This window comes from Gossypium raimondii, chromosome 13 (assembly GCF_025698545.1).
Source record: "Gossypium raimondii isolate GPD5lz chromosome 13, ASM2569854v1, whole genome shotgun sequence".
Taxonomy (NCBI): Eukaryota; Viridiplantae; Streptophyta; class Magnoliopsida; order Malvales; family Malvaceae; genus Gossypium; species Gossypium raimondii.
Genome location: NC_068577.1, coordinates 47,458,206 through 47,530,294, shown reverse-complemented (window position 1 = coordinate 47,530,294; position 72,089 = coordinate 47,458,206). Strand labels below are relative to the sequence as shown.

General features: G+C 32.2%; 2 protein-coding genes across 6 annotated transcripts; both read right to left on the bottom strand.

Annotated features, from left to right (window-relative positions):
• Positions 1-34,235: 34,235 nt before the first annotated feature.
• Positions 34,236-37,085, bottom strand: LOC105783596 (protein trichome birefringence-like 41). Of its 2 annotated transcripts, none has more exons than XM_012609148.2 (4): positions 36,574-37,085; positions 35,292-35,463; positions 34,742-35,076; positions 34,236-34,663 (listed from the first exon to the last, which is right to left on the bottom strand). In XM_012609148.2, the coding sequence occupies exons 1-4, from the start codon at positions 36,840-36,842 to the stop codon at positions 34,369-34,371; spliced, it is 1,071 nt and encodes a 356-aa protein (XP_012464602.1). In that variant the 5' UTR covers positions 36,843-37,085; the 3' UTR covers positions 34,236-34,368. The 2 variants fall into 2 exon arrangements, with proteins under 2 accessions (XP_012464602.1, XP_012464603.1); XM_012609149.2 differs by having other exon boundaries at positions 35,292-35,350; positions 36,574-36,839.
• Positions 37,086-66,067: 28,982 nt separating this feature from the next.
• On the bottom strand, positions 66,068-70,770 carry LOC105783040 (hypothetical protein). 4 transcript variants are annotated; one of them, XM_012608211.2, is made up of 2 exons: positions 70,519-70,770; positions 66,068-67,782 (listed from the first exon to the last, which is right to left on the bottom strand). In XM_012608211.2, exon 2 carries the CDS (start codon positions 67,780-67,782, stop codon positions 66,415-66,417), a length of 1,368 nt encoding a protein of 455 aa, XP_012463665.1. In that variant the 5' UTR covers positions 70,519-70,770; the 3' UTR covers positions 66,068-66,414. The 4 variants fall into 4 exon arrangements, with proteins under 4 accessions (XP_012463665.1, XP_012463666.1, XP_012463663.1 ...); XM_012608212.2 differs by lacking the exon at positions 70,519-70,770 and adding an exon at positions 70,296-70,342; XM_012608209.2 differs by lacking the exon at positions 70,519-70,770 and adding an exon at positions 68,697-70,234.
• Positions 70,771-72,089: the final 1,319 nt, after the last annotated feature.

Here is a 72,089-nt window from a genome sequence, read left to right as displayed (position 1 = left end):
GTTACCCAATCATCCAAACCCAGGGGTAAACGCGATAATTGATAATGGAAGAAAGAGAACCAAAACCAATGTTGCAGAAGTAAAAACCCCACTGAAATGGGTTTTAAAGCAAATGATAGACGTGGGGTTAATCATTCAGAGTTCAGAGAAAAGACCAAAAGGGATGAGGAGCTATTGTGAGTTCCACACTGAAGAAGGTCATGAAATCCAGGAATGCGCTAAATTTAAAGCTTTGGTGCAGAGCCTAATGGATAATAAAGAGTGGGAATTCCTTAAAGAAGTCAAAGGCTTGGAAGGAATGTCAGGGAATCTGAACATTAACGTCGTATCCGAATGAGGAGCTGAGAAAGAGAATTTATAATGGAGTGTTTTGAACGGTGGGACTGTGAAAGAGATCCCTGTATTTTTTAGAGCTAATTCAAAGTAATGTCCAAAGCACGCTTATTGCTCTAAGCCTAGGAGAAATAAGAGTCCTTTTTGAGAAATTGGCTTATTTCCAACATCTTTATTTCAATAAAATGCATCTTTGTTTCTCACTTCGAGCAAGTATTCTTTTATTTTTTCCATTTCATTCATAATCATACTATACAGATAAATATTCTTAGATTCTTTTGTTCTTTAGATCTTCTTTCGTCCCTATAACAGGTCTCTAGATATCAATGATATGAGCGACACTGCTATTGACTTAGAACCTCCTTTTGAGCAAGATATGTGTCCAGAGGAACCACAAGACTTTAAAGATGACCAAGACTGTAGCTTATCTCCTGATTTGTTAAGAATTGTAGAATAAGATGAGAAATAGATCCTACCTTACAAAGAATCAATAGAATCCATGGCTTTTCTCTATGTGAGGCATGTATGCCATTAGGCCGATCTCACCAAAAGCTTCTAGCGGTCATCGATTCATCTTTGTGGTTGTCGATTACTTCACTAAGTGGATGGAAGTTGTTTCATATGCCAATGTCACAAAGTCGACAGTCAGCAAATTCTTGAAAAAAAACAATCATATGTCGGTATGGAATACCAAAAAGGCTCATATCTGACAATGCACCAAATTTGAACAACAGCACTGTATTAGAAGTTTGCTGTCTGTTCAAGATTAACACCATATCGCCCCAAAATGAACGATGCAGTAAAAAAAAGAGCCTCTACTGAGGCTACGCCTTTCTCATTAGTTTATGGATGGAGGTGGTTTTGCCTATTGAGGTTGAGATTCCCTCTCCCCAAGTTTTTTAAGAACTCAAGTTATATGAAGCAGAATAGATCCATTCTCGATATGATTAGCCGAATTTGATTGAACAAAAAAGGTTGAAAGCTATCTGTCATGGTCAAATGTACCAAAAGCGAATGATGCGAGCTTACAACAAAAAGGTTTGCCCCTAGAGAATTCCATGAGGGGGACTTGGTATTGAAGAAGATTCTTCTCATACAAAAAGATTTTAGAGGAAAATGGATGCCAAACTGGGAAGGACCTTATCTGGCAAAGAAGCTTTTTTTTGGAGAAGCGTTGATATTAACTGAGATGGACAGCAAGAGCCTGCCTAATCCAATAAATTCTGATTCAAACAAGAAATACTTCACTTTAAAAAAGAAAAGAAAAGAAAAGAAAAGAAAAACAAAAAAAGAAAAAAAAAGGAGAGGCCAAGGTGAAAACCCGCAAAGGGCGCCTGTAACACCCGTTAACCCGTATCCGTCACCAGATTAGGGTTATGAGGCATTACCGAACAAAACACAATTCAGAACAGATATTTATTCCTTACAATTCAAACTCGTATATATATTTGGATCACATAGTCAACCAAAATCAATTTATACTTTTTCTAGTCATATCACACATACAGATCATCCTTCAATAATTAACCATATTAATATCATCTAAATAATCACGTATTCAATTTAACAATGTGTAATAAATCATATTACAAGAACTTAATACATAAAAAAATGTCCGAACCACATGACTTAACATTAATGGATTTATACACTTAAAACCTATTCCAAGATATATCATTATATAGTATATATCGAACATAAATATTAAAAAATATAACATAAGTTGATTATCAATCATATTACTTCAATACATGCATATTAAACCAATCGAACCATTTTATACCATTTAATAATCAAATGTATATACAAGCATAGTAACATTACGTCATGGCGAACATACTTTTAATGTTGATATATAATTGTAATGTGCACTTTCCTATAAACAAAAGTCACATTTAACATTTGCACATAAATAAAATTTCTATGTACATTAAATTTGCATGTGCATATTAGTTTACCTAAACTTCACATTTTATCCTATTAACTAATCATTGATTGGGTCATACCTTTATCAAGATTATATGCATATTATAATGAATCAAATATCATAACCAAACCATACTATTTCATTTGCCATTTGGATTCGTACCAAAACAATCATGAAACATATTCATTACTTACCAATAGCAACCGAACCTATATAGCCAATATACAATCAAATACATCATAAACCCATTGTTTACCATTAATTAACCAATTATATAAACAACTTTGGTGCTAACTCATAAGACCTAATATACATATATTATTCATAACGAATAACCGAAATGAACTATCATTCCATCTATAGTATAATTAACATTTCACCTAAATTTATCCAACTCACATCTTGAGACTCTAATACCTAGCATAAACCAAGTTTATCACATACATGCAATTTGAATATCTCATTTGAATGCAAGCTCAATTCATGATCAAATATAGTCAAAGTCAAGCATAAAAATTAAACACATCAAGCACCCATTCAAAAACACATAAAATCGTACTTATCCATATTAATCATAAACAAGCCATTTCCGCATGGCTTTAAACATATACATACTTGTTCCAAAATCAAACATTTCAACTATGCTATACATGCCATAAGCCCAAATTCAACTTAGTAAAATATTGAAAGAAACAATTGATAGTGTGATAGACTTTGCTGACGATCCCCGAGCTTGTAACTTGACTCCAAAATCTATAAAATAAAGATATACAGGAACATACATACAATAAGCTATTTAAGCTTAGTAAGTCATAAGCAAATATATATATCAACAATTTTATATTAACATTAAGTTAATAAGGCAGAATATATATATCTTCCAATACAAAGTTATCATTTTAATCATACATACATATATCATAAGGCTAAATGCATAAATACACATGAACATATATAAATCTCACTATTAATATCACATATACCACATTTGGCCGAATATACACAATCACATATGCATACACATAATTCACATTTATAATTTCAACATTTATGCAATCAATTCAACATCCAACTTATCTTATTTTCACAACTTAGGATAAGCACATACCTGAACCATTTTATTCGATTTCACATTCGGTATTCACTTAACATTGCCCGTTGAACCGTTCAAAATAAAAAAGGATACGCGGATAATCAGAAAGCTCGTACAATGCCAACGTCCCAGACGTGGTCTTACATGTAACCACATATCCATGCCACTGTCCCAGACAGGATCTTACACGTAAACACAAGTCAATGCCAATGTCCTAGACGTGCTCTTACACGAAAACACATATCGGAGATCCTATGTCATGACATATGTATCCTATATATTCTTAGGGTTCGTACGGGACTTTCGGACGTTAAATCTCGATCGAATCAAACTCGAAACATAGTTCTCTATCTCATAATCACATTCGGCCAAAACACACACATATATATATATTCGAATAATTCAATTCATCATATAACATTTATATATTCTCAATTTAACAACATTTAAATTCTTATAGACTTACCTCGAATATCGCGGACTGTATAATCGACTATTCGACTACTTTCGACTTCCCCCGATCTAATTCTGTTTTCTTCTGTTCTTGATCTAAATAAATTCAAATTTAACTAACTTAAACACACATTCATTTCAATTTAATCCAAACACATAAATGGGAAATTACCATTTTCCCCCTGACATTTCACACTTTTTGCAATTTAGTCCCTATTGCATAAAACACAAAATACACAAAATTTGCATATATCATGCTTAGGCCGAATATTCACAAGCTCCATACAAGTCCACATATTTCATTTTTTTCACATTTTAATCCATCAAAATATTATTTCATAATTCATCAACTATCATCATAAAACTCATAAACTCATCAATGGCACATTTCAAAATCTTCATCAAAATCAAAAATTAAGACATAAGCTTTGAAGATAACTTAGCAACAATCTCAAAAACGTAAAAATTAACAAAAACTGAGCTAGCTACATACCTTAATCAAACTCAAAAATGGCCGAACCCTAAGCTTGTTCTTTTCTTTTTCTTTTCTTTTACATTCGGTTAGTAAAAACAAAAAGATGATAATGGCTTTTTAACTTATGTTTGTTTTATTATATTAAGAATATATTATATTATTATTTATTAAACCATTATACTTAATATAATAAGCTATATAATTTAACATCATGTCGTCCACTACTATCACTTATGGTTAATTTACAACAAAAAGCCTCCAAATTATAAAGACAACAACAATTAGGCACTTTCTTATTTAACCATCAAATTTTCACTTTAAGCGATTAAGTCATTTTCTCAATTTAAGCACACAAACAATAAAATTAATTCACGGGACTTTCACACATGTAAATTCACATATAATTAACACATAAAATAATATTAAAATATTTTTTAGACTCGAATTTGTTGTCCCAAAACCACTATTCCGATTAGGGTCAAAATCAGGTTGTTACAGCGCCTTGAGACCAAAAGGGTTTTGAATTGAAAACCCAAGAATGGGCAATTCAAAATTTTGATCAAAGGTGGGGCATGTGGTAGTCTTGTCCTCTCCGAACTAACAAGAAGGAGGGCTGCTACATCTTGAGGCATCAACAAAGTCTTCTAGGACTTCTAAACACGTATCAAGTTCAAAGGGTCCTCGAGAAGTTTTGTGCAGAGAAGCTCATGCTACGATATCTGGGGGACCTATTTTCATCTTATTCATTTCCTATCTTAGAAAAATTTGCTATCTTGATTAATTTATTCATTTCAAGCTTTGCTCTCAATAAAATTTCATCTTGTCCATTGTGATAATATTTTTCAAGCATTTTTCATTGAAATAACGATTAATGGACTGATAATATTTAAGCAAAAGGAGTTTTGCATATTACCCCGAAAGCTTTTAAATAGTACAAGAACCTAAAATAGGATTATTATTTAGAACTCTCCAAACCTAAAGGTTGGAAATATTTTTGAAAGAATAGTCTAAATTATGACTATTTCTTCAAGTTTTCTGTCAAAGATACCAACTGAGCAAGAAGGCAGCGTAATACGTCAGTGATAGAACCTTGATGAACAACAAGCAATGGCAACTTAAGCAATAAAAAGGGATCATTCTCATGAAATCTGCATTTATGCAAATATCATTCGTACACATCTAGTTAGGAGTATTTGATTCATTCTGATCATTACATCCTTATACTAGGCATAAATAGTTCCATGAAATGGATTCTACAGGTCGTGTTCCCAAGAGAACAGATCAATGGAGCCATAAATCCTATATCCCTGAAGTTGTAGTGGGATGGATTGAAGTCATTATGGTGAATCTTATCTTCCTGAAGTTGCAGCGGAGCAGACCGAAGACAGCGAATCCTATTTCCCTGGCGTTGCAGTAGAATATATTAAAGCTAAAAATTATGACGAATCTTATCTTTCTGAAGTTGCAGTGGAGCAAATTGAAGCCACCAGCTTTATCTCCCTGAAGTTGCAGCAGAGCAGACTGAAGATAGTGAATCTTATTTCCCTAGCATTGTAGTGGAATAGATTAAAGCTACAAATTATGGCTAATCTTATCTTCTTGAAGTTGTAGTGGAGCAGATTAAAGCCACAGACCTTATCTCTCTAAAGTTTTAGAGGAGCAGACTGAAGACAGCGAATCTTATTTCCCTGGCGTTGTAGTGGAACAGATTAAAGCTACAAATTATAGTGGATCTTCTCTTTCTAAAGTTGCAGTGGAGCAAACCGAAGCCACCAACCTTATCTCCATGAAGTTATAGTGGAGCAGACTGAAGACAGCGAATCTTATTTCCCTGGCATTGTAGTAGAACAAATTCAAGCTACAAATTATGGCAGATCTTCTCTTCCTACAGTTACAGTGGAGTAGATTGAAGCCACCAGCCTTATCTCCCTGAAGTTGTAGCGGAGCAGACTAAAGACAGCGAATCTTATTTCCCTAGCGTTGCAATGGAATAGATTAAAGCTACAAATCGTGGCGAATCTTATCTTCCTAAAGTTGCAGTGGAGCAGATTGAAGCCACTAGCCTTATCTCCCTGAAGTTGCAGCGGAGCAGATTGAAGACAACGAATCTTATTTCCCTGGTGTTGCAGTAGGACAGATTAAAGCTACAAATTATGGCGAATCTTATCTTTCTGAAGTTGCAGTGGAGTAGATTAAAGCCACCAACCTTATCTCCCTGAAGTTGTAGCAGAACAGACTGAAGATAGCGAATCTTATTTCCCTAGCATTACAGTGGGACAGTTTAAAGTTACAAATTATGGCGAATCTTATCTTCCTAAAGTTGCAGTGGAGCAGATTGAAGTCACCAACCTTATCTCCCAGAAGTTGTAGCAGAGCAGACTGAAGACAGCGAATCTTATTTCCTTAGCGTTGCTGTGGAACAGATTAAAGCTACAAATTATGGCGAATATTATCTTCCTGAAGTTGCAGTTGAGCATATTAAAGCCACCAGCCTTATCTCCCTAAAGTTACAGCGGAGCAGGCTGAAGACAACGAATCTTATTTCCTTGGAGTTGCAGTAGAACAGAGTAAAGCTACAAATTATGACAGATCTTATCTTCCTAAAGTTGCAGTGGAGCATATTGAAGCCACTAGTCTTATCTCCTTGAAATTACAGCGGAGCAGACTGAAGACAGCGAATCTTATTTCCCTGGCGTTGTAGTGGAACATATTAAAGCTACAAATTATGGCGAATCTTATTTTTATGAAGTTGCAGTGGAACCTACCTTATCTCCCTGAAGTTGCAGCGGAGCAGACTAAAGACAGTGAATCTTATTTCCCTGATGTTGTAGTGGAACAGATTAAAGCTACAAATTATGGCAGATCTTATCTTCCTGAAGGTTTAGTGGAGCAGATTGAAGCCACCAACCTTATCTCCCTGATTTTTCAAGGGAGCAGATTGAAGACAGTGAATCTTATTTCCCTGGCGTTGTAGTGGAACAGATTAAAGCTACAAATTATGGTGAATCTTATTTTCCTGATGTTGTAGTGGAGTTTATTGAACCTACCAGCCTTATCTCTCTGAAGTTACAGCGTAGCAGACTGAAGACAGCGAATCTTATTTCCCTGGCGTTGCAGTGGAACAGATTAAAGCTACAAATTATGGCAAATCTTATCTTCCTAAAGTTGCAATGGAGCAGATTGAAGCCACAAGCCTTATCTTATTTCCCTGGCATTGCAGTGGAATAGATTAAAGCTACAAATTATGGCGAATCTTATCTTCCTGAAGTTACAGTGGAGCAGATTGAAGCCACCAGCCTTATCTCCTTGAAATTGCAGCGAAGCAGACTTAAAATAGCGAATCTTATTTCCCTGGCGTTGCAGTGGAATAGATTAAAACTACAAATTATGGCAGATCTTATCTTCCTGAAGTTACAGTAGAGCAGATTAAAGCTACAAATTATGGTGGATCTTATCTTCCTGAAGTTGCAGTGGAGCAGATTGAAGCCACCAGCCTTATCTCCCTAGAGTTGTAACGGAGCAGACTGAAGACAGCAAATCTTATTCCCCTAGCGTTGTAGTGGAACAGATTAAAGCTACAAATTATGGCGGATCTTATCTTCCTGAAGTTGCAGTGGAGTAGATTGAAGCCACCAATCCTATCTCTCTGAAGTTGAAGTGGAGCAGATTAAAATGAAAAATCCTTTACCTCTGTTGTTGCAGTCGGTCAGATTAAATCTACCATAGCTAGTCTTATCTCCCTAAAGTTGTAGTGGAGCAGATTAAAACCACGAATCTTGTCACCCTGAAGTTGCAGTGGAGTGGATCGACGCAACAAAACGCAGTGGACATGAATGAAGCTACCTGAAGAAGAAAAGCACCAAAAAAAGTCAAGATTCAGTGAAACCGGGTAAAATTGGTCCTTCTTAAAGCCCAATTTGCCCAGGCCCAACAAAATAAATTACAAACCCAAAATAAACATTACAAACCCAAAAATTAAAAAAAATCTAACGGCCCAAGTGGCCCAAAACCTAAACTCTTCAACAGAAACCCTAGTCGCGCTGCCTCTTCGTGTTGTCCCCTCCACGTGCCGCCTGACACCTTTCTGCCATCGTTACCTGCAAGGAAGAACAGACATGCGAAGCAGCAACAGAGAAATAGTAGCAAAGGGAAATAATAAACAATGTAATATTGGCTATAAAGGCCATGGGCTGTAATGTTTACAAGAAAAGATTGAATACAAAAAGATAAAATATTTGAACTTTTATATTTTGAAGGTGATATTCGTTTGATTTATGCTTATTTTTTACGTTTAAGTTTTATTGTATTTATTTTTTTATTTTATCTACAAAAATGAAAAGAAAAAAAGAAAGGAAGGAAACTCACTTAGGTCGGTCGATCAACTCACCGCAGAAGGCCACGCCGGAAAAGGAGGAGAAACAGAATGTTTCTTTATTGCTCTGCTGGGTTTGGCCGGGTTTTCGGGGGTTTTGCCTTGGGTCCTTGCTCCACAGGTAACAGGATTCAAACGGGTTTTTTTGTGCTCCTCAGCCACCATAGACAACGGCGTCGTCGCCGGCGATCGCGGTAGCCATGGTGGCCGACGACCGAAACCTAGCCGGAAGAGAAGAGGGTGAGAGAGACTGAGAGAGAGCCTTCAGATTTTTTTTAAAAAGAGATAGAATGAAAATTTTTAAAAAAAGTTAGCTTTTATAGGCTATGTAATACTACAATGTTTAGGGTTAATCTCAATAGCCCTAAAACGACACTGTATTGGCCTTTTGCCCCTTTAACATGCGTGTTGACCTGACCCGTAAGGCAGATCCGCGTGTTTTCACGTTAATAGGCTATTTTCGCGAATAGTCCTTCCGTTTTTGCGGCGCAATTCGATTAAGCCCTACCTTATTTTCTTTGTCTTTTAGTTTTACCTTGTAATTTTTGCATTTTTTCATTTTGCAACTCCGTGCATAAGGACGAAAGATATTTTCTCATTCAGTCCTCAGTACTTTTCGCCCGTTATATTCTAGCCCTTGTCAGCCCTTTTTTTTTAATATTTGCAATTTATACCTTTTAATCCCATTTAGTTTCAATAAAATCCTTTACTTATTTAACTTCGGCCTTTTAAGGATTTTTATTTTACTCTTTATTTCATTATTATCTGCTTACTTGTTTATTATTATTATTATTATTATTATTATTATTGTTGTTGTTGTTGTTGTTGTTGTTGTTATTATTATTATTATTATTATTATTATTATTATTATTATTATTCCTTGATTTTTATGTTATTATTAAAGTAGTAATCGTAGTATAACTATTGTCATCATCATTATAAATTTTTTATTATCGTGTTCATATTATTGTCATTAACTAGCATGTCGTTTTATTTTTAGTATATCATTATTCTACTTTCATACACTAGCATTTTATTTTATTTTACTATAATCATATCTTGAATCGTATTTAGACATATTTATTCATTGTTATACTCCAAACACAATAAATACACATCGTTTAAATATCGCATTCGATGTTATTCAAAAACCTTTAAAAGAAAAATAAGCAATATTTCGTATTTTAGAATTTGAAAAGTCGTTCCCTAACTTGTGGGGTTTCGATTTTTCTTGATAAATCTTAATATACGAACCCTTTTTTAACATAAGTTTTTTAATAATCTCGAGAATTGAAAAAGATCGAGTTCTAACTTACGGAATATGATTTCTTTTCTAAAACTGAGATAATCAAATATCTTTTAAAATAAATAAAATTTTTGGTGTTTATTCTCGTTTCGAGGATTTAAGACATTGTGTCCTAACTCACGGGATATAATTCTTTTTCTCAATTGACGTGAAATACGCCCTTCTCTAAAAATTTTAATTAAGCGATATTTTAACAAAGGATCGTACTTTAAATCTTTTCAAAGTTTTCAATTTTTCACACTAAGACATTAATTAATCAACTAGGTACCAATTTTGGGCGTTATGAGGGTGCTAATCCTTTCTCGTACATAACCGACTCCCGAACCCTTTTTTTTAAATTTCGTAGACCAAAATTTTTATTTAATAAATTAGATCGTTATGAGGTGACCCGATCACACCTCATAAAAATGATCGGTTGCGACTCCCTTTTCCATTTTCATTTTCAAAAATAAAAGTCAACCTCTTTTACAAAAAAAAATGGTTTCGACAGACTTGATGAGTCAAACATATCCCAAAAGCATAGCATTTAGCTAACACTCTATGACACACAAACATATCCCAGTGAATGGACCTGAGCTCATATTCCCTTATCTATCCAAAACTTTCTCGGGCCTCGATGCCCCAAAAACACAACATAAGGGTGAGTACTCACATAATCCTATGGCATGCCAACTACATCCAACGGTCTCAAAAGGTCACAAGGCCAAAATATCCACAATAAAAACACTTTTATACTTACCGTTTTCTGCACAATTTCAATACACATTTACATCATTATCACAACATCATCACTCTCATTTGGTGTATTTAACATGCCCACAATTAACAAACTCCAAAATAGTCATCTTAATTATATATCTCAAATCACATTAACACATCATAATACACATTCCACATCACATAATAACATATCACAATAAAGTAACGAGAGGAATAAGAAAGCTTACACTTAGAACTTAGTGTAGGGGTTTAGGCTACTCCTAAGCTCCCATTTAACATTATGAATCATGTCTACAAGCAGCGATTCCAAACACTCACCGTTCGCGCTTTCACCTATTCGTCGAAAGCCTAAACTAGCTTTTCCTTTCCTTTTGCCTTGCTCGTCGAAGGCTCCAACGGTTCCGAATCTTCACCAAAATTAACCACACAACAAATATAATTACTTTACAGTTATAAACACACCCAAACAACCAACAATGCAAGCCTAAAGTTTCTTCTTCTTGGAATTGAAAGTTTCGACTTGCAAATTTGAAACTCAAATATCTTAATCTTTACTCATTCTCTTTTCCTAAAATAAATTCCAATCATCTAATTATTTATCTAAGAATGATTCTCAACCTTCAAACCACTTCAAACTACTCGAAAACTTGGTTCCAAAATTTCGACATACAATGGTCATCTTTCATGATAACTTAACAAAACCTTAAAAACTTTTAACAAAACTTTAAGGAGAGTTTAGAAACCTTCTAATCACATCAAAACGAGGTGAAAACACTTTGAAACATTGATTTTATTCAAAATCTTGAATTTCACCACTAACGCCCAAAATTCCGGCATTTACACAAAAGCTTTGATTCAGTTGATTTAAAACTCGATTTAAATAGCTAGAGTTCATAAAAAACTATTAGGAAAACGAAACATTACCTTGATTGAGGGGAAAAGGAGTGTTTGATTGAAAATTCAGAAAACCCACAAGTTGAATGACAAGGAAATTAAGGGTGTTCTTTGTGCTCTTCTTGGCTTTCAAAGGGGGTTTTAATACTAGGAAGATTATAGAAAACAAGGGATTAGAGTTTGGAAGATTGAAAAACACTTTGAAAATTTGATTTTATTCAAAATCTCGAATTTCACCATTAACGCCCAAAATTTCGGCATTTACACAAAACCTTTGATTCAATTGATAAAAAAACTCGATTTAAATAGCTAGAGTTCATAAAAAAACTATTAGGAAAACGAAACATTACCTTGATTGAGGGGAAAAGGAGTGTTTAATTGAAAATTCAGAAAACCCACAAGTTGAATGAAAAGGAAATTAAGGGTGTTCTTTGTGCTCTTCTTGGCTTTCAAAAGGGTTTTAATGCTAGGAAGATTATAGAAAACAAAGGATTGGAGTTCTGAAGATTGAAATTGAGGGATAAAGGTTTGGGGTTTTTCTTTCCTAATGGACAACACAAAAAAAAAAGATGAAGGGTGCTTTCTCTCATTTTTTACACGTCAAAAGTAGGGTAAAAAGGGGGAAATTTGAGTTGATTTTAAAACTTGGTATATTTACTTTAAAACTACTCTTAAATTAACCCTTTTACAAGACAGTCCTTTTTTTAAAATTAGAGGTCTTGTCTACATTGCTTTCATAAATTGATTTAATTTCTCAAAGGTCATAGTTAAATACATTTTCAGTTTACTATACTTCAAAATTTCTGAGCTCATTGTAAGCCAAAATCCATAAATTACCTAAAAACTTCTAGGCCCAATCTCGGGATGTGACATGAAAGCTCTTTCACTAACCAGAGTATAAATCAGGACCAAAATGTAAAGTTTTAAAATCTCTGGATTGATGTTGCAACTTTGTTATCTCTTTGTCATGATGTTACCATTTCAGAGAGTCATGTCGCGACACCATGTATATCCATGTCACAACACCACTCCCTGTCGAATGTCGTTGGGACGTGAAAGACCTGTCATCGTGACATTACCCCTGTTTTCAAAGATTTGGTACCTAGTTCAATTGATATCAAATTATTTTCTAAGTGTCTCATTCAGCAATACAAAAGAATGAAACCATTAAAATGAGCGAATGCCTACCAATTCAAGTATTTAATCATTTAAACCAACCAATCTATTTCCTACAATCTAACCATTCCATATCTACATATTTTGAAGTCATTTTTCACCTATCCACACCAAATGCTTTCACTACAATCTATAACATGTTCATCATTTCAATTGAAACTAAACCATTTCAAGGAATTGCCATAAATCAACTAAAGTATATAGCTTACCATTTCCTAAAACATCAATTCAACTTAACCAAATCATATAACCTAAATGATAGTCTTAACTTTCCAAATCAATCAAAAGAAATTTCACCAACCATAAAGCATCAAACTTAAACAAAATATGCATCATTAGGTTTCATACCAAAAGATATATTCAAAACAAACCATTGCCACCATTAACATACCAAATCCCAAAACAATCATTTACACACTAGGAAACCTTAAGTACATGCCACATAGCCTAGACTCAACAAGAACATATAATTATTGTCTCAAGATAGTGTGTGCCCTTTCACTAAACTTACCTTGATCATATAAGAATAATTTAAAATAATCAATTTGGCATTCACATAGCTATACTTTGGAACATGATGGTATAACTAAACATATAACGACAATCACTCGATGGAACTATAGTAAAACGGGCTCAGATGCACTGGTGAATAAGTGCTCACACAAGCTGACTTTATAACAATGTTGCTCACACAAGCTAATTTTATACCACGGTTGCTCACACATGATGACTTTATAAAAAGGTTGATCACACAAGTTGACATTATATCAAGGTTACCCATCCGAGCTAAACCTACGATATCTAAGAATCTGCAACAAATGTTAGACCTCGTCATAACATGTAAAATCTCTTATCAAACGTGTGTATAACCTTAATTACAATTCATACATATCCTAACCTTTTAATAAGTTCACACAGGCTCCATTTAAGTTCACATATGTCATTTACAAATCTTGTAATTAATCAATATTTACATTTGCACTATGTACTATCACATAATAATCAATATTCATATAACTTTTGGTTTAGTTTGTTTAAGCCACATATGTCAAATTCACTAAATTCTAATTAAATCTAAACATATAGATGAATTCAAACATAATTCATACATAATATAAAAATAGGATGGTAAGTTTCATATGAACTTGTTCAAGATATGAAAAGTGGATACTTGAGGACTAATCCATAATTTTAGTTTTCTTCGATCAATTCCACTCTACTTGATATGATTCTTGATCTAAATAATTATGTTATATCATCAATAAATACCAAATATTTCCATTCTATGCTATGATATGCATGAACCTATATGAACTCGATTTTTTATATCCCTAAAATTTTAAATTTTATCCAATTTACTCCTGAAACTCAGATAGTCATAACTTTTAATCCCTAGTCTCGGATTAAAATTCAATTTCACATTTTCTTATTAGTGACCTTATAATTTATATTTTTAACATAATTTCATGTTAGGTTTTGCATTTATTCAACTTGGTCCCTAATGTAACAAAGTTAACAATTAAGCTAAATTAACGCAAAATCTAGTCCTTTTCATAATCTAAGCTTAAAATCTATCAATTTCAAGCTTAATTCCACAAGAAATGAACAATATAAACTTTTTAAACTTTAACAGTTGCACAAATTAGTATATTGGCTAGCTAAATTAAGTTTACACGACCTTAAATATATAAAATTTTCATGGAAAGAGCTTGAATTTGCTTACCAAATAGTAGTCAAATGTAAAAAGAAAATTTTGAAGCTATTTCTAACCCTTGGCTAGGGTGGACGGTAGGAAATGAAGAAGATGGTGGTGAAATTCCACTAACTTTCTCTTTTATACCTTAATTAGTCATTAATTAACCTATTTTAATTAGTTTAATCATAATTTAATTAACATAATTAATCATTAACTACACATATCATCATCCACTATTATATTATGTTGAAAAATGAAAATATGAAAATTTATAAAACAAGAGAAAAATTAATTGATATGTGAACTTTTAAAGTGTTAAATTTATTTATTTTTATGTAGAGAATAGATTTCAAAATAAAGTTATTTTTAAAACCCCAACATTAAATTGAATAGCCATCCATATATCAAGGGTTTTAAATGACAATAATCCCTACTATATTTGTTCTAAATATTTATTACATGAAAAAATCGAAATTTTGTTTGTATAGAATCTAGAAAGAAAAGTATATACTATTTAGTAATTATAGTAACGTGAAAATAAATTTTTTTAATATGACAATGGGTTTTATATAAAAAAATATTTTATATGAAAATAATCCCTACAATATTGTAATCTCCCTAACCCGGCCTAGACATTACGGTCGGATTCTGAAGGCTACACTAGCCACGAAATGGCCTAGTAAAACTACCAGAGTTTATAAAAGTCTTTTTAAAATATTTATGTACCTTTGAAGAAAATTTAGCGTTTTATCTCCCTTTTCACTAAAAGATACAATTTTCCAAAAACCGATTAATTTTTAATTACCTTATAAAAGTTGTTTTCCAAATTATTTACTACTCATAACTCATTTATAACTTTGCAGTGGATCAGAGATAATCGACAAGGTTTTAATTAAAAACTAGATTTCATGCATCATAAATTCAATTTCCAAGTTTCTTAAGTCTAAACAACTTAAGCTCCATGACTGCTAAAATTAACCCAAAACTTAAGTCACATGCCAAAGTTAAAATAAAACAATACAGTTCACAAATAACCGAAATTATAATATTATGTCTAGAATACTTTTAAAGAAAATAATCTAGGCCAAGATTGTAACCTCCCTAATCCGACCTAGACGTTATGGCCAGATTGAGAAGGCTACATTAGTGACTGAAATGGCTAAACAGACCATTTGACATTTGAAAATCCTTAACACGACTAATTTTGAAGAAAACCGTTATTGGTGATCCAAGTTAGATAAAACATTCATTTATTGGGTAATCTTAATAAAAACCCTAATTTGCCTAACTTAAGCAAAGTCATCACTATTGAAATTAAGTAACGTTAAAGCTTTCATTTAACTAGGTCATCTTTACTTAGAGTCTATTTTCTTATTGTTTCCATATTTTAGAAGACTAATTTATTTGACATTATGCTTTTTTTTAAATGAATCGTTGAAATGCAACAAAAACCATTGTTCATGTCATTTACTCCAATTGCCTTATAGAATTTCTTTTCAAAAACGGTTAATTTGTAACGTAGCGAAAAATTGATGATCAATACAGTTTTAGTTAAGCCAAATATCATGCAATTACCGGTTATTAAGCTTCAATGATCCATGCATGCACAAAATCCCCAAATAAATAATAATCAAGCCACAGACCCAAGACATTAAAAATTACAACCCAAAAACCAGCAAAGAACTTATTAACAATACTTGTTTGAAAACAGTCTGATGTCCAAGGTGATACTCCATATGTCGGGTCCAATCCTAGTCTCAAGCATTACCTAAGAATTCTGAAACTATGGAGTGAGCTAAACTAGCTCAGTGTGAGTCTAAACAATAAGGCATTTAGCATACATTTAAGCATTCACACAATGAAGCATATATCACAATCCAGCAGCATTAACAACATTTTAATGAGTCATGATCATGTCATACTGCAAGAATGAATTCCTACCCCAACCATCCACTACACACCATGAGTTGCCAAGAACCCGTCTGTCAAACTCCAACAAATGCAAGCAAAGCTCGATGTGGTAAAACCAGCAAATGAAAAAATTGTAGAAAATCTGTCATTTAACAATAAATGTGATAAAATCGTCAATCTCCATAATACTCCTAGTGCAGTGCATTGACTACGAATAAATGTAAACTTAATATGCCGCCAGTACTTCATGAAACTCATCTGTCAACCACAATATCAAGCCCACCCCAACGCTCATGCAAGATGTCATACAATCTCATACATAGTCATGAATTCAATACTTTCACATTTCCTTGGCATGATCAACACGCACTCATATTATCAAATACTTTTAGTAAATAGGATCATTTATCCAACTTTCAACTCACTATTAAGATGGTGCCGTTCAACATGTCATAATCTTATATAACTTACAATTCTTTTCCAAGTGCATGTATAGCAGTCTTTCAAATATTTCATAGCAAATCATTCATACAAATATATCATGCGTTAGCCTCATTCTCATTTGGAATAATGTTATACATACAATCAACATACATCACATCAACTAATCATCCACAACAATATCAATCACACAATTATTCAGTCATCAATTAAATCATTTAAAAATAATATTAAAACATTTGAGTTTTACGGCAGCACACTTGTGAATTTCGCGGTTTCTCCTTAAGACCTTAAAATAGACCTAAAGTAAAAATAATTATTTAAAAAAATTAATATACCACTTAAATAGCCCCCAAACACCCTCTTATGGGTTCAATCCAAATCATTACAATTATATCGATTTTTCATATCCAAACTAGTTAGGTTTCTTATATTGGTTTGATGTGTTTATCGTCTTCACTATTGATTTGGGGCGTTTAAGTCAGAACCTAACACATTTAAATACTGAAAAAATAGTAGTTATTCCAAGATTAAATCTTTAATTAGATCAATTAACATTTTACCCAACATCTAAACCGAAACTACACACTAGCCCATAATTAACCACATTTACGCTTCCCGAATTGTTAGATCTAAATCGTTGATTGATCAAGATTTATTTTTCCTAAATTACACCTGATTAAAGGCTGAATAGGAAGGGTTCAAGAACCCAAGATTTTTTTGGAAAAATTAAAGAAACAACAACCCTCTTTGGTGTCTCTAGGCATGGCACATCACCACTAACGGTGGCGAAATCAATTTAAAACCACAATTGAAATCACTTTAATGGCTGGAAAATACCCATTAAATATTTAAAAATGACCCTTATTCTAGATATGGAAATTTAGGTACTCAACTTACAAGATCCATCAAGAAATTAAAAAAAAAACAAGAACTTACATAAGTTAGGTGAAAGGCGTGGCAATGGCTCTTCTTGGCAACAATGAGAATCGTTCTTAGAGGTCCAAAATTTCAAATTTGAGACTGGAAAATTAGGGGGAAATTACAGCAAGATTGAGGGGAAGATAATACAAGATCTTGTGGCAAAAGAAAAGAAAAAGAGATGGTGATTCAAGGGGTTTGGGCAGCGACAACAAGGGAGAAAGAAAGAAAAAAATTGAAAAGAAAATAGGAGAGGAGAAGAGAGGGATGGCTAAGGTGAAGAAAATAGGATTAAAGGCTGATAAAAATTGTTAAAAATAATATTTATACCTAGTTTTAATTAGGCATGGGCGGCACACACTTAAAAGAAAATGAATTATTGCAAAATTTAATCATTTTACAAGGGAAGGGATTCGAATTTGGAACCTAAATCTAATTTCCATGCTTTTTCATTTATCAATTAACCACTGGGCCAGTTCCTTATTTTTAAAATAATTTTGCAATATTTATTTTAAAAATAAGGTGTGTCACATACTAGAGTTTCATGCACAATTTGCAAAATAATAAAAAAGATGAGAGAAGGGATTTGAACTTGGGTTTCAAGCAAGGTTTTAATAACACTTAACCAACAAACCAATACATCATTTATTTCCTAAAAATGCACAGATAATCTCAAAAATTAGGGCATGACCACTCTCTCTTGATTCACAAACCTGATTCTACTAACCCCAGATTTTTGAGATGTGACAAAAACATTCGAATGTCGAGTCCATGTCTTAAACTTGCGGGTTACCTGTGAAGATTAAAATAAGAAGGGTGAGCTTAAAGAGCTCAGTGTGAATATTAACACAAGAAATCAGTGTAGTACAAAGAACATAGCATACAAAATATCAGTTTTTCAGATAAACACATCAGTATAGCATTTCATAATTTTCAGTTTGCTTGTACATGCTTATGAATGACAATGCAATTTTAGTTTAACAGAAAAGATCCTACCCAACTCCGCTACATCCCACAGTAAGAGTTCTCTAGAACTCATCCATCCCTACACACCGCATTGTGGATAAACCATTAGTAATTTGCAGATAATCTGTCGGTAAAAAATTTGGGTAAACTACCATTATTGTTTATAAACTGTCAATAAGTTATGGATGAACCACTAGTGTTTGTAGATTATTAAACTGTTAGTACTTCCTCCGTTCATATTGTCTCACCCCATGCTATGCAATATGACATGCTTGTAATAGAACAATGCAAAAACAGCAGACATGTTTAACATGTATTCGATTTAACAGTAGCAGTAGACAAGCTTAGCATGCAATCAGTAAGACAAAAGCAGTAACAACAATAATATTTATCAAAAATACAGTGATAGTAGGCATGAGTAGTTTCCCAAATCATACACACAATATAGTTTCAATTTAGTCTATAGGATCATATATTTTAGAACAGTCATATTATCAAAGACTCAATTGAATTTACAAAAGCCCGAGAAACAGGTTGGGGTTGATACAGGGACTAAATTGAACATATCATAAAATTTTAGGAAAAAATGCAAAACAAAGGTCACACGGTTGTGTAACAGCCTAAGCCATGTGAGCAACGATAAAATTCCCTATGATAAAGACACGACCGTTGTGATCTACCCATGTGGTCTACGCATCCGTGTGGGAAATCGTGTGACCCTAAAACTACACACGATTACCACCAATTCACTTGGAAAAGACACACACCTTTCACCACGGGTCCAATTGGTGCTCTTCACAAACGATTCTAATCCGATTCACCTAGATTTGGTCCTTCAAAAGGTAACACATAACATGTTAACATTAGATAATAGAGTTTTTGATAAGATTTGCAAGAATTCAATAAGGAATATCAGAAGAAAAAAATGTGTGTATCCCTTACACTCCATTGCGTGATACTATCAGAGCCAAATGGTTAATGGACTTACCGATCTATAGCAATAGGGAACAGAGATGAAGAACAAAAACGCCAATGGAATTCGACGAGTAAATTGATGATTCGACAAAGAGGAATTCAACAACCAAGAAAAGAATAGAGTAAGAAATAAGGAAATAGTAGAAAAAGATGGTGGAAAGAAGATTAGGGGATAGATGATCTGATTAACAAATACTAATAAGGTATTATACTAGGGTTTCTAACCCTAGGGGCGGCAATTTGGGCATTTAAACAAGGCTTTGCTAAAAACTAAAAAAAATGAAAGGAAAAGGACTCGAACTCAGATCTCTAACAAAATTATACTACTACAAAACAATTAGGCCAAATATCATTTTTATACACAAACGTTCATAACACCACCATAAGAATCGGGATGTGACATATAGTTTGTTTAAATTAATGGGTTAAGAATGTAAAAGCCCTTAAACATTTTCAAAAATAGCAATTAAGCCACTACTTTTTTTTTTTTGCACTCAATTGGATACTTGAACTGTTAAAATGCATCAAAATGGACATTATCTAGTTAACTTTAACAGTTGATCGTAAAAGTTAACTACCCCTATTTTTTTAATTAGAGCCGCCACGTGTCACAACCACGGCATGACATGTGGCAAAAAATTTATAAAAAATAAAAATCAATAAAATTTATAAAAATGGTTAAATTTAAATAAAAATATTAAAAGTATTAAATAATTAGAAAAAATATATATAAAATACATCAAAAAGATCATTTAACCATTAACTTTAATTGTTGACCGTTAAAGTTAACAACCCACCATTTTTTTTAGTTAAAATTAGAACCGCCGTCGGGGAGTGAAATAAAACATGAAACCGTAAGCTCCCAAGCAGTGGGAAGAGCCCAGGGCTCTGACCGGGTGCTTGTTGAAGAATGAGCCGGTGACTCATAGGCAGTGGCTTGGTTAAGGGAACCCGGCAGAGTGGTAGCAAAAGCCAGTTTTCATAGGGAAATTGTCACTGCTTATGGACCCAAACCTAGGTGATCTATCCATGACCAAGATGAAGCTTGGATGAAACTAAGTGAAGGTCCGAATCAACTAATGTTGAAGAATCAGCTGATGAGTTGTGGTTAAGGGTGAAATGCCACTCGAACCTAGAGCTAACTGATTCTCCCCAAAATGAGTTAAGGTGTAGCAATTGACTCGACATCTAGGGGTAAAGCACTATTTTGATGCGGACCATGAGAGCGATACCAAATCGAGGCAAACTCTGAATACTAGATATTACCTTAAAATAACAGAGGTCGAGGTCGGCCAGTGAGACGATGGGGTATAAACTTCATCGTTGAGAGGGAAACAACCTGAATCACCAGCTAATGCCCTTAAATGACCGCTCAATGATAAAAGAGGCAGGGGTGCAGAGACAGCTAGGAGGTTTGCCTAGAAGCAGCCACCCTTGAAATAGTGCGTAATAGCTCACTGATTGAGAGCTCTTGCACCGAAGATGAACGGGGCTAAGCGATTTGCTGAAGCTGTGGGATGTAAAAATGCATCGGTAAAGGAGCGTTCCGCCTTAAGAGCGGTTAACTTTTTAAATTTTTTATTGATTTTTTTTAAAAAAATTCATGTGTCACACCGTAGTTGTGACACGTGGTGGCTTTAACTGAAAAAAATAGGAGTCGTTAACTTTTCAGATGATCACCCAATTTTTTAGGTGCTTTCATTTTGGTCACTCAAAACCAAAAACTTTCTATTTGGTAATTGTTTGTTGAAAAAAATTAGGAGCAATTTTTTCAATTTGTTTGTTGTTTTAGTATTGTTTTTAATTTGTTTGTTATTTTAATATTTGTTTTAATGTTTTTAAGTGTATTTGATTTATTATACTTTTTAAATTTGTTTTATATAGTAAAATAATCTAAAAAAAATAATACGGGTCAGATCGAGCTTGGGTTTAGCATTTATAATCCAAATTGAGCTTAGACAAAATTTTAGGCCCATTTATTTGGCTGATCCAGGCCTAGAAAGCAGACCTACAATTCTATTGAGGCCCGGCTCGGCTCATGACCAGCTCTACTTCTGACAGGTCAATGAGGCAAGATGACATTGAACTGAGAGAATATGTACAAAGTTGTGAAGAAGATTAAATTTGGAGCTTATCAGTTAGCACACTTAGATGAGAAGCTCATCCCGTAGACATGGAATGCTAGGCATTTGAGGAAATTCTATATTTGAAAAATGTAAGCCAATTTATTTTCTAATTCAAATATTTGTGCGTTTATTTGTTACAATCTTTTTCATGCTTCTATCATGTAAAAACCTGTATATAGCATTACACGTGAGAACAAATGAATGAAAGCAATACCATGGACAAATATTATTCTTATACCCCGTTATTAATATTTAGCTGATTTTATCAAAAGCATTACAAATGCGTAATTTGGTGCAGTTAGCAAATATTGACATTCAATGTTCAATACATTTCTCGATCCACAAATCTAGTTCCAATGCTAATGACTCCGTCCAAAAAGAGCTCCACAAAGCGAAAATTATACAGCCTACAAGCCAAATCGAAGAAAAGAGACACAAGACGTTTTGTTTTGGGGGGTTTTTGGGGTTTTCAAGGTTGCAGTGCAAATATGAATGGTGGCAATGGAGGAGAGGTCACAAGGAGGCTCCAGTACTGCTTGGAATCAGTTTCGACGGTGGAGATAGTAGATCACAGCTCATTTCAGTCCTAATTTTCTCTGATATTTCTCACTTTTGGTTTAATTTTCTAGAGATCGAGTCCGACAATAGGTAAATTTATATATTTTAATGATACTTCAAATTAAAAAGGAATTAATTTAAATTAGAAAAAAAATATATATGTTAACCTTTTCGCATTGTACACATCCTATACATTTTATGAAGCTGTCATTTTCAATATTCAAGTACCAACTATCGGCTAATATCAATCTAATAACTTTCTATAACATTTTCAATTAATATATTGAAAAGCTATTAAAATAATTGATGCTAAATATATATAAAATTCCTTTTCTATGTCGAGGGTTCGATCCACCATGATATGGAGTAAATTTAAAATTAAGTGAACAACATCTATCTCTTAATGGAATTACGAACACAGAAAATTAATTATTAAACTCGTTCCGATAAATACATTAAAAATAAAAAATTGTCATGCAATGAATTTGATATGCTTTCAATTTTATTTGGGATTCAATGGTGTATTTAAAATGTGTTCATAAATTAATTTACTTTAAAATTTTTAATAAAAATATTTTAATTGGAGATTGATTGTAAGAAATTTTATAACTGAATATATATATCTTCACCATTCTAAAATGTACTTTTAATGAATATATATAAATATATATATATATATATATATATATCTTCAACATTCTAAGATGTCAAGGAAATTAAGTGTTTTCTATAGTTAATTTAGAAGTTAATGCATTAAATAATCTTTTTTAATTTATATTTTGGAAGTAATATTTACGATCATGATTAAAACATAACTAAATAATGAATTTTAAAAAATAATAGACAATGATCAAATTAGACTTATTCATGGGTCGGGTCATATGACCCATTTAGAAAGTGAGAGGGTTTGGCTAAAATATAAGCCCGAAAAATGGACTTAGAAAAAAAATAGAATAACGTTCATTTTCTAAATGGGCCTACTAAACTAGAAATTAAGCAATAACACATTAAAACTATGTTTAAAAAATTTAAAAGTTTAAAATGGTATCATAGCCAACACCCAACCCGGTAAGATATTGTGCATTTTGGGCACGCCCTCACGGCTTTATTCTTGGGAGTGTCCATATACCCCCAAAAGGCTTCTTACCATTTAAGTGTTGCTACCCCTTTATGTAGCCTAGGTCTCTCCCTTGCTTTGCCGATATTACAACTAACTTTGGCATTCATCGGCATAATTTCTATTTTTATTTTTTTTTAACTTCTAATGCATATACTTTCTAAAATCACACTGTTTACGATAAAGGGGGTTTTTCAGATGTTACAATTTATGTGAATTTTATTTTACACATGTTAAAAGAATAAAAATCCGTATATTAAGGTCTAAAGTAAAGTATGGAGTTTATATATTCTATTAGAAAAGTCAAATCTTATGGTGAAATGGTGCTTGTGATTGTTTATTTATATTGAAAGTAAATATTGGTTTTAAAATGCTAATAAAACTTATGGAATAAATATATACATGAAATTTAAAAAGAAAATTGTGTCACACGTGTAAGAATATCAAAATGTTAAATATCATAAAAATACAATGTGAATACAACTTTTTAAGACCTAATATATATAATATTTTGATATAAAGAAAATGTATAACACTCTCAAAAAATGTATATTGACTCCTAGATGTAACTGTTTGTGATCTTTTTATTTTTTTATTTTTACTAAGTTGAAATTTTATTTATAAAATTAGAAAGGTTACAATCCAAGAAAGTTAAAACTAACAAAATATAAATAAAGACAAATAACACATAAGCCCTAAAATCCATGAACTCGTACCACAATTTCAAGCTTGCATAAATCTTAACCCTTAAATATTAAACCCATGAAACAAGCCCTAAAACCCAGGAACCATACCATATTTTCACACCAACATAAACCTTAAATGTTGAGAGTTAACAAAAAGTCTATTAAATTTGATGGAAGATCCCCAAACATGCATTTAATAAATATGAAAGAAAAAGTAAGAAACAACACATTAAAACTAGAAATTAAGCATATAGTAAAGTAACATATTAAACCTAAATAGAAGCAACACCGAAATAACTAGCATGATGGGCATATTAGGATAAAACCAAGTTTAATGGCCATTATTATGATGTTCATTTCTTGCTTCCTTGCTTGGAAAACCACGATGGCATATATCACACTTGAATTTTATCTCATCTTTGTGACGAAATTTTTGGTGATGCAATACTTCTTTTAAGTTGTCAAAAGTTTCTTCACCAAGGTTACAAAAGCCATTGTAGTTTCTTCTCGAAACATTCTTCTCAAAACATTTTCAACAACATTGGATGTCATTATAATGATGAAGAAGTTGAGTTTAAAAGATAAAAGTCATTTTAAGTTTTTATGAAACTATCAAAATGAGAAAATATTTTGTATAGTAAAAAAGAGTGTTGTCAGCTTGATTAGGAGTTGATGGACAGGAGTTTCATGCAAATTAGTTGAGCAGGAGAATCATGCTGATTTTACAATCATTTCTTTCCTAAATAATATCATTAAATAAATCAATGTCATACAAAAACAACTAATTCAATACTCTTACATATCATTACTTATTTTTATTAATTATGATTATTGAATGAAAAAAGAGCTTTTTAAGGGCTGAAGGATCATATGAGAAGCCATATTAATAGTTGGTGCATTAGGCCTTTGTCTCAGGGGGAAAGAGGTTTTTATAAAGAGCGTTTTATAGGCCATCCCCACTTTTTCAATGTCTTGTTTTTTGTTGCCAACCTCGTTATGTTTGGAATTAGAGCACATTATTAGTAGCTTCTGGTGGTAAAATTTTGGGGGTAAAGGGGGGATACATTGGTGTTAATGGTTTAAGCTATGTGAACTGGAGGAGGAGGATGGTATAGGGTTTCAAAGTTCTGCTAAATTTAATATTGCCCTTCTTACTAAAGAAGGGTGGCGATTGATTAAAGATCAGAATTCATTACTAGCCCAAACTCTTAAAGCTAAATACTATTCTACTATTGACTTTTTAATTGCAAGCTTAGGGTCTTACCCATCATATTTCTGGAAGAGTATATGGGTTGCAAAGGGTTTGCTTAAGGAGAGGAAGGGTTAGCAGATGGGAACGGGTTCAAGCATTAATATTTAGAAAGATGTTTTAGTCCCTAGATTGACAGAACGAAGAATTAAACAATGTGGACTTAATTTTCCAATTTCTAAAGTCTCTGATTTGATTATACATCATGAAATAAAGTGAGATGTAGGAAAAATTACCAGATATTTTAGTGTTGAGGTTGCGGACAAAATTTTATGTATCCCTCTCACTTTGAACCAACATTCTGATATGATTGTCTAGGAGGAACCTTCAAGCGAGTATACAATTAGAAGTGGCTACAGGATTCTATTACAAAGGATAAATTTGCCTAAGCCTATTGTTAATATAATTGGTTACAAACCTTTCTATAAGAAGATCTAGCAACTCAATTTACTAGAAAAAAATAAAAATTACAGTCTAGCGAATCTTCAATAATCTTATCCCTATTTTTATAATCTATATAATAAACTGTTAGTTGGATCTGTTATTTTCCCAAAGTGTGCGAGTGATGTAGAAAATTTGGAGCATTGATTTAAAGATTTCCTGTCACACCCCAAAAACGATGAATTTGAAAAAGCGAATGAAGTATGTATGTTAACTATTCTAGTGCACTATAGTAGCATAATCTGTCACCCTATTGGCTTGCTGGCAAGTTAGAGTAGTGGCACATACTAGCATTAAAGTATCTGCTCGTTTGCAGTATCTAAGAATTTAATTATAGGGTATCTTCAAGTGAATAAAAGAATACGCACAAGAACAGGTACGCCTAAGAAAGAGTGCGCCTTAGAGTTTTGGTTGATCACAAAGAGCCTACCAAGTGTATGAGAATGTTGTAGGAGACTTAATTGTCTTTAAGGTCACGCCATACGTGAGTCATCTCCGAGGTATAGTACGTTCAATTTGCTTGAGCACTGTTCTAGTTGGTTCTTGTAATGGGATTAGTTGAGAATAAATTTAATTGATTTGACCCTCCCTGTGACTAGTCAAACAGTAACGAAGATCTTCACCGAATTTTCTTTACCTTCCCCCAAATTTTGTGAGAAAATCAGAAGATTGGTTTCAGTAAATATCGTCACTTGTCAAAATCTACAGTAGGGGGACAGATAGTTTATATTTAATGAAGGGGGAAGACATTCTGAATTTTTTTCTTTCTACTCTACGTTCTAGTCCTTCTTTCTAACCTAAATGATCTCTTTTTTTAGTTAAGCTAGAGTTAAGATTTCGTTTAATTAGTGGGTTATTCAACCTTCTGGTAAGTCTTAGCTCTATATGTTACGATTGTTTATGAGAAAGGATGTTAAAAGACGTAAGAACAGTAGGGTGTGAGTGGAAGGCCCTGCATAGGGGTCAGATGTAGTTGAAACATTAGTAAACTATCTATAAATGGGGATTCTAAAAGAAATTCCATGATATTAGCAGTTGCTACTGCTAGATTGGAAAGGTCGATCCAAACAAAAGTTCCAGATTGAGGTAAAGGTAGGTCCTTGGTGATTCTCTAGACTAGACTCTAGCATGTTATTTTATGATAATTCTTTGTATGGTTGATGTCTCTGTAAATGTGCACATCTTTTTGAAAAAATTTTGGATTTATGTGTGTGTGTGTGTGTTTCTGTGAAGTATCCTCGTATATGTGAATGAAGTATACAATGTGTTGCATAAATATGACGATGTGAGGTAGGTATACATGGGAAATTGTGTTTGGGAAGTATGATTTTGTTATGGGTATGAGTGAAATCTATATAAATGTGTTCGTTAGGTTAAATGAATGATGCATGGCAAGTATGGTTGAACTAAAAATGGTTCGGATGGAATGTTGGGAAAAGTATGTGATATGATAACGAACTCAGTGGTGGTGTTTTGATGATGTCCGCTGGGAGAGTAAAAACAAAGGTAAATATGATAGATATGTCGAAAGACCATGGCCATGGCACATTCTAGAAATGGTAGATGAACCACATTTGTCTATCAAGGTTTTTGCTTATCCTGAGGAAGATAATGGGCAAACTTTAGGCAATGCTGAGTTTAGGCAAATCCATATCGCCAAACACGTCAATTTATGTGGTGTCTTTGTGGCAAACCAAACAAAACCTATGTGGCATATCATTTGGAAAGCCTTTGTGGCAAGTTATCTGAAAGATCTATATGGTGTATTATTTGAAAATCCTTTGTGGAAAATTGCTTGGAAAGTCTTTGTTGCAAGTCATATGGAAAGCCAGTATGGCGAATTTTGTAACACTTTAGTGACAAGTTTAGCCTGCCTTTGTGACAAAATCTAGGTATGCCATGAGGTATTTTCTGAAAAAGTTCTCGACAGTATACTCGATGATGAAACCACCAGAGTAACCCACCAGGATAGGAAGCTTAGCATATCTATAATTATGAGCGGTGTAAGTGTCTGCCAAACCTAGAAATTCTTATGTTATGTATGAGAGTCATTTGGGTTTCTGTTGGATGATTAGAAATATTGCATCTATCGGACCAAGTTCATTTGTCTAGGTCGACTCAGAGATACGATGTGACTGGCATTCTAACTGTACACTAGAACCAGTATAAGAATCACCAAGGGTGGTATCTATATGCATATCTTCTGAGGAATATAGTCATCTTCTATTTTCAAAGAGATTTATGAATTAGGATCCACAATAAGGAGTGGAGTCTGTGATCCGCCAATCAAGCGGAATGTGTATAAGATGATAGAGTGTGGAGACTGGCGTATAGTTAACCATCAGGAATTAAAAAAGTATCCATTAAGCCTGAAAGGAAGTCCAGAATCTTAAAGTCAAGGAATTCCATAACAACATTTGCAGGTAATATTGGTTGAAACTTACTAAGTTCCATTGAACTCACGGGTGTCTATTTGTAATGCAAATTCTGAGACTGTAACTAGTGCACCAAAAGGGACCAAGCCAAGGATGCGCCATAGTGGCATTTAGAAAAACGATATTATGCATACAGAGGAACATTCCTTGGAATATAGTGAATAGAAATTTTAACGCCATGGTTAAGTTTTTTTACAAATATTTAAGTTGTAATGTCTTATACTGCTTTTAAGAGTCTGTTGTAATTAATAAATGCTTTATCTAACATCTTTTAACTTAGAAAAGAGTATAAATAAATAAGAAGTATGTTTAAAATGGTTTTTTCCAATTTTAAAATTTTTATTAAGTATTTAAGTATTGTGGCGTCCGATATATCCGAGTCGGGTATAGTGTGTTACATTGCCCTTCTACAATTTAGGTCTAGAATCTGTTTGATGCGTCGTTGAAAGCACCAAAAATATCATATCCCTATAAAATAAAGAAAAGAATAGTATAAAGGAAGTAGGGTCAAATCCTCAAGGACTGAACTTGCACAACTTCTTGTTCCTCGAGATCCCGAGCACAGTCGTGCCCAAGAAAAGTGGCGTACCTAGAAAAAATTAAAAAAATAGAATTAAAAGTTTGGATGAATCCCAACAAGAGTTTGTTTAACGTCGATAGCTTGACGCCTCAACTAGTATTAGGGTTGTTCCAACTAAATTCTTTTGTTCGTATGGGCTTGGAAATTCTCCTTTTTTACTATATCCACCATATTTAGGTTCAATCATCATTGCGCCTCTTACTTTGGTTTTGTTTTTTCCTCCAATAAAATCTTATGTGTGCCAGTCAATGGGTTAATCCCTTTTAAGTCGACAATGGTCTCATCATTCTCCAAAAATGCACATTTGAGATGCTCGAGAAGTGGTTTGAATTCCAGATCTAGTGTCTACACAACAGAAGGTAGAAGTTTAGTGTTCATCAGCAACAATAATTCATTAACAGATTCAAAATCATCAAACATCGTTTTAGGGTTGTCTTTATAAGGTGACTCAAAAGTTTCTTCTACTAATGAGTATATTATCTCGACACAGTTTACGTTCAAAATTTCACTCGGGTGACTAATAGCGCCATAAATGTTAAACTTCACGATCCTCCCGTCAAACTCCATCGTGAGGGTTCCACTACGCACGTCAATCTTAGTATTTGCAGTACTAAGGAAAGGTTGCCCCAACAAGATGTCTGAAGACCCAGGAGCGTTATCTTCTTCCATTTTTATCACATAAAAGTCTGCAGGAAAGATAAGTCCGTTGACTATCACTAATACATCCTCAAGGACTCCTTCGGGATGCACAATAGACCTGTCTACTAATTGAATGATAACACCTATTTTTTTCAAAAAGCCCGCGTTAAGTGATTCATAAATAGAAAAAGGCATTACATTTATGGAGGCCCTTAAATCACACATAGCTTTTTTAATTCCTAAGTGGCCTATTTTGTATAGTACCGCAAATATGCTCCTATCTTTACATTTTACTAGCATCCTCAACTGCAACACCACAGATACATTTTCACCAACACTTATTCTTTCATTTTCAATCAATTTTCGCTTGTTGGTGCAAAGCTCCTTGAAGAAATTAGCATATCGCGGAATTTGTTTGATGGCATCCAACAATGGCATGTTATCTCGACATTTCTAAATGTTTCGAAGATCTATTTTTCCTCCTTACCTCTCCGATGTTAGTTCAATCGTCCTAGAAACGGAGGTTGAATTATGGGCAATAGAGGTTTCGTTTGAACCTGTTCATCGTTCTCTTACTTTTTCTAGACGGAATCTTAATCAAGATTCTTGCCAGGATTTGGTTCCAGTACTTTTCCACTTCGCAATGTGATTGCATTTGCGTGTTGTCTTGGATTAGGTTCTGTTTGTGACAACATCTTCCTTTGTGAGTTCATTTTCTCAATTTATGTGGTCAATTCTCTTATAGATGCCTCAATTTTCTGTTGAAAATTCTTTGTTTCCTTTTGGAAATCAAGAGTTTGCCATTGTATTTACTGTTGGAAATCAAGCACATTAGCTGCTAATTTATTGATCATGGTTTCTAGAGAGGTACCTGAATCTTACCGGTTTTGGTACGGCTGGTTATACTATAGGTTTGCCCCATAACTCAAGTTAGGATGGTCTTTCCATCCTAGGTTATATGTACTTGCATAGGGGTCGTATCGCCTTTGGGGTGGTCTAGGAAAGTTTTCCACAGCATCTAAATAGGTCATAGTATCGCCACACAAACTAGGGCATACATCAGTTGTATGTTCGGGTGTTGCACAAATTCCGCACAGTCGGGCTGGTCCTGTTTTTACTGCAAAAAGAGAATTACAATATTAGCCATTGTATTTGCTGTTGAAAATCAAGCACATTAGCTGCTAATTTATTGATCATGGTTTCTAGAGAGGTACCTGAATCTTGCATTTGTTGTGGAAACCGGTTTTGGTATGGCTGGTTATACTATAGGTTTTCCCCATAACTCAAGTTAGGATGGTCTTTCTATCCTGGGTTATATGTATTTGCATAGGGGTCATATCGCCTTTGGGGTGGTTTAAGAAAGTTTCCCACAGCATCGAAATAGGTCATAGTATCGTCACATCAACTAGGGCATAATCAGTTGTATGTCCGGGTGTTGCACAAATTCTGCACAATCGGGCTAGTCCTATTTTTACTACAAAAAGAGAATTCACAATATTATTAAGTCTATCAACTTTATTTTCTAAGGATGAATTACTTAGCTGGTGAACCCTTCTAGTGGATTTAGGATTGGCTCGAAATTGCTGAGTATTTGCAGCCATCGTGGAGATCAAGTCCCTTGTCTGTTGGGGAGTCATGTTGACCAACACCCCTCCACTAGCGGTATCTACCATGTTCATTTTTATGGGCTTTAAGCCCTCATAAAAGTATTAGAGAAAAGACTGTTCTGTGATCCCATGTTGTGGGTAACTTACACACAACTTCTTAAATCGCTCTCAATAGTAGTAAAGAGACTCTACTTCTTTTTGCCTTATCCCAACGATCTCCCTTCTTAACTCAACTGCACGCGATGCTGGAAAAAACCTGTTGAAAAACAAACGAGAAAGATCAGTTCAAGTTGTAATAGACCTAGGGGTAGATAAAATAACCATTCCCTAGCAGAGTCTGTTAGGGAAAAAAGGAAAGCACGTAATTTGATCTGATCCTCAGTTATGCCCTAAGGTTTTATACTAAGACAAACCATATGAAACTCTTTTAGATGTTTATGTGAATTTTTATTTTGTAATCCGTGAAAAGTCGGCAGTAACTAGATTATTCCTGACTTTAGTTCAAAATTAGTATCCATAGTAGGATACACAATGTATAACGGCGGTTGTTCTGCAAGAGTTTCGACCAATTGTCGAATCATTTGAGCCATGGGTTAATTTGCTAGATTCAGGTTTTCGTTAACCCTAGCGTTAAACACTTCTTCTAGAGGATCAACTCCTATTCTTTCGTTCTCCAATGTTTGAATAAGGTTTTCGTTAACCCTAGACTCAACTTCGTTGTCTGCTTCTATTTCCGGTGGTGGGTTACTCTGAGTTCCTACCACCTCTGACTGCTTTTTACATAGCTTTGTTTCCTTGCGATTAGTTGTCGCAGTCTTCTCTATTTCTGAATTAAACGTAAGAATACATGGAGCAAATTTGGTCATAAGAAAAAAAAAGAAACAAGATTAATACGTTACCAGTCCCCGACAATGGCGCTAAAAGTTGATGCGTCATTGAGAGCACTAAAAATATTTTATCCCTATAAAATAACAAAAAGAATAGTATAAGGGAAGTAGGGTCAAATCAGGGTCTGGACTTGCACAACTTCTTGTTCATCGAGATCTCGAGCACAATCGTGCCCAAGAAAAGCGGCGTACTTGGAAAAATAAAAAAATAGAATTAAAAGTTTAGATGAATTGAGATTGTGTAAACTGTAATTGTAATTGTAAAAAAATAAATAGAGTTGAGAAAAAAGAGCCTTTGATGGAGAGATTCCAGTCTCTGGTTATCTCGATCCTCCTTGGGTTCAATCCTAGGCTTTTAGATGATCATTCTCGTAACAGAATAAACCAGTTATAGTGGAAGAGGACGCCTACGACCACCAGCTCCACTTAGATTTTAGACTTACGATATAGAGGAACTTGACTCTAGCCAACCGTCAATGTTATGGGATCGTCTTACACTAGATCATCACTTCTCAATGGCGAATACCACGCCATTTTATCTCTTGAGATCGACAACCACTGACGCAGTAAGCTAATGAACTGACTGTGCAACCTTCTCAAAACATACAAAGCTAGTAATTAATACATAAAAATAAGCATGTAATTAATACATAAAAATATGTCATTTCAGAGTATTATCACTGTTAGTCATAAAATGGCCAAATAAGGCGGTCGACCTATCCTTGTAAGATTGGCTAAATTATTCTATCTCTACTTTCTCGACTCATACCTGTAGAATGATTGTATACGCATTATGGTTTCTTTGGTCCGCAAGAAATAGATAGGTTTACAACATAATTGTTTCTTCACTACAAGACATTACCCATAAAGTAATTTTCTATGTTAGAGAAGTTGATGTGATTAATGATAAATTACCTGTTCGGAGGGTCGGTTATGAAAAATGGAAACCGCCGGAGGAACCTTTCTTCAAGGTTAATTTTGATGCGGCTTTCCAATCACATTCTAAGAGGTTCTGGTCAGGAATAATTGTTAGAGACGGTAGAAGTCAGGTAATAAGGTCTAAACTAACCATTAATTACCATATATCGACTATTTTTGCAACAGAGCTCTTGCATGTCTCCAAGCAGCAAGATTGAGGCTACATCTAGGGCTTCAAGAGATGGTGTTAAAAGGTGATGCTCTATCGGTAGTCAGGAAATTGAAATCAAATAATTTGGATGGTTCGGCTATAGGACCATATATACATGATATCAAATAAGAGGTTTTAAAATTTAGGGACTGTTGATTTGCCTATGTTTCAAGAAATGCAAATGGCATCGCCCATATCCTAGCTGGGGGGTTGAAGAGGGGAGATAATACTAACCTGGGAGAAGGTATGTCGGAGTATCTGGTGGATGAGTTGGAAAATGACAGTCAGGTAGGCCATGCTATCAAGGGGGAGCCAATTTTGGGGTTTCAATTTGAAGGGGCTCCTCTTTGTCCATGGTGAGTGGGGTTTCATGAGGATAGGTGACGAGGTAGTTTAAGGGAAAGAAATGATGGGTCTTGTTTTCGGATCTGAAAGGTTTGGTAACTGTTGGGTAATCAAGATCAGAAATGGAGGTTGGAGGAGGGGGACTTCAATCATTTTCTCTCCAATAAGATGTGCTGGATTTGTTCTTGGATGGTTTTAGGAATGGTCGATAAGCTTTATGGCTAGTTTAGCAATATTTTTTAAAAGTCCAAAAGCACTTTTAAGTAAAAGCTAATATTTTATGCTTCTACTTTTGGCCAAAAAAGTGTTTTTCCGAAGCATATTTTGCCCTTAAAGCACTTTTGAGATAAAAATATTGCTAAACAAGATGTTTTTGAAATTTTCAAAAGTGCTTCTGAAAAGTAATACTAAATTGGCCCGTGACTGACGATTCATGAGGGAGGGATTGAATCCATTTTACTTGGTTGGGGCTTTTTCGGTATTGTTTGGTTTTTTAATTTATTTATTTATTTTTATGACTGTTGTTGTTCTGTTTATTTTCCCCTTTTCAATAAATGCTCCAGCTAGTTTACATTCAAAAAATAATAATTGTATTATAGATGAGGAAATTTAAACAAAGGTAGGATAATAGTTAATTGCAAAAATCATCTAAATTAAGGGATTTGTGTATCTTAATTGTTATTGTAAATTTGAGTCACGATAAGTCCCATCATGGCCTTTGGATGTGATATTCAAATAATGAAAAAGCCCAAAATAGATGAAGCAATAAGCCCAATATGATAATTTTAATCATTTGTCTAAATTAATTATTCATCTTACCAATGTCATATATGATATAAGAATCAAATAATGTATTTGATTATTGGTTGAGACATTTTATTATATTTTGATGTTAAAACAATGAATGATATCAAAGAATAAGATTGTAAAGAAGCTCGTTCCATGTATCTGGAACTCCCGCTAGACACCAGTGGCTGCAATCCATTCCAGTAGATCCTCCCAGCCCATACATTGATGGATGCCCATCTTTGCGTAGCAATGACAGCAGTGTTATGTCAAGCAACTTCACTGGCTTTTTCATTTTGCTTAACACCTTCTTTACCACATCCACAGCTGGTGGTAGCCCTCCTGGATATGTTGTGCCAAGCAATGGCTGCTTCTGCCCTACACAATTCTTTGCTTTTGGTTCACCCCATAAAGTTCCACTGCCATAACCAAATTTATAACCCATAAGTACTCGACTTAATCAAATAAATGGCATGAAGTAGACTTCGAAAGCTTACTTGTAATGAGAGGGGGAAATTCCTTGGAAGAATAGGAGAGATTTAGAAGGATCGATGTTGGCATCAACCCATCCGGCCCATGTGTTGAGAGCTATTTCAAAAGCTTGCATGCGATCCATATCTTTCTTAATTACGCCGCCTACCTCAATATAATCCCACGGTTGAGTAGGACCACGACGGTTCCACCAATGCCAAGTATTGAAGATAAGCATGTCGACTCCTTTCCATAGCTTTCCTCCTTGAATGGAATCAAGCTTTAACACCCTCCCTATTTTTTCCATCACTACATCTACCAGATACACACTTCGATCTACCATTACTTTTACTTCATAATCCTGCATTTTTTTAATTGCCTGAGTTGTATGTCACATGGTTCATATTTAATTAACTACCACATAAAAGTTTTTTTTTTTTTTTCTTTTTGGCGTAAGAAAATGGACAATAACAGGACCACCATTGATTGTAACTTAATAATACATGTGTCTTTTTAACTCATAAATTATTAAGAAAATGAAAGGTAGCTTAAACTGAAATTAATAAAATCACGTACCAAGAATTCGAATGTGGTGACATCTCCAACTCTAGAAATGTTGAATTGGGCACTGGGAACTGCATAGTGAAGCATGCATGTCAATGATTGCCATTGATTTAGACTTAGTGAATCTCCCACAAATATTATGCTCTTCCCTCTAAACTTTTCTAGCAACTTCAAACCATTAAATCTACAAAAATATTTAACAAATCAATACAATTGATCACATGTTATCAGCAACATTCCTCAAAACGTATGGTACCCAGAAAAGGGACTAAATTTCAAAATTATAAAGAGTACAGGGACTGGAAGCACATTAGATTTTTTTAAAAATGGTAGAGAAGGTATAAGAAAAAAGCAACAAGGGCAGAAAAGGGAATAGGGAAAAGACATCCCACCGCCGATCCCGTGAGGGCGACATTACGAAACTCTCCATTCCCACGAGCTAAAGAATCTATGGCAATTATTTTTAGTTGGACAAGACACATATACACGCGCCAATAAAGAGTGTGGAAAGCATGACCAATCACATGTTACAATCTCCTCCACCAAAACACTAGGAAAGCGACATATCTCCACGCGCTTTGGAAGTAAGATTAGTTCACATGATATCTGAAATTGAATTTGAAGTGATTTTTTTTTAATTGATATCTATTGGGTTAATAGATTTATAAAAAACATGAAATTTTGAAAAAATACTACCCATTTTGGGAAATTTTATCAGTAAAAGCAAAAGATTTCAGTGTGGAAAAAAACCACTAAAAATGTAACGAAAATGGAAAATATTAAATACAATTTAAAATTTAAGATTTTAGAACAGATTTAAGTTTTATAAAAAAAGGTAGATGTTAATTAAAAAATATTAATATTAAAACAATGTCAACCAATGGCAAGGGGCCAGCACGACAACAACATATGTTCCATACGGTGAATGGTGGGAAGCATCAGATTAATCATTTCAAATGCGTTTAATATTTTTTATATATATTCAAAGTATTATAATATAAATGTCAGGAATCTAAGTAATGTACAAATTATCATAATTTAAAAAAAAAATCCAAATAACATTAATGAGCCTGATAACTGGATGCAAACTGGCATGTAATAGAAAGGAGTAAAAACAGAAAGTTGAGACCCCATAACCTTTTATTTTCCTACCTATTGGAGACAATGCCTACTTTTAATGGAGGCTAAAGAATCAAATTATACATCAACCAAACTGTGATTAACCCTTTTTTCTTTTGCTTTTCATTCCCTTTGCTAGAAACAGTTCAAGATTGAGAGAATGGGAAGGTGGTACCTAGTGAGTGTGCAACCAAGAGGTTGCCATCGGTATTGAGTGTAAAGCAGATCCTGGCGGCCATTCTTTTGGCAGCTGAACTCTTTCTGAATGAAGGGGCAAGCTGAGGCTTTGTAAAGAGGGTAAGACGGATCGAAAACCCACCTGCCTGTAAACAAATCGCAGCCATTTGCAGCAGTAGCATTTCCCTTGCGGCTGCAGATAAGGCACAAAACCAGCAGGTAAAAAGATGATGAAACAAGATAATTGGCATCCACCCAAACTCCCATTTGGACTGTTAGATTAACTCTCTACAACTGGAAAAGAGAAAAGAACAACGACTGAGTTAAAGAAAGAGAGAAAGACAGAGATAGAGAGTTTTGAGTCGGGGAGCAATGGCTCACCCTGCTAATACTTATTTATATACTGATTTCTTTGTTTAATTGTTTTTATCTATTTATTTATTTTATAGGGAAAAAAATATTTGTGGGTACAAAAGTGTTTTATTGTATTTATTTATGTCACAAAGTTTGGATAATATTTGCACTTTTTCCATTTCGTCATTATTATGGTGGTAAAATGAAAATGAAAATCTAAATTCAAATTTAGTTATGGGATTTTTAATTTAATGGTCTGGAAAAGGGAGTTCATAGTATAAATGTAAAGTTATTTTAGAAGATTATTGGGGAGATTTTAATTTAATAGTTTGCAAAAGAGGATTTTATGGGATTTCCAATTTAATGGCTTACCAAAAAACGGTTTACAGCTAATTTAAGTTAATTAAAAATTTAAATGATAAGCAAAACTTAGCTAATGGTGGATAAAAATGAAAAGATTTTTGTTTACTTTTACTCGGGATTGAGTTTGGTTGTACAATTTTAGTCACATTAGTTAAACCTAATAATAGATAGGAGGTAATAGGTCTAGTTTTTATGATTTAATTCGAAAAATAAACTTAAAATTCTACTCAAGTTTAATTCAATTAAAAATGTTAAATTTAAGTTTGATTTAGCTCATTTGTATTAATTTTTTAGATTATTTTTATATAAAATAAATTTAAAAATATAATATATCAAATGCACTACAAATATTAAAATAAATATTTTTCAACAATTTGAAAATACATTTAAAAAAGTTTTATGCTTAAATAACACCGAGATAATTGTAACTTAGCAAACAAATGCCTTTAAAATACTAGCAAAATTAACAATAAAACAAGAGTGGTGCAATATCCAAACAATAATAATAAGATAATAGCAATATAATAGCGAAATGGTAGCAAAATAGCAGCAAAATAGTTTATTCGGACTGGGCTCGGGCCAAAAAATCCTACTCGACACTCGATCCATTTAGAAAATGATCATTTATTTTTGTCTAAACCTATTTTTGCGCCTATATTTTTGTCCAAACTCTCCCACTTTTCAAGCAAAAATGAAAATGAAAAACAAAAAAATAAAAACAAAAATAACCTCTATTTCTTGAAATCAATCGAAGGCTAATATTCTTTGAAGAGTGTTTTTCTATTACAAAAAAAAAGAGTTAATTGCACCAGATATTCCCAAATTATGACATTCATTCTAATTTGATCCCTAAACTTCAAAAATTCTAATTATGTCTTCAAACTATTGATGTTATATCAATAAAGTCCTTTCATTATTAAAATTATTACTTTAACGTTAAATGAAACATCAAATCTTCGATGCATATAGTTTAAAATGAAAATTTTAAAGAAAAGTATAACATTATCACATTACTTCTATAAGTTAAAGCTAAAATAAAGTAAAACTAAAAAGATAGAAGCTTTTGAAAACTTCAAAACCAAAATTTTGACAACATTCATTTTCACAAAAATTTTTAAAATTTTCATTTTAAATTATGCTACATGAAATATAACATTTAATTTAATGATTAAATTAATTATTTTAATAATAAAAGGACCTTATCAATAAAACCTTGATAGTTTAAAATTTTAATTAGAATGCTTTAATACTCAAGGACTAAATTAAAATGAAGTTCGTAATTTGAAGATCTCTCTTACAAAAAAGAGTTAGGCATTGGTTGAGCACATGACTCCATCCTATCGGCAAATAAGTACCAATTTAAGAGTTACTTTCTTTAAAACACAGAATGCGATTTCGCAATTGCAGGTTACTTTTCAATGTAGATAAAAAGTAATATGAAATATGCTTAAACTATAAAAATAGTCACCGTATTTTTATCTTGTTCATTCAAGTTTAAAAACTTTTATGTTAGTTGATAATGTTATCAAATTTTAATATTTTGGTCACTCCTCCATAAATAACTACTAATGGCCTTTTATTATTTTTTTATTAGCATAATAATAAATTTAGACATTCATTGTTTATAGATTCTCTCAATTTAATCTTAATTCTAAAAATTCAACAAATTTAACTCTCACTTTACACATTTTATCAATTTAGTCTTACTTCTTAAAAATTCAAAAATAAAATAAAATTATTTAAAAGTTCAATAAAATATATAAGGTTTTATAAAAATATATGCAAATCATAAATAAATGAATACTTATTTTTCTCTTTTTTACATAAAATATATTTATTAAAATAATATTTTGTAAATAAAATATATATTTTAAAAAAAACCACAGGCAAGATTTAAACTTGATTCAAACTTTTCCCCCTTTTTATAGTTTAATTTATAAATAATAAATTTCATTACACATCTGGATTGCTTCTTAGTCCTTATTAAATTTGTCAAGCGCTAGTCACTATCTTCGTCTACAGCCACTGGCACCAATAACCTTTACTTTGAACTTTTCAATTTCCAAATCCTCCATTATTGCACCAGCAAACTAGAAATCTGTTGTGGAGTTGCTGGCATGGTCTTCTACCTATTGGATTTTCAAGACCTAATCATCGTCTATATATCCTCAAGCATGCCCGCTAGACCTGTTCATGGGACAGGCTATTCATTTATGCCCCAAAAAAGGGATTTGATAAAAAATTAGGCTCATTTAAAATATAGATCGAGCTTAGGCTTAAACATTTAAAGCTCGAGCCTTACCCGACTTGACTCATTTTTAAGTTTTATAATACTTTATATTATGTTCTTTTTATGCATTATGTAATTTGTAACACATTAAAAAAATAAACATATACTAAATATATAATATTACTCTAATATAAATATTAAAATAATATTAAGATGAATATATAAAAATATTAAATTAAAATAATATAAAAAATTAAAAATAATATGGGCTTGCCTAAAATGGGCTTGAGTTAGTCTTTTGCAAATATGGGCAAATTTGAGTAAAATTTTAGGCCCATATTTTGGGTCGAGTCTAGCTTGGGCAAGTATAAAATATGTTAATATCATACTTAGGCCTGACCCAAACCTAACGCATGAGCACTTCTAATGTCTACCCTCAAGCACAATCTCAAACACAACAAACTCATTCTAGAAAACAATCTGAATATAGTGATTTAATGTTAAAAAAAGAGAAAAGTTGAATCTACATAAGTCTTCTTCATGGTTTTCTTCTTAAATTGTTTTACTTATAAGATTATTATTTTAATAAACAAGTTTGAAAAATATATACTCATTTATTTATAAATATTTTATAATTTTGTATGTATTCTATAGAAAATATAAAGTTTTAAATATTTCTTTATTTTTATTTTTTATTTTAAAATTGACTTAATTGTATAAGAGGCCCTTAAACAATGCACTTTATTTGAGTTAGGTAACTAAATTATTTTTGGCCGAATCATATATCTAAACTTTATTTCTATAACCAATATTACCCCCTACCGTTATATCTATTAAAAGACTCGTTAGAGAGCGGAACGTGACTAAAAATTTGAAAAGAAAAAATAATTAAATAAAATATATGAATATAATAAATAAATAAAATTTCCCTATCTTCTCTCCCCCCTCCTATAAACATAAAAAGCAAGAACTAGATCGGTTGAATCAAGAATAAGTTAGGAGATCAATTCGAAAAATAGCTTTAAACCGATTAGGTTGGAAACTAATATGAACCGGTTGAATCGACTAAAATACTAATTGAACTAGGATTTTTGAATTTTTTTTAAAATTTTTATTAATTTTTAATCGAATTATTTCAATTAATCAAATTAATGAATCGGTGATCTAACCAATTCGATCACCGGTCTAATTTAAAAACATTGATAAAAATAATTTGGTATATGTATTTAATACAAACATAGCTACTCTGCCTTATTATTATTATTATTATTATTATTATTGCTATTTGAATCAACAAAGCTGGTGGATATAATATAGCCGTAAAAATAGAAAAGTTAATTTGCATGTAAATAATCACAGTACATCTCGGATTTGGATTCATCAGTGCATATCTGCTCTCTTTTTCCAATACTTCTAATTACTTTGATTTGATTTTTCATGTTTAAAAATGAGAGAATATTTAATACATCGTTATACATAAATTTTATACATTATAATAAATAATAACATGATATCTTATCATTAAATAAAATAAAAATTATAAATAAATATTAATAATTTATTTAAACATAATAAAATAATAATTAATTATAAATAAATGCTAAAATCCTAAATCCTTAAACCTAAGATCTTAAATCTGAAAGTTATTACCTATTCATAATAGTTATAATTAATGTTTAATTATATTTAAATAAAATTATTAGTATTTATTTACAAGCCCTCCAAATTCTTTTGTTTAATTTAATATGATGTATTATTATTCGTTAATTATGCATGAAACTTATCCACCGCAATACATCAAATATTATTCTTTTAAAATAATTGATAAGGTTAAAAATCTAAAATATAATTTAATAACATTATCTTTTAATTATTATATACTAGATTATGTACATTGTATCCTTCTCCTCCTCCTTTTTCTTCTTCTCCTCGACTTTTTTTTTTAACTTTAATATTTTTTTTTATTTTACTTTCAAGTAACTTGAAATGAATTTTGAAATTTATATTTTTTTCTTTATTTCTAAAATGTGGAATGTGCCTCGTATTTACAAGTCAAAATTGTGACGAGACGACCACGACGTTCCAACGAGAAGATTGGCCACGTCCTGACGACGAGAAAAACGAGGTTCTGACGAGGCGCATGTGATGTGGCGACATGTTCCTTACATAAATCAGGTTTCTTCTCCTAGTTAAACTCTGCTATTGTTTCCCAGGTAAACTCTGATTAGTCTAGGTTATGAATTTAGCCTATAAAATGGGATGTTGTAACCTAAAATAATGATCTTCATCATTTTTGAGATTGAGAGAGTTTGGTGAGTGTCGAAACCATTTTTTTATATTTCGAAAAAATGGGGATCGACTTTGAAAACTGAAAATGGGAGTCGCCACCGATCTTTTAAAGAGGTGTGATCGGCTCACCTTGAAAATGATTTTGGTCTGCGAAATTTGAGAAAACAGGTTCGGGAGTCGGTTACGCACGAGGAAGGGTTAGCACCCTCGTAACGCCCAAAATTGGTACCGAATTGATTAATTAAGGTCTTAATTTCGAATATCGAAAATTCGTGAAGAATTTTAAAAAATATGATCCTTCCTTTTATTTTGAATAAAATGAATTGGATAATAAGGCTCACTTATTTCAAAGAAATAAATTGTCACACTCGGTAAGTTAGAGTGCAACATTTCAAATCCTTAAAATTAAGTTTGACTTTTAAAACCTATGCATTTTGAGAAGGATATCTGATTATTTGGGTCAAATGAGAAAATCAAAACCCAATAAGTTAGGGTTCGATTTCACAAAATTCTTATATATCAAATATTGCCTTTATTTTAAAATCGAGATAACAAAATGTTGTATCCAGTAAGTTAGGATTCAACATTTTGAGGTCTCAAAAGTATGGTTTTACCAAAATGAACACTTGGCTATTCAAATTCATCGAGAAGAATTGAAGCCCAGTAAGTTAGGGCACAATTCTCTCGAGAGCTATGAACACCAGGTCCTTTTGAAAATTATGAAATAAAAATGATTTTGGTGCTTTAATAAAATACAATTTTTACAAATGAGACATGACTAAAGCAATATATAACGTAAAAGATAAATCACAACCCAAATATACACTAATAAATTGTAAACAAATAGTAGGTAAATGTAAATAACCATATGATTTGTCATATTATACAAACATCCACATTAAAAATTAAGCAACCCATAAATTCATAATCAATAAAAAAATCGAGACAATGAGTAAAAGAAAAACAGTAATAACAATAAATAATGCAAATATTTGATACAATTTGGTAAGGAATAAAAAAAAAGGTTTGAATAAATTTTAATGAAAGATTTTTAAAAAATGAAGTAAAATAAAAGTGAATAACTTAAAATTAATATCTACATTCTAATTTATATAAATAAAACCTAGTAAAAATAATAGTATATACGTAGTAATAATATATAAAATTTAAATAAAATAAAATAACAAATTTAAGAGGAATAAGGTTTTTATGCATAAGAAAATATCATTTGAAACTAATAATATATTATTATATATACATACATATAATAAAGAAAAATCATATTATATATGAATATATATAAAAATAAAAAGTATTATTATTAAAAATTTGAAGTTAATTATATATATATATACGTACATGAACAAAAACAAACAAAAAGTATGTATAAATTATATTAAGATAATATCTAAAACATATAAAAATTATAAAATTAAGTAATGAATACATAAAATAATATTATATATAATAAAAGAATTTATATAAAAATTAGGTTAACTAATATATATATATATATATATATAAACATACTATTAAATACAATAACAACAAATGAAAATAATGATAATAAATCAATTAATTTAATGAAAGTGGATCTATTTTGAATTCGAACAAAATTCTAAGGGCTAATTTGAAATAAACGAGCAAACGTCCGCATTGAAAATCACTGAAAATAACAGGGACCATTATATCAATTTAACGCAAAAATTTAGAATAATCAAAATATAACGTAGAAAACGGCACCGTTCAGGTTTGGGTCAAAGTGAAAACAAAGTCAAATATGCGGTACAATCTTAAAAGATAAAGGAAATCAGATTGAAACTATTTGAAATAAAGAGGGACCTGTTGAATAAATAGACCAATCGATCCATGATGCGCGGATCCTACCCGGATTGGGTCACCGCTCGGATCGGGTCCTCAAAACGACGCTGTTTCAAAACCATCGTATTGGCTCTAAACGACGCCGTTCTATCCCTGCGTTTAAAGGCTAAAACCTAAAAACTTCTTCATTTTTTTTCTAAAAACCTAAAGGGCAACAGATTAACTTTGCGCCGCTCTATACGGAGGGCATTCAAACGGTTTCTGAACCTAGCCCATGCTTCGATGACGACGGAAAGGGCCAGGATCTCGTCACCAGGTACGTTCTCTCTTTTCTTTTTATTGTTTCTCTCTTAACTATCGATTAATGAACACAAAAATCAGAAAAGGAAAGAAAAGAAATGAAACTAATAACTAGCAAAATGAAAAAGAAAATAAACCCAGAAATCACCTTTCGGTATTTTGATTTTTTTTGTATTCGAATATGCGTGTGTCTTACAAATTTCAATCGGCCCTTTTTATAGCCGGATAGAGACAAAGAAATTTTAAAATTTTTTACATTTTCTATTTACTGCTAGTATTTGTTGTCAATCCCTCATTGTTGCTCCTTTTTTGCCGTTGTTGTCTGTTTTTGCTGCTCGTTTGCTCGCCTCTTGCAGGTACGGAGTGCGGGGCTGGGGACGTGGCGTGTACGGAGGCTCGCGTGATGGTGGTGCACGTGAGGCTCATGTGTGGGGGCAGTGGTTGCTGTGCGCATGGAGAGCGGCGATGACGGCTTGCTGCAAGCTGCTAGGGTTTCTGCAATCGGGTTGGGGATTTGGGCTGTAATGGGTTTGTAATTTGGGCCTGGTGTTGGGTAATGTAATTAGGTAATCAGGTTTGTGATATTGGGGCTTAGTGGTCTGATGTATTTTGGGTTTGGGTAAATTAATTGGGCCTACAGTTGTAATAAACTGGACATTTATTTATTTTATATATATATTTTTATATTTGGTTTTAATATCTTTATCGGGCCGGACAAAATTTGGGTATTACAGTGAGTTTTGAATAATTTCAAGTTTTACCAGAGTAGTTTGTTCTTTCAGAATTTAGGGTTTATTTGTTAAGATTTTCTCCACCTTATACATTTTCGAGTTTTTTTCTCATTTAGTGAAGTCTCCTTTACTTGTAGTTTTCTGTCTTCTTCTTTGGAGGAAATTTTTCACGTAAATATTTGTGTTATCTCTATATTTATTTTCCACAACATAAAATTTTAAATATTTTAGTAATGTTGAGGTTGTTTTCAACGTATTGAATTTCTTTGTCTATTGCTCTGTTTGATTTTAAAAATCTATTACTATTGGGATTGCTTTAAACATATTGAAGCACCAAGATTTTGTATTCTCAATAAAATATATATTACTTAACAAATAAAAACAAAATTGTTTAAATTTTGTTTAAATTTTTTTAAAATTTGTTTATGGAGTAAGTTTTTTTCTTAATTTATATTAAATTTTCGGCAAGGCTACGAACCATATCAAAAGTTAATTTGATGAAATCTTAAAAGTTATATAATTCAAGTTAATTTTTGAAATTTGATGAAATCAATTTATATTGTTTTTTATTTTTTAATCGAACAAAAATATAAATTGTATGCTAAAAGTAGGAAAAATATCAAAATTAAAGATGTTAAAAAGTAAGATCACATATTAACAAATAACATTACGTTTTCTTGGATAAAAAAGGGTATATTGCAATTTTAAACCCTTTAAAACTATCAACTCAGTTTAACCCTTTACCATAAACTTTACAGGTCTGACCTTCAATAAAATTTTTTTTATCCTGACCTCTCAACAAAATTTCTAATTGATGGTAAAAAGTAATTTATATTGCAATTTTAACCACCAAACATATTGATCAAATATTATTTATTTAATGAATTATAATAACATGACAAAGCCTAAACAACAAACGCAATTAGTACGATTTGAATCCAAACCATACTTAAGATAATAAACACTTTTGACCATCAAATCATTTTCTTTTGAAACTGAGTGTTAGTTAATACAACATTCCTCATTTACTTAAGCACAGAAATGTGGCAAAAAATTTCATGTAATGATTGAATGACTTAAAACTTAAAGTTACTTGTATTGAAATCCAATGAATTTTTGCAAAAACTGTTTTCAGCATCTACAAGCTTCTTATTATTTTTAAATTGCAACTTGGATGGGGTAACACATTCCATTTTTGGGTTTTGCAACTACATCTCTTTTACTAATTAAATTTAAAAATTAATTTTAAATTTTAGATTCGACTCTAAACTTTAAAACATTTTAATTGAATTTTAAAATATTATTTAATAAATTAAATATTTTTATTAAATTATCCAACAGCTCAAACGTTAAAAATTAACTCGAATTTAACGTAGAGCATATTTAAAATATTTAGATGAAAATTTAAACATATCTCACGGGCAGTCCCCTTAAAATGAAAAATTTTCCATTTAAGCCTTTTATAATTTATCAAATTTTAAATTAGTAATGGTAAAATTGTACTTTAGCCTCCTAAAATAATAAAATTTAATTGAATCCTTTAAAATTATAAATATATAAAGTATTAAAATAGTGATATTACATTTTGACTATAAACAAAATATAAATGAATTTCTACCCAAAATATTTTCAGATTCCGCCACTGCATCTCACAGCATGGGCAACTTATATTGATCTTCCTAGATTTTAATAACATTTGTCTTTTCCTTTTAACACACATCAAATCTAAAATGTTTAGGTATTAATATTTAGAATATCTTTTAAATATAACTTATAAAAGAAAAACCATACTAAGACAAGATTAATATTTTAATAACTCGAAACATTGAGCTACGCCATAAATTAGTTGCCTATCGTCCAATTAAATTCTCAACCTCAACTGCCTAAAAGTTAAAACCATATTTGTCAAAGGGCTATCCAAAGCGAAGAAGCTGACACATAGCATCACCCCATTTATATGTATATATATACGAGAATTCCATTACCCAACTTAGGAAAACTTACGGTTGGGGGGTCATCGTGACAGTGTTGTGAGGCAAGGAAACCCTACCCGATCTATAACAAACCCAAAAACTTGATCCCTTGAATGTGTTGTTATCAAGTTGCAGAGACAAGACAAAACGCTGTTGGTTGTGGTTACAACTTGCAAGTTTGTTAAAATAGATTGTTTTTCTTGCTTTTACTCTTCTCATTCTTCTTGTTTACGTGAAAAAAACAAATGTGATGATAAGTAGAAATATTATTATTGAGATTCGAAGGAAAGAGGGATATAAAGGGAGTGTTGGTTGCGGTGAAGTGAGTAAAATGTCCCAATGACATGCACTGAATGATTTTGTGGAATACCCTCTTCTTTTTCTTTTCAACAACAGTTCTCGTTGTTCAAATACAACTTTATTCACAACTATGGCTTAGATTGAAGTAGTTGTACCAGTGTCCCACATCAACATTTTTTCCAAAATAGATTGAGAAGGCTATATATGGGCTGTTCAAATGAAGAAAACAATTTTACAAATAGAAACTACAAGAAGAAAAGTTAGAAATATGATAAAAAGCTTCGTTTTTTCATTCAAAATAGTTGTTGGCGTATGAATTATTTTTCTGAAAAAATTAATATCTTTTTGTGTTTTAATGAATTTGTGTAAAATATTTTCTGTTATATGATAGATTTCTTGAAAATATTTGATAAAAGCTGTTTTCAATGAAACAAATATACATTTGAGATTTTTTTAATCTTTTCATTGTTTGATTGAGTCTATTTTATATCTATAAATTTATATTTTACATTGTTCTTTGTAAAACAAACACGACATAACTATATTTGTTATAAAATATTATAGTGCACTTTCCTTTTAACAATCAAAATTTATTTTATAATAAGAAAATATTTTATAATAATCAATCTCATATATAAACTTTATAATACATAATTCTTAATTAAAATTTAATTTAAATTACATATAATACATATATGAGAGTACATCTTGACACATTAGAATTCTAAGGGATAAATGAAGCTAAACATTATTTAAACAAATACTTATATTTCTATACTAGGTTAAAATATGTCATAACTCATTGTACTCTTTGTAAATTTAAAATTTAGTCCATGCACTTTTATTTTTGGTTAGCCCTACTTTTTAGATATCAAAATTGTGTTCACTATTAGTATTATTAAGAATGTTTGTTAAATTCATGTTTATTATAACGTTATCTTTTAGTTACATGAATACTGAGTATTTTTTATTTAAAATATGACATCAACAAAATTGACAAAAAAATTAACAATGTTAACAATTGGACTTGATTTTCAAATCGAAAAGTAGAGGGACTAAATTTTGAAAATAAAATATAGGGACTAAATTCCAAATTTGTGAAGAGTATATAGAGTTATGGCATATTTTAACCTTTATACTACAAAACATTTACTATTATTATATCTATAATTGTAATAAATATTTATTATTAATTTATTAATATTGAATATTTTCAATGATATATGAAAATATTATTTAAAGTTATTATTTTTAAATTTATTATTAAAATAAAATTAGTAATTTATTAAAATATTAATTATTAAAATAATTTATTATATGATTAGATATAGAAAAGTAAATATGTATGTTTAATAATATTGGAAAATAATCTATTTTTGTTTTTTCAATTAGAAGTTGGGTTTTGGGTTTTAAAGCCCAAAAGCAAAAAAAAAATCTATTTTTGGGCTAAGATCGGACTATTTGAACTTAAAATAAGTATGAATTATTCCATAAAATAATAATATTGAAAATCAATATTAGTAATAAAATATTGTTTAAAATAGTTTTGATATGGAAATAAAATAAAGTTCATTTTATACATGAAGTTAATTATATATTAAATATATTTTAATTATTGGATTTTTATGTTGTGTCTTTTTTTAAAATTGTTTTAACTTGATGATTGTGTTATATCCTACTCGTATTTTGTTTTTGTGCTTTCTAAGCTCCTACTAAGAATAGTTACAATACAAAACAACTCTTATTTAGAATAGCTATCGTTTTATAACAATTATATTCAAAAACCATCATTCAAGATCCATAGCCTTTGTTTTTTAAAAATAGCTACATAACATAACAACCTCTACTAAGAACAATTTTGACATTTTTTACTTTCATATTCTCTCAAGAGCTCTTTCAACATATTTCAATATTTAACATTGTTCTTGATCACTCTTAGTCTTACTCCACTTCACTAACCACCAGATACAATGTTTCTTCCATTCTTCTTCCCTACAATCTCTTAAATTTCATTTTGTTTGCAATGTTTCCTCTCTCTATCAAATAACTCTTTATTATTATCGCCAATTTGATTGGAATAAATCAGGAGCAAATTAAAAGAATTAATATATGGTCCCACCAACAAGTACTGGATGCAATGGTAAGGCGCATTACACTTTTTAAGGGAAGAATCAGGTTCGAACTTTGGAAACGACATTATTGAGAGGGACAGTCGCGTTAAAAAAGTGAAAAATGGTATTTAACCTTCTTTAAAAGGTTGAATCAAGTAAAGAAAGTGTTTGAATGATCTGGTTATTCTAAGTACTTGTGGTGATGAGTGCATGGACATTGTATAAAGTTACTTCACAACACAATCAGGAATTGTATATATATAGTCAATTTGCACCTAGCCCAATTTCCAAGAATCTTGTTCCATGTTATCTAACTTTTCATTTTCTTTGAAGTATGTTATAACACTTGTATTCAAATGCAAATTTAGGATATGATCCCTCGAACATATTAAAAAAAAACTTGAAAATTTTACGTAAACCCATGCAAAAAAATTCACGTATTAGGCACACATCCAAAATCTGAATCATTGCAGAACAATGCCCAAATTATGACACCCCACTCCCGATCAAGTTGTTGGATTCGAATGCGTGACATCATATTACGTTGTCGAAGCAACTCAAACTACTTCAACATAAAGTTTAATATAAATTTTTTCATACAATTCAAATTAATTGTCATTCATAATCACATACATACACTCGAGATGTTGTTCGAATTTGTTTAACATGTTTCAAGGTTACTTAGAGTCTAATTTATTTATTAGGACTCTATTCTAATTCAACCATCAAAATTTAACTAGAGGTCTCTAGCTATTGAGGGTCATGTCTTAAAACAATCTTCCTCTATTTTAGATTTTTAAGTTCGATGTTCTAGTGTCTCAAAACTAAGGGATTCTTGTCTCGAGATATGTTCAACATGTCTCAAGACCATTATCCAGCTACACTTGAAATAGTTATTTTTGTTATTAAAGTCTCAAGACATGACCAAAGTGTCACGAAACCAAAGACCAAATTGCCTAAAATGAGCCTTTACAAACATATAACTTTCAACCAATTACACACTTAGCATATGCATCAAATTAGCCTACTTAACATTTAGTGTACATAACTAGTCCAAGCCAATTATATCAAAGATCATCTGTCAATTGTTTTATATATTCAATTTAGCATGGCTTATCATACTAGCACTTGCCTTTAAGCATTAACAATTTTACAAACTATTCAATTGAATAGAATTACATGTAAAGACAAATTGAGTTAGCACAAACTGAATATATTTTTTTCATTTTCCATCTTTGCTTTCCTTTGTTCCTCAATACCTTGATCTTGTTTTTAGCATCATTAATTTTACACGACAATAAAAGGTTGAAACTTAAAATTTTCCTTTCTTTCTTTTGCTTCATCAGTGGTGAGAATGATGATAAGAATTAGAATCATTTTTTTTATAGTTTCCCCCGCCACTAACTCTTTTATTATTATTATTATTATTATTATTATTATTATTATTATTATTATTATTATTATTATTATTATTATTATCTTTTTTTAATAGTTAATTATTACCTTAATTTCTTAACTTAGCCCCATGGTTGGCAAGTAGCATGATGAGGTGTCAACACAAAATTTGTTTTTCCACTAAGGTTAATTAAATTAAGGTTTAATTGTCTTTTTGGTCCCTAGCTTAATTACACATTAAGGTCTTGCATAAAGCTTTAATCAATTCTCCCCATTTAACTAATATTTCCATTTAATCCCTATACTATTTTCACTAATTATTCAAATAAATCATTTTATAATTTTACTTACTAATTTCTAGAAAACTCTTAAATATCTATAGTTTAATAGCCAAACTATTTCAGTTTAAGGAAATTCAACCTTACACTGCGACGAGTGTAAATATTCCTTGATTCATTAAAAAAAATGCTAACTTAGCTCGCACCATTTCTCCATTCCTATATACATTCTTCAAAGCCAACTAATCTACCATACAAAAGCCTCATTTCTAATTTACACAACAAAAGATAGAGAAAATATATGATCTTTATACTTGCTTAAACCCTGATTTGCTTATTATTACTATTACTACTATATAGGGAGTATCCATATAAAACTAAAGTAATGTTACACCCATTCACATCTCTTTGTTCGATTAATATTTTAGTGATCCAACTTTCATATTTTATATTTCATCCATATAGATTACACATGTCAAATTTGATGTAAAAAGTTCAATTATTCAATAAATATTAATATATAGTATAAACAATGTACATTAACATTGTATTAAATAAGTTTAGAACATATTAACATTAGAACTTCCATATTACAACTTACTCAATATAATTCAATTCATTATCATTTCCTTTCACTTAACACATAAACTTGACATATTGATTATAGGTTTATTTTTCCCATTAATATTTAACAGATGCACAATATTTTCTTAACAAAATATGCAGGGTATACAAAAATAATACAGAGATGTATCAAAGTGCAATAACAATACAAAGTGGCACTGAAGTGCAATATCAGAACAGAATGACATCGAAGTGCTTTAGCAGAACAAAATGGCATTGAAGTGCAGTAATAGAATAGAAAGAGTGCTAAATGTCTCATAATAACATGTCATCTATATCCTACTAGTTCATAGCTTGCCTGTATAGGAAAATATAACAGAATTAGCTTCACATTTGCATTTCAGAACATAACTTCCATACTTTTGAATTCTTTTCAATTTAGTCTTTGTTATAAAAATTCAATAGGTACTATAATAATATTTTATCAATACTAGAAATATAGTATACCACCTCATAAAACTTCATTTCCAACATCAAAAGAGTAATTTATCTTACTTCTCAATTTTGCATATTTTGCAATTTAATCCCTTTCCATTAGTCACTATATTCTCACTTTAAAATTCACTTTACTTCCAAATATCACTACACTTAGATATGTTATTTCAAAATTTTGGTACACTTAATTACTTTTGAATATTTTATAATTTAGTCCTTAGCATCATATAATTCAATAACCACTATAATATATCTCCAATATCACTTTGTATTTAACTTACTAACACTTTCTCAACAAATAGAGTTTCTAACTACCAATTCTATAAAAAAATCATCTACTTAGATAGCACGTCTCTTTTCGTCTACTAGGAGAGCACATTTCTTTTTTTGGGTTTTTAGGGTTTTACAGGGTTGAGTTGGTTGGTAGGGAAGTTTGGTGGTGATGGAGGCAGAGTTAGCAAATTTGAATCTTAAGGATGAGGATGAGGAGTCGTTTCAATTTGATAAGGATCCAGATAGGACTAAGGAATACTACCAATTTTGTTTAGTGGGGAACGCATTGACGGATTGTGTGGTTCATTTTCCTTCATTGAAAATAACATTAGCTGATTTATGGCACCCATTGAGAGGAGTTTCAGTCACGGATATTTGGGAGAAGAGGTACTTATTATGTTTTTTCTATGAAGTAGATATAAAGAAGGTATTGGGTGGTATGCCTTGGTCTTTTAACAGATATCTTATTGTTTTTTATTGGTTGAGTAAATGGGAAAACCTGTTGCAAGTTCCTTTGGTTTATACAGATTTTTGGGTCCAAGTTCACAATTTGCTAATTAGGGTCGTCATAGAGGCTTTGGCATGACACTTTGGAATTTTTATTGGATAGTTTGCCTAGTATGATGCTGCTCCGGTGACAAGGGGGATAAGGAGGTATATGTGAATTAAATTTAAAATTGATGTGAGAATACCTTTGAAGTGGAAAAAGAAATTGGCCTTGGGACATAATAAGGAGGGCTATGCCTATTTCCAATATGAGAGATTAACGCTATTTTGTTTTTTGTGTGGAAAGTTAGGCCATGGTGAGGGCTTCTGCCTAGTAAAATTTAAGTTCAGGATGTAGAGTTTGATTGGAATGTTTCATTAAAGGCACAATCAAGATGGGAGGTTTCGGTTGGTAGCAAGTGGCTCAGGGATGACGATTCGGAAGGTTCCAAAGAGGGTGGTAATCCGCTTGGCATGGATGTGGATGAAAGTAGTGAGGGAAAAAGTCCGCAACTTTTCCGAAGTAGTCAGGTAAGTTCATAAGGCTGAAATTTAACGATTAAATGTTAATTTCATGAATTATATAGTGTATGATGATATATACTTGTTGATGGATTGAAAATAAAATAACAATGAGAAAACCGAATAAATGATCAAATTGAGCGAAACGTCGGATTTGAGTTCTTCTGATCAGTGACAAGTGATAAGTGGTAGCTTTAGCTGCACTTATCTGATCAGTGACAAGTGATAAGTGGTAGCTTTAGCTACACTTATCTGATCAGTGATAAGGGATAAGTGGTAGCTTAGCTACACTTATCTAATCAGTAACAAGTGATAGCTACACTTATCTGATCAATGACAAGAGATAAATGATAAGTGATTCCGTGTAAGACCATAGCTGAGCTATGGCATCGGTATGTGTTATGTGATCATGTGTAAGACCATAGTTGGACTATGGCATCGAGGAAATGAAGTACTCAATTCCGTAAGATGTTCACTAATTTGATAAAGTCGGTAAGTGTTACATAGACTCATATCCAAGTGGTATATTTACCGTAGTTGCTGAAATTGAGCTCAATTAAATGATTTCATCAATTGGATATTGTGTATGGTAGGAAGTGTAGTGAATAATAAGATGTGAATTATTATGATTAGTTCAGTAAGATTTATCTTAAATGCCTATGAACTTACTAAGCTTTCTATAAGTTTACTTGTGTGTGTTTATTATTTCTTGTAGATTGACATATAAATACGTTCAAAGGATCGAATCTACATCAAGAATCACACTATCCAGATTTACTCCGGTAGATTTTGTTAAACAACTTTTTGATTTATATGGCATGTATAGGAAATTGAAGAAAGAAGTAATAGTATGAATGATTAAGAATGCAAAGTAAATCAAATGTGATGGTCATGTTAGACAATGAAATATATATGTTTTAGCTTGGAATGGTTGATTGGTTGAACTTTATTAGTATTTAAATGAATTAGTTGAAATACTAAAATTGGTTGTAATTTGAAATTTGCAGGGAATGTTAAATAATTATAAATGGGTTATATTGAATTTTTAAAAATAATAATAATAATAAAATTTCAATGGAACAGTTTTTGGACAGCAGCATTGTCGTAACTTTGAAAAATCACCAAAAATGGTGGAAATTGAATTAGAAGCTGAGTGAGATATGAAATTAAATCTTAATGAGTCTAAATTCACATGAAAGAAATGGAGTAAGCAGAAGAGTTATATATTTTTAGATATTTGAATTTTAGTCAGACAGGGTAAGAATGTTTTTTGAAGTCCCCTGTTCTGATTTTAGAAATTCATTAAAAATTGTACAGAAGGAATTTTGAGTTATAATTTATATTTTTAGATTTCTTAATGAGTCTATTTTAAGTATAAATAAGTGTAAGCACCATATGAAGTCTGTACAATGAGATAATTGAATTTTAGTGACGATAGGTCAGGATAGTCAATCAGTGAAACAGAGGAGATTTTAACTAATAAAATGTACTAATTGGCTAAACCAAAAATTCTGAAAAATTTATGGTAAAAAGATATATGAGTCTAGTTTCAGGTAAAATTTACGGATATAAATTTTAAGTTTCTTAGCTTGAGTTATAATTAATTTAGTGACTACTGTGCAGGTGGACAGCCTTATTATGAACAGTGAAATAACTTTTAAAAGTAAATTTTTATGCCCCGAACTTTTAAATTAAGTAACGCCTCATGCTCGACTCCAACAATGGTCTCGGGTAAGGGGTGTTGCACAACCCCTTTCCCATATGAACCATCGCCTTGAAAAATTCAAATTACTCAAATCGTATTCTTCCAAAACCTCTCTAAAACGAGCCATGTTTCTTTCATTCTGCAACTGGCCCCCTTTCTTCAAACGAGAACATAATTTCATTAAAATCTCCCACTACCATCCATGGAAACTCTCGACAATTTGTCAACCTCCTTAGCAAATCCCATGACTCCCTTCTTTTTTATTTTTCTGGTGCTCCATAAAACCCCGTAAGTCTCCAAGCCAACATACCCTCTCTTTCCTGAACCTTCACATCAACATGACTAGATGAAAAACTTGTAATGCACCACATACCCACCAATTCACCCCAAGAACAGACCCCTTATCGAACCAAAAGTTCCCACATCTATCTCATTAACAAAACCACACTTTAGACGAACACGTTCCATTCTCCTTTCACTCAATTTTATCTCTATTAGAAACAAAATCTAGGGTTGTACATGCCTCACTTTATTCCTAAGGCGATTAGCCGCCTGTGGATGCCCTAAACCACATATGTTTCAACTTAAGATTTTTATTACTTTCGTTCGGCCTACTCTCCAGCGACCACTTATATCTCATTAGTATCATCTAGTGAAACAATAATACCAGAACTAGTTGCTTTTCCTCCCTAGGTTCGTTGTCTCTTCTTGCCATGACATTGCTTAATTGGGCTACCCTCGTAGTTAGATTTTGTTTGCCTATCTCCATTCTCCCTACTTAGCCACAACTCCATCTCTACCCATCTGTTCTGATAGGAATTAATAGTTTGGGTAGCATCAAAAAGTTTAGTGACTAATCGGTAATTTTCTCCTTTCCTCGTTTATCTTCGGGTTCTTGATCTAAAATGCAAATTTATTCATTCACCAGCATTTAATTCAATTCTAATTCATTTCACAATTTATACCCCTATAATTTTTGAAATTACACTTTTACCCCAAACTTTATAATTTTTACAATTTGGTCCCTACTCAATTAACCTCTCAATTGATCTAATTTTTCTCAATTAAAACCTTGTACAACTATTTTAGACTACTATATAGCCTTTGATATTCAAAACCGCAACACCAAACCCTAATTCTAAACTTTTCACAATTAGGTCCCTAAAATCAATATCTATCAAAATTACTTAATAAAATCATCATATAATAAAATTAAAGCTTTAATTACATGTTCATTCATCATAAAAATCCAGAACTCATCAACGGTAACTCTCAAAATCAGCCATGAAATAAAAAGTAATGAAATAATTAGTTGGACCTAATTGTAAAAGTATCAAAATCACAAAATTAGAAGAAATAATCAAGAATTAAACTTACATGATTCAAATATATGAAAAACAAGCTTGGATGGACCCTTAAATGGCGTTTTTTTTCTGAGAAATATGAAGAATTGCCTAGAAACTCTTTTAATTAAGATTTTAATTTGTTAATTTTTACAAAATTTCCAATTTTGCCCTTATTACATCACTTTTTCAGATTTTCCTTCTCTTATGCCGTCTCAACTATTCCATATTGGCATATTTATGCCTTAAGTCCCTCCTTATTTACCACTTAAGCTATTTAATCACTTTTAACAAATTTTACATTATTTTCAATTTAGTCCTTTTTAATTAATTGACCACCCAAACGTTAGAATTTTCTAACGAAACTTTAACACCAACTCAATGACACTCTATAAATATTTCTAAAAGTATTTATGGCTCAATTTATGAGTTTGAGGTTTCGATACCTCATTACTTTAATACCAACTCAATGACATTCTATAAATATTTCTAAAAATATTTATGGCTCGATTTATGAGTTTGAGGTTTCGATACCTCTTTTTCGATTCTAATTATTTGAATATTTATTCCTATTACACTATTCACTATTTCAAAAATTTTCCTAACTTCACATTTAACTTATACTCACTAAATTAATAATATTTTCTACTCATTTTTCAGATTTAGTGATCTCGAATCACCATTCCGACACCACTAAAAATTTAGGCCATTACAGGTTGTCTACCGGAGAACAATGTTCGTGAAATAATTGACAAAGGGGTTGCAAATTCGGCTTTGTGGGAGAGTTTTTTGGGTTATTCTTTAAAACACTTGCCTCATGCTATTTTTTTATCACTGTTCGATGATGGATTTGGGGAATGTTAGTAGAGGTTATCTAGTTCAGAAGAATGAGGGATTTAGATTTAATGCAAACTGGATCTTGGAGGACTACTCTGAACAACTGGTGAAATAAACTTTTGAGAGGTGAATACTAATGATGTTTTCATGAAGTTGGAAAAGCTAGGTGAGATTCTTAAGATTGAGATGGGACAATTTTCTTCCAGTAAAAGACAAACATCAATAGCTCTAAATATGCGATTTGTTGATCTGAGTTCGACTGATATGGATGAAGAAACATTAGTAGAGCTGGAAGAGTTTAAGTTGGCTCTAAATTTGGAAGCTGATAAAGAGGAGTTCTTTTGAGAGCAGTGCGCAAGGGCAAACTAACTTCAATTTAGGGATAAAAATACATCCTTTTTTCACAATCTAGCAAACCAACTAAAAAAGAAGAATACTGTGAAGAAGTTGAAAGGCCCAAATAGGGAATGGGTTGTAGGGGATGAGGAGATGGCAAGGGTGGTGAGTGGTTATTTTAAGGTGATATTTATTGCTTTGCAGACAACGAGTTGTGATAAAGTGTTGTTTGGGATCCCGGCTTGCATTCAGGAGGGTATGAACAATAAGCTTATTGCAGATTTTTGGGTCGAGGAAGTTGTGAAAGTAGTAAAGAGTATGGCACCATTAAAGGCATCATGTATGGATGGTTATCCTATGCTTTTCTATAAAAAAAATACTTGCATATTGTGAGGGGAGATAACTAAGTATTGTTTAGATGTACTGAATAGAAGGAATAAGGTAGATGTTATCAACAATACTAGTATTGTGCATATCCTGAAAGTGAATGCTCTAAATAGTATGTTGCAATTTAGGCCGACCAACCTGTGCAATGTGGTGATAAGTCATTTCTAAAGTAATGGTTAATAGATTTAGAATTGTTTTGGATAAATGTATTGATGAAGCACAAGCGACATTTGTTCCAAGAAGACAAATTATGGATAATACTCTTATTACATACGAGGTATTATAGTCACTTAAACAGAAACGAGAAGGGGCATGAGGACATTTTGCATTGAAACTAGATATGAGTAAGGCCTATGAATAGGGTGAAACAAAGTTTCATAGAAAAAGTGATGTGTCGTATGGGGTTTATTGATGAATGGGTGTCACTAATGATAGGGTGTGTTCGAACAATTAACTATTTTGTTTTGTTTAACGGGGTTCAAGAAAAGGAATTCAGATCTCATAAGAGGTTAAGACAAGGAGATCTGCTAAGCCCTTATTTACTTTTTATATGCATGAGAGGGTTTTTTACTCTCCTTAAAATGGTGAAGGCTAAAGGGACCATTAAAGGCATAAGGGTGAGTCGGAGTGGATTGTTTTTAACTCATCTGTTTTTTGCAGATCATAGTATATTATTTAGGGAGGTAAGTCTGAATGGCGCGAACGCTATTAAATTAATTGTGACCGAAGATAAAGGGGTGTTGAGACAGTTGATTAATTTTGAAAATTCTTTAATTTTCTTTAGCAATAATGTGTGAAGGGACATAAGGGAACATATTGGGGCAGTTCTTAGTATGAGAGTCTCTTATCATGCAGAAAAGTATCTTAGTTTGTTGACTATGGTTGGTAGGCGAAAGAAGGAGGCTTTTGCAAGTTTTAAAGATAGGTTTGTGAAGCATATTAAAAGTAGGAGTGTTCATCATTTGTCACTTGGAGGTAAATAAATTTTTATCAAATCAATTTTACAGGTCATCCTAGTTTATACAATGTAATACTTTTTGTTACTTGTTACTTTATGTTGTGAGTTGGAAAGTATTATCAGTATGTTCTAGTGGTGAAATTCTAAAACAAAGAAAGGGATCCATTAGTGCGATTGGAAGAAAATGTTCAAGCCAAAAGCATAAGGAGGTTTGGGCTTTAGGGACTTAGCAAAGTTTAAAATTGTGTTGCTTGCAAAATAGGGTTGTCGATTAGTAATGAAAACGGACTGTTTGTTTGCTCGAGTCATGAAAGCTAAGTACTATCTAAAAATGATTTTATGAGTGTCAATTTAGGTTCTCACTCTTCGTATACTTGGAAGAGCATTTGGGGTGGTCGGAGGCTTCTGGAACTAGGTATGGGATGGAAAGTTAGAAATGACAGAATGATAAACATTTGGAATGATGTTTGGTTATCGAGTCCTAAACAAGGAAGAGTGGTAATTTAAAAAATTAGTTTTAATTATATAGTGGTGGTAGATCTTATTAATATTGAGTCGACTATTTGGAAATTGAAGGCCTTGTGAGAGTTATTTAATGAGGAGCAAGTGAGCAGAATATTTACTTTTCCAATTGCTAGAGTTGAGCTCTGGGATGGGAGGGTTTGGACAAGGAGTGGATACAAATGACTGCTAAATGGGGATGTGATAACATCAATTGGGGAAAGGTAAAACAATATACACTATTATAGAGTTTTTACAAGAAATTATGGAGACTAAGAGTTGCGAGTAAGATAAAAATTACAATATGAAAATTGACTAACTACATTCCTATGTTTGATAATTTACAACTGAGAAAGTTGGTGGTGGTGAATAATTGCCTTTTCTGTCGCTTAATGGAAGAGTCGATGAGCCACATTTTTCGGGATTGTTAGTTCACCAAATGTGTCCTGCAGTGGGTGGGTATTGACGGCTTGCCCATTAATTAGGGGCAAAGTTGGAAAAATGATTAAAAATTTATTTGTTAATAGTGGTGAAGAACAATGTAAATGGTTAGTTATTGTTTTCTGGGCAGTTTGGCATCATAGAAACAAGGTCTATCATCATGGTGAAAGATAGTGTTTCGCCTTAATTCTTTTGTTAAAGCCTATCATACAAAGAATAGTAACGTAGAAACAACAATAACAACAAGCATTATTTAGAATGATAATGCATGGTATCCGCCAAGGACAAATGTGGTTAAAATTAATTTTGATATATCATTTAATAGGCATGAGCATAGTTCGATTTTAGGCATAATTTTTAGAGATAGTGGGGGGTATATTCTGGTAGCATGTACATACCCAAATAATTTTGTGGCCGACGCAACTACAAATGAGGCCAGAGCCTGTTTACATGCGGTGACAATGGCTGAAAAACTGGGCTTTCAAATGTTGGTGGTGGAGGGGGACTCCTTGACTGTAGTTAAAAAATTTCGGTCACTAAGGGAGGAAAGATCAAGTATTTCTGTAATAATAAAGGAAATTAAAGAAAGGGCTTAAAGATTTGAAGAACTTATCTTTAGTTTTGTAGAGAGATTGGTGAATCAAAGGGCACATGCTATGGTGATGGAAAGAAAACAATGGTCATTGCTGAGGGTTTGGATTGAGGAGGCGCCGCTAAGGGTAGAAGTAGAGGTCGAAAGAGATAAACGAAATCTTATATGAATGAGTTGAATGGGTAATAGAAAATGGGTATTCAGGGCTCCAACGGTTCAAAACTACAAGATCCATCATAATTTCTGAAGACTGCTAATCTATGGGAGCAAGATGATGGTAGTAGTGATAATGATGAAGGATGCTAGGTTGATGGGCTGCTGAGTTTCTTATCGAAAAGTCTTTTGGTTTTCCTGTTTTTCTTATTTTTCTAGTTTTGTTCTTGAGAAGACGATGGGTTTTCTTTTGGTTGTTTGTTTGGTTTTCTCAAGTGGTTTTATTTGTTTTTCTATAATTTTCATTAATTAGGGGGTAGCCACCATTGTTTGCGTCATTTACTCGATGACACTTGTAACTCATGCAAACATGCATTTATTTCTTGATAATGGCATTTCATCAGTCTTCAGTAAAAAAAAACTCGCAAACACTTGACACTTAACACTTCATATTAATAAATGAGTACTTTCAAAAGAATAGGTTTGTGAAAATTTTGTATGAGTATGGCTTATATATAAAGAAAAATAGAGATGGTGATATCAAGATCATGTGTTGATACATAGATGATATGATATTCACCGGAAACAATCCAGGTATGTTCAATGATTTTAAAAAAGTTAGACTAAAGAATTTGAAATGGAAAATATTGGTGAGATGTCATACTCTTTTGGAATTGAGGTAAAACAAATGAAAGATGGAATATTTGTGTCTTAAAAGAAGTATGCAAAGAAAACTTTAAGCAAATTCAAAATGAAATATTGCAAGTCGGTAGCCGCATCAGTAGAACCAGACATGAAATAAAATGTTGATTCAATGGCATCGGTAACTCCAACTTTGTTTAAAAGCATCATTTGGAGTTTAAGATATTTGATTGTCACACAATCAAACATAATGTACGCAATGGGATTAGTAAGTTGATTCATGGAGAAGCCAAAACAAGATCACTTGGTTGCAGTAAAAAGAATTTTGAGATATATCAAAGGTACGAGTCATTGTTTATGTTATACACACACTCAAAGTTCAAAATTAGTTTAGACAATGATCATGGTGGTGACTTGAATAATTGCAAAAGCATGTTCAAATATTTATTCCATATTGGCTTTGCATTATTTTCATGTTCATCAAAGAAATAACAAATAGTAGCCATCTCTACCTATGAAGTAGAGTACATATTGGTTGCAGCGTGCACTTCTCAAGCAATTTGGTTGAGGAATATTTTTGGCAAATTATCTCTTATACACGAAAGTCCAATTACAATTTATGTTGATAGGAAGTCTAAAATATCTCTTGCAAAGAATCCAGTGTCCTATACTCGAAGCAAGCACATCGATACAAAGTATTATTTTATTCAAGAGCAGGTAAAGAATAAAAATATGGAGTTAGTCTATTGTGAAACAAAAAATCAACTGACGAACATTTTTATGAAGCCATTGAAAGCGGACATATTCCACAAACTTAAAATAAAAGCTTGGAATGAAAAGCTCGATTTAAGAGAGTATTAAAGCCAACCCGACTTACAAGATCGACTAAGCATGATCTGAAAGTTCATAATATTCTTGAATATTCAAACAAATGGATAAGAATAAAAAAGTGAAACAATGGAGCTTATCATGTATGGATAAGCATAGAATTGCTGGAAGCTTTATAAGCTTGTTACGAGTCTTTTAATCAGTTTATTTAAGGCTATAAATAGACATCATGTTGGTGTAACATGATTCATAAGTGAGCAGAAACAAGAGAAGAAAGTAGAAAAAGTGAGTGTGGGTGAAGTTGAGAGTAATACTAGCCGTAGTTAGTAAATGATCAAGAAAATTATTGTCTTACTTTGTAAGTTATTTTTCTCGGGTAATAAGATTATTTTGGTTTAAGTGCCCATTTCACTTCCAACAAGTAATAATGGATACGTATGACAGGTTGCTCTTTAATGGCAAGAAAAAATGGTGAATGTTTTCTCCGATGTCTTTACTTTAGAATCCCTTCCTTTTCCTTTGCTAGGCTTCTTTATCCGCTCTTTCTCTACTCATAACACACAAACACATGCAAATGTCACAGGCCAAAGTGCAAAGCCCGTGACCATGGCACAAGATGCGCCCCATAGAGGTCTATCGATTAGATGGGGAACATTTAGCCCACGAGAACTGGCTCGATTCAAAGAACTATTGGAGAAGTCTGTCAGATTGAAGCCTGGTTGGCTCGATAATGAAGATATGACAACTTAAGCTATTTTTAGTAAGTAGGGGAATCATATCTTGTAGATTTGATTTGATATGATGTAATCTTGTAAATCTCTAAAATAAAGGGATAGGCTACTCTCGTCCGTCAATGTAATTTGATCTTGACGGTCGGTTTTGGGGGAGCTCAACTATAAATAGAGAGCCTCCCCCTCATTTGTATCTCATCCATTGTCTGTGGAATTCTTAAGAGTAATAGAATTCTTTGAGCATTTACTCAAACACTTGGTGTGCATTCTTTCTTTGACTTTTTATTGTTCATGTGTAGCTTCTTTTGGCACAATCGCTTCCACTATACAAATTGGTGCCTTAGAGAAATTCTAAAGGAATCCTCACTTTTGGGAGTAAAGGCTGACTTAGGGGAGTTTGGAGCGAACGGATCGCCTAAGGCCGCACGGATCGCGAGACGAAAGATCTAGTCTCATGACACAAGCACATAATCAAAAATGTTTTCTCAACTTCCATAACCATTTAATGGCTAATTGAATACATAGTGATCTATTTAACACTTAATCTTCTAATGTCTTAATTTCACATAATTCGAATTCAATTCTGACTTTAGAATTATAATCTAGGGACTTTAAGCTTTCCAAAAACGTATCTGAACCCCAAATTCTTTTCATTTTCTCTAAAGCTTCTCAAGCACTCAACAATGGTGTTATAAACATCCTTTTAACAAATCCTATTGTGACATGTCTTCTACTCAACCTACTACATTCTAAACTTCTATCATAATCCCAATCTAAGAACAAATACTAATGCAAAGCTTTTCTTACCTCTTAGCTTCACCGAAACTTAACCTCATTCCATCTTCAATCTCCCTTCAAACTCCACCATTTAACTCTCTACTTGATGGGCTTCAATCACTCATAATTTTGATGACAAAATCTACCTTCAAATCTAACAAATTCGCCCTCAATTAACCATTAAAGCTCACGATGATGGAGAGTCTTCATTTTTTTTTTTTGTTTATTGCCGTGGGAAAGAGATGGAGAATCCCACTTCTTCTTCCTTTTTATGTTCGGTGGGAGAGAGAAGTAATTAAGCTAATTTTAACTAAAATTTTAATCCTTAATCAATCTAATATAATCGATCCAAAGGCTATGAATAAATGGTAAAAATGTTAGTGAAAATCCATGGCTTTTGTCATGGTTCTCCCCTAAGCTTAATAAGTGGTTTATTTGCTAATTAAGGTCATGGTTAAATACTACTTCAGTCCTTAAAAATTTCCATGTTTTCTATTTATTCCTTCCAAATTTGGCTTGACACTTTACTACCTTCCTCAACTTAGTCCTTAAACTCTTTTATTAATTCTAACACTTAACCAAATAATAGTCTTATTAGTTAAAACTACATGCTATCTTGTCTCTTAATTTACAGATTTTATGCCTTTTCATTTGCTTTTGTAGGGTTTTTTTGGCTCAGCTACGCCTTACTTAGACTAGTCATTTTCTTTTTCTTATTTGTCCGAATCCAACACATATTTAGATTAATATGGATTATAATTATGAAAAATTTTGAGCATACTTGTAACCAAAACTCACCCTAATTTCGAGTAAACATTTTGTAATATTGGGGACGGGGACTCATCATTATCATTTTATATTACAGAATGGTTTGGTTATCAGTTAATACGAACTGTGTAAGCCTCTACATATGTTTTCATGACATTTAAGCATATACTCAAGTCCGGAAAACACAGGCTTCAGCTTTCAGTTTGGTAATATCAGCACTGAATATTCCCCTAGAACAATGAACTTTATGAAGTTGAAAGTTTGTAGACGGATTAATTATAATTGCAGATGGATTCCCCTTGTTGTAACTTTAAGCTACCCAGTTTACTGTAGGCTTCAGGTTTCGTGTTAACAATGAACTTGGAGCACTGATGATTTTGGTGCTGCTTATCTGAAAAGCCCCACACGCAACCGACATTGCTTTCTATAATATGCAGTGTAGAACCGTACATTGAATCAAAAGTATGACCCATTTGGAGCATATTCTATTATGAGAGTCGGTGGAGATATGTTCAAAACAAATGAAGGATGCGTTAGATATAAATATTAAGGACAAATAAAAAGAGTAGAGTCAAACACCCATTTACCTATTCTTTAACTTATATTTATTTTCTCATGTTTTCCAAAAATATTTAATGTATACATGGTAGATGATATCATCCATTTTAACCCTTGTTTAGAATAAGTACTAAAATGAATATGTATAATTTAAAGAGTAAATAAAAAATAAAATCCTGATTTCTTTGTTTAAAGGAAGGACCCTATTGAATGCTTTTGCGAATATTAAAGCCATACACACAACTGCCCCATTGTAAAGAGTCCTTTTCAAAGCCTGAAAATCTAATGTGATTCAAAATTTTGATCTCATCTTTTGTTACCGTCAGCTCCACACAAACCATTCATGGCTTCTTTTGGTTTAGGCAGAACAAACTAATCATAACTTATTTGTTTTGTTTCCATAATTCCTATTTATAAATTTTTAATACGTTGAATTTGTAAACCAAGTTTTAAAATATTTATATTATGTTTAAAAATATTCTTTAAACCCTAAACCGTAAATTTGAATCTAACAATTTCCTTAAAATCGTAAATCTTAAAATTCCAACCCATCATACCATAAATAATAAATCTAGTTGAACAGAAAAACTATAAACCTGGCATTACTATCACTATTTGTTAATTTTATTTAAAGGATTAAAATGTAAGGTTAGAAAATGTATGATATTAATTAGAAATAAGTATAAAACTATTTTTTTAAACTATCTACTTACCTCTAAATATTTTTATTAAATGAATTTTAAATAAAAGCATAACTATATCCTTATTAATTAATATTCTATTTGTTTTCAAATTTTATATTCAATTGTTGAAATTATTTATCTATTTATTAAATGAATTTTATATTCAATAATTTTGATGTAGAATTCTTTTAACCTTAATTTTTAATATATTTGTATTAATTTATTTTTTATCGAAACTAAAATATTGATCATCATTAGTGACTAATCTTCAAACGAAAAACGTTCTTTAAAAAATAAACGACTCATTTCCAATGAGGTGGGGATTTATCAGCCTAATTAATACAATGGGATCCTTGGCCAATATTTTGGTCATTTCAAGACCGGAACCCACATGGAATCCCAGACAACTATCATAATGTTATTATTATTATTAATGGGTGCCACTGCCATCCAAAGTTAATTTGCAAACCAAAACACATTTTTGATGATATCCAAAAGGGCTTTTTTATTTCTTCAAAGCTTGCAGTTCCAAGACACAACAGAAGAAGGGTTTTTTGCCAAAAAGCTTCAACAATCCATTAACCATAGTAGGGTGTACCAAAAGTAAATTTACTCCGAAACAAAACAATAATTCCTTCAAAATGACCTCTTGGCTAAAGTCAATACTCATGATTTGGTTTTTACATTTTAGCTCTCTTATAGTTTATCGATAACACGAGTCAATGGAATGACACCCAAGGCTGTACCTTACATACATACATACATGATGAAAATTGAAACTTTCCAACCTATAATTATATACATATATAGAAACGCATCAAATGAGGCAATAACGCAAAACAGCTAAAACATCATTGGCCTAATATTGACAAAATTGAGGGATGTGCCTTACAAAGAAATTACCAGTGAATAAGCCTTTTAAGGCCACTAAACAAGGAGACAAATTGCCCAGGTAACCATGTTTCAAGTCCCCACAACACCTACAGCAACCAGGCATTCCCATTTTCCTCATCTAATTTACTAGAATAAGAATCAAGAAAATGGCATCCAGTTCAGCTCTAACTATGTTGTGGGTCCAAACTTAGTTCACAAATATTCCCTGTGACTACCACTGCTACCTTGTCTTCAACTGAGACAGATAGACCTGGGCCTGTATTACAGTTTTATGGATCCTGAATCCCGGAACAACCATGAAAGCCACCCGTGGTTCTGATTCCGACGAAAGGAATGCTTCCTCAGCTACACTTTCCATGTATACTTCAGAAAATCTACACCCTTTGCTTATTTGGAAGATCGATGCCTCTGGCTCGAAAGCAAAGGCCAAGCAATGCAGAAGCCACACCCGCTTCGCCATTTCCGTGAATAAGGCGAAAAACATAGTGTCTGGGAATTGATAGGAGTTCACCATGTCCCTATTGCTCAAATTGCCAAAAAAGGATGATTCCATCCTAGGATGAACAACTTGCAAGTACTTGGTTCGACAAAATTTTGCAAATGTTGACTTGGGTTTCACGGCTAGATATTCCCTGACTTTCACGGATTTCATTTCCATAAATCTATCGAAGAAGACTTGTGGACGTCTCTTCCCTTCAGATACAGAGTTTCCGTAAAGAGAGAAATAAGGATGGTGGAAGGCCTTGAACATTTCCCTGCAAATGAAGGACTCGAATGCAAAACATTTGTCGTCTGCTTTCCAGTAGACCACGCCTTGTTCTATCGAACTAGCGGCCGCATTGATATCCCAGTCAGCGGACTTCATTTCATCGAGCATCAGCCTGACGAAACTTCTAATGGACTTAACAGTCTGTCCAAGAACGGTACTAAAATTGCTAGGAGTTAAGCTTGATAGCTGAAGGTTGTCGAGTACAAATAACTGACCACTTTGATTCAATCTCTTCTCCAACAACCGGTTATGTTTATTGGATTCGTCCAACTTCTCTCGAAGAAAAATGATCTCAGACTCTTTGAGTTTCAGCCGAGATTCCAATTTCTTCCCCATAATCTCAAAGGTCTTGGAAAGACTTTTCTGTTCTTGAATATCAGCTAAAATCATTGTATGTTCTGGAGAAGGATCATACTGCTTCTTCAAAAAACACTGCTTCAATTCAGATAACTTCTTCAAGTCCGTTACAATCAATTGATCAGCAGCTTGAATCCCCTCAGCGTCGTACGGTGACTGAGCATGCTGCAGCTGAGCATATCCTGCTTTAATAGCCGAAACGGTAGCAAATATTTTCGCAATAAGAGCTTCCAAAGCCACCTTTCTTTCGAGCTCTTCGTCGTGTAAACTGTCGAATTTCTTAGATAATCTCTTGGCGGTCTTACTGTCATTCCATTCTTCGGTGTCTTTAGACTTAACCTTCTGAACCCCATCATCAGGCACAATCCCAGCAGTAGCCGTGTGCAGGTGAAGAACTTTTGATAAAGATCGAATCCATTTACTCTTTGACGGAGTAACAGCCGATGGCTTAACCGCTTCCATCTGCAAATTATCACAAATGACAACGACAGCAAAGCTATGAGTCTACAAGAGAATTTCTTCAATCAACTTTTTTAACACACGCCAATTAAAAGCAAACAAAAAAGGAGAGGTGGGGAGGCAATTAAGTGTGTTGACTGAAAAGAAGAAAAAAAGCAAAATGCTTTAAATCGAGAATGGAATTTTCTTTTTGTTAGCTCTTTCAACTTTTTCAGTACACTGTTGAACGACGCGGGAAAGACAAATAGAGAGAGAGAGAGAGAGAGAGAGAGAGAGAGAGAACAAGAAGAGCAAAATGGACAGAATATCAATCAATGGCATGCTCCAAAGACATGTTTTTTAACGGTCACAAAGTTCAAAAAGCTTGTCTTTCCAACACTATGAAATTGAAACCTTCATTTGAAGCATAATATTCAAATGTATATGCAAGCGGTGGAGAACACACAAACAGGCCTCATATTCATTTCCTATAGCTGTTGCACAGTTCATATGGGGTCAAAATATGCACACTAATAGTCTATAATTCAATAAACTTTACATAACAAACAACCCACTTGTCCCCCCAAGATAAAGAAATATCCAACCCCAAGGAGACAGTGAGGAAATAAATTAATGCAAAGCAGCTGATTTTTCTAATGTTTTATAGGGAAATCTATCCTGTTTTGGTAAGAAATTTGTCTACACATCTTTCATTTAATTTTCCTGGAAATACCCTTTGAAGAATTGAGAACTTCATTTGTATATACAACATGTCAGTTCACACCACATGGAAGAATTAGAAAATGTCCAAGAGATTTCCAAGAAAATAAAAATTATTTATCATGAAAAGCTTTTTGGTAAGAAAGAGAGAACCAAATCCGAGACCGAAAGCAATAAATCGAAAAAAAGTAAAAGAAATTAGAAGATTAGATACATACCATACAAAAGTTCCTATATGAGCACAAATCTAAATGGAGATGTGCTGTATTTTTATAGAATACAGGAGGTAAACAACATGCATAATATTCTAATTCCATATGAGCAAAGTTGAAACTTGAAAATAGCCCCCCATTGTGGTCCATGTCCCACTTGAAATTTCCAACAAAGTTCCATATAACTTTTAACCATTGGCCATATTTGACCCCACAACATTAAAAATCAAAATACCCTTCTCTCCTTCAACCCAATCAATTGTACCAATTAACCGGAAATTAATAAATAAATAACAACCAAAATGCTGAAAATTGAGAGTTGCATAAATTCTTAGGATTCTTTAGGGTCTATGCATTCACTGTTCACACCCTAAAAGAAGTCTAAAAATAAAGTAAGGTTAGCTGAGCTTATTGGAGGGTTTTGGGGGGGACCACCAAAGTGAAAATCTGATATGAAACAGCATATTCATGAGCTTTGCATATTCACGTGGCTATCCAATGAGTGCACTGTCATGCAATGGCTTTATTCTGTAGTAGTATTTCTCGTCATTACTTCACTAATATAAATTACTCCACTTTTTCAACATGATACAATTACACAAAGGTAATACAAAAGAATAATTAAAACCCATATAAATGAATTATGTTGGAATATAACCTCAAAGATATGTTTTGTTCTATCAGAAAAAATGATAAAAGTCAGTATAATAAAGAAAGAAGGAAAGAAGGGCTTCACGCAAACAATGCACTGAAAAGTTGTTTTCTTTTTGCAGTGCAACAGCTTAAAACAACCGTTGGATTTCTGCAACATGTTTCAGATTTACTGAGATTTGTGCCTACTTGTCTTAATGACCAGAATCTTTTTTCCAATTTGTCCTATACCTAGTCGCCTATCTCTAAATCTAGGCTTCCCTGGGAATTACACGTGCAAATACTATATTAATATATGCATGGTTAAGAGATGTCACTAAAATCCTCCTAATACCTTAGTCTACAGCTTTCATTAAAAAAAATCAAATCAACAGTTTTTAGATATTAAAAATCTTGGAAATGGAAGCAACATGGTACCAATTATGTAATAAATTCCTTGAATAACTAGATCAATTCAGCATTGATATTACATAAATTTATAAAATCATCTCATATCTACAACTCATACCAATATGAATTTAATAAAGATTCACTCAGTAAACAGATCATATTTAATTGATTCAATCAATAAAAAATGGTACAACCCTGTGAACTTCTTCACTGTTTTTTCTTTACGTAAATCTCAACCAAACAGAATCAAAAACCTCAACGTTCACACTCTTTCTAAAGCATCCTGTTATATTATAAAAATGATTTTGCCGGAAAATCAGAAGCGATTTAAGAGAATGACAAGCCCAGAAACAGAGTTTTCAGCGAAATATTTTTTATTTATTTTGAGGAATGGAAAGGTAGAAAATCTCAGAAGCTGAATCCCGAGAAACAAACAGAAAGTAGAAATCAAAATGTAAAATAAGGGGAAAAGCAAGAAAATAATGTAGAAATAGCAGTAAAACTTCCAAAGGTTTTCCTCATCAAATAAATAAAAACCTAATGATAAATTATTAAGACACTTACCTTTAGCTCCTCCAATCAAACTATAAGAAGAAAATCCTAAAATTTATGACTTCAAAAGAATCAAGATTACTGATACAGAAACTATATATATATATAGAGAGAGAGAGAGAGAGAGAGAAAGAAATATTTTTATTAAAAAAAGTGAGAAAAAATCAAAAAATAAAGGGAAACAAAAGAAAAACAATCCATTGAAAATAAAGCTTCATTCAGATTTCTAACTTACCTTAAAAAGAAGCCTCGTTTATCATACAATTACGGAGCAGTGAAGAAAATTTAAAAAACAAAAAAAAACTTTTGTTTAGCTTGAAATATCAAAATCCAACCAGCGAAACTTCTCGAATCCAAACGAATTTTATTTTTTCAATTTTGAGATGAAATTTTCCCACTCTTTCTTTTAGATGAAATTGAATTTTTGATTAGATGTTTGCAGGAGGAAAAAAAAAGAAGGACGGAAGCTTGGCTTGGCAAGAGCAGAACGTGAAATGACAAAGGAGGACAAAAAGACAGTTTTTTATTCAGACATGGAGGGAAACGTAACTGTCCAAGTTTGGGTCATTTTCCGTTATTTTTTGGTTTACCTTTCTGCAAATTTTTTTTCATTGATATTATCTATTCGTTGAAAACTTTATACGATTATTCAATGCTAATAAGACCATTTTTCTAATTTGATTAACGTCAAACATTTATTTTATTTGTTTTTAAATTTATTTAGTCTTATTGTTAGCTTATTTTGCTGACAATAACATTCCTCTACCAGTTTATAATATTTTATTTATTATTTATATTATGGGTTATATTATTCAAGATTTTTATTTATGATAATATCTTTTCCAAAAAAATATTAATACGCTAACAAATAATTAAAATATTATATTCATCAAAATAATAATTAAATTTATGATTTTCTAAAATAAGAATGTTTTTATTGTTTTATATTTTCATGTAAAATTAATAAAATGTATAAATGATAAGATTTCAAACTTATAAGAATTTTAAAATATTCAACAACATTCCAATTGAGTATTAGCTTGATTAGTATGGATATTATTATCAATATAGAGTGCGATGCGATTAAATGTCTTGAAGCACATTATACTCTTAATTATGAATTGGGAGAGGCTATATCTAATTTTAGACATTATGTTAAAAATAAATATGATTGGACTTTGTAATGAAATTATTAAAAAAAATTAACAACCAGAACTTCATTTAATTTTCATATATTTTTTTCATCCATTAATAATATAATTATTAAATATTAATAAATTGCTTATATAAATATTGTCGTAACGGAAAAAAAATTATAGAAATACGACGGAGTGGACAAGGCAAAACATGAGAGGGTAATTTTGGGAGTTCAGTGCGTAAATGTTACGTCCGTAAGATATTTTAGAGGGGAATTGGACGACGAGGATATGAAGTAGGTGGGTTGTTTTTTTGTGTGTGTGTGAGTAGTTGGAGGGCTAGCATAGGTGGGAATGTGTTAGATGAATGCCACGTGGAGAACGTAAGGAGTGATAGGTGGTTTGTTTTTTATTGTGTGTGTGCGGAGTTGAAGGGCTAGTATAGGTGAGAATGTAGATGAATGCCACGTGGAGAATGTAAGGAGTGATAGGTGGGATCCCACCCCAAGGACGGCAGATTCTTTAGACAATTCAATGGGTCCAGCTGGCGAATCTGATTCTTCAGAGTTGTGTGGTGAAAATTATGATAAATATTTTCTTTTGAAAATTCGACATAAATATGATATAAAATATAATTATAAATATTTAAATTATTATATAATAATCTCAA

Coding starts and splice junctions, on each gene's coding strand:
- LOC105783040 (XM_012608209.2), bottom strand. CDS start 68,840: ATGGACCACAATGGGGGGCTATTTTCAAGTTTCAACTTTGCTCATATG. Junction 67,783..68,696: donor CATATAGGAACTTTTGTATG/GTATGTATCTAA, acceptor GATAATTTGCAG/ATGGAAGCGGTTAAGCCATC.
- LOC105783596 (XM_012609148.2), bottom strand. CDS start 36,842: ATGGGAGTTTGGGTGGATGCCAATTATCTTGTTTCATCATCTTTTTAC. Junction 35,464..36,573: donor CTTGGTTGCACACTCACTAG/GTACCACCTTCC, acceptor ATATTTTTGTAG/ATTTAATGGTTTGAAGTTGC. Junction 35,077..35,291: donor TCACCACATTCGAATTCTTG/GTACGTGATTTT, acceptor AAAAAAATGCAG/GATTATGAAGTAAAAGTAAT.